The following is a 72089-nucleotide window of genomic DNA, read 5'->3' as shown; positions in this document are numbered from 1 at the left end:
ACCATAAAGGACTACCAAAGACTCAGTCTTAAGGTGAGCCAATGGGAATCACCACTTCTGATACAAGCTCCCAAACATAGGCCAACTCATATTATCAGTCAGGGCTTTACTTTCCATATTTATCAAATGAGAGCAAAGGGCCAATGATCTCTCAAGTTCCTTCAAGCTTTAAAACTCAGTAACTATATATAGTGCTCTAATGAAAAAACTGTCACCTGTGCAAATTATTTGGTGACTCACAGATGCAGGTTAGGAGTCCTACACCTGGTGTAAAACTGCCTCCTTGGGGCACCTGGGTGACTCAGTCTGTTAAGCGTCTGACTCTTAATCTCGCCGCAAGTCATGATCTCATGGTTCATGAGTTCGAGCCCCGTGTCGAGCTCTGTGCTGACAGTGTGGAGCCTGCTCGGGATTCCCTTTCCCTCTCTCTCTACCCCTGCCTGACTTGTGCTTACACTCTTACTCTCTCAAAATAAATAAACTTAAAAAAACAAAAAACCTCCTCCTTCAGGTTTCCTCCAACATCTGGTCTCCTTTCTTCTTCCTGGATGATATCAGAGCCCAGAAAGGAGAAGCGGGGAGGGAGTATGATTGCACCTTGGGAGTTCAGCCACCTTCCTCTAAAGATCAGGCCATTCCTAACTCCTAGGCACCTTGTATATCCCTCGGTGGGTCCCGTAGGGCTGTGGGAATTTCTTTCACATCATGTGACTGCCACAAGGAGGCAGGACTGGTGGTCTCTCAGTGCTTTCTCTTTCTAAGGATATTTCACCACCATTTCCACTGCCCCGGGGTTACTTCAGGTTGTGGGCTAAGATGCTTGAGGTTTTCCTGAGCTACTGTGTCCTGGAAGGCAAGAAATAAGTCCTTGTGCTTTGGATTCTCTCAAATTTATCTGTTCATTCCAAGTACTTCCTACTTCCTGTGGGCTCTTGGATCTTAAGGTTTGCCTGGGGGTGGGGGGTGGAAGAGGGAGCTCCCACACTGACAGATGACCTCTTGCCCTTCACCTCACTGCTACTTCATGTTTAACCCCAATGGGTTTCCACCTTACCCTGCCTCCGTACACTGTTTAGCAAACTTTTTCCTCTCAGGCCCTTAAAAAATTCTGAAAAACTTCCATATTTTTATGTTGACATCTGAACATTTTTATCTCCATTTAATAGTTACAAAAGATGTTGTCTCTGATGTATTTTCTGTTGCATGTATGCTCTAAATATATTTTTGTTAAAACCTTAGGTTTTGCTCATTCAACGTATGGAAAATAACCACAGAGAACCTAACCGGCTAAGTCAGTTTTTGTTATCTATCCAGTCAGCCAAATCCGCCATGCTTTCTGTCAGGACAAGTCTAGATTTTATTTCTCAGTTTAAGTCAGTGTTTCAGTGTAAGTCCTCATGACAACCACATCACTTCTGAATTCTAATATGTAAAAACAAAGATAAATAGATGAGGCACTTAGCCGCCATGCATGACGATGCAGCCTGAATGAAATGAGGCCCCCGCGGCCCTCAGTATTTTCCTGGGAGCTCACCCGGTACTGCTCCCAGAGATCCCTTCCTTGGTGGCGTGCATTCTCCAAATGTCCAGTCATTTGGTGACCCAGAGGTTGTGGTACCCTTGGGATTCTGGATAATGAGAGGTATCATTTTCTTTTGTAAAGAAGGAGAATACTTGGAAAAAGCAGGTTAATCTCCAAATTCTAAAAGAGGGTTAATTTTAGGAAATAATGCACATGGAAGTGGACCGTTTGGAAAACAGTTCCCTTAAAATTCCCAGTGACCGTACATCCCTTAGCAAATCTTCGTGCACTCCCAGAGATACACACATACCAGTGTGAAGACCGAAGCCGTGTGAAGTTCTGTGCTAGACCCCTGAGCTTTGCTCTTTAAACACTGAAAAAGAAAACTTTTTGAATCAGGCAAAACCCTTTTTTCTCTTAACAAAGCCTGGAATTATCTTGCTGTGAACTTAAGAAATTTAGTTTGACACTCTAAGCTGAGTAATGACTTTGTTCTACTTAAGTATTCAGCCTTTCCCTGAAGTAGTCAAACCCATTGATTCAATGAGTGAGGGGGTCATAGGACAGCACCACTTATGGGGAATGAAAATTACTTTGGTTTAATATTTCAAGGGCATCATCTTTCCTTTATCTTTCATTTGGAACAGAGCTTAAATGGACTGAGTTGTTCCAGAGCAGAGCCAAAGGCACGGAGGCAGACGCAGATTTGGAGCTGCTTTGAGGCAGACGCCAAGTTGTGAAGCAGTGGGAGGGGCTGCCCCACGTAACCCCCACGCCACTGGGGCCTCTGCCTGTGGAACCCAAGCAAGATGGACTTGCCCTCCTCCCTCGGCTTGTACCAGAGTCCAGACCTGTGAGCAAGAGTTTGGCGAGTTCTTGTCTTATGGTTAATGCTGACTCTGGGTACCTGCCGTCAGTTGTGCTGTGTCTGTTTCGCAGCGTCTCACTCGAGGTTTAAAGTCACCCACAACTTTAATTTTCACTAAAAAATTAGAGTGGGTGGAAGTAAAGCAGAAAAGACAGGATCTGTTAACATCATGAGGGAAAAACCCCGAACAAGCCAAGTAACATTCTCATGGCACACTAGGTAGAAAGACCTCCCGCCAGCCCCTCTCAGAGATGGCTGCAATGGTCCCAGCCACTCTCCAACTTGTGATATGCCCTCTCTCCTCATCTTTCTCTGCAAAGCTCTCCTCCATCCCCATCAGGAGAACACAAATTATTCTTGTCTCATACAGAGCGCTTGAGCATGGGGATACCCCATGGTTTTGGGGGCTTACCACACCCTAGTGCCCCACAGTATTCTGCATTTCTCCCAACTCTCTTCTCATCCCAGATGTAATTCTGCTGTCATCAGAATTATCTTGTTATACTTGGAAAGTAGTGAGTTTCCCATTCATTAAGTCTGGGTGAGGGTCTGACAGAATCATGCAGAAGGGATTCCAGCCCTGGCAGTAAAAAGTTGGGGAAGTTGAATTAGGGAAGACTTTACTGTTCCTTCTACATCAAAACTCTTGGATTCTACCCTTGAACTTGAGATATTTTTAAATGAAAATAATATTACTATTGGTTCTAATGATGGAAGTAATAAGTGCACACTGTTTTAAAGAAACCAGATAATACAAACATAGAAATTGAAAGAATTTACCCATATTTCCTTTACCCAGAGAAAAGCACTGCCATTTACATGTTGGCATACATCATTTCAAATTCCAGATTTATACAGTATTATTTATTTACTTACTTTATAAAGATGGATTGAAACCTGCCACTTTATAACCTGTTTTTCCCCAGTGAATATAGCTCCACATCAACAGTTATAAACCCATATCATTAAAAAGAATTTTTTTTCTTTAATGTTTATTTTTGAGAGAGAGAGACAGAGCGTGAGCAGGGGATAGGGGGGTCAGAGAGAGAGGGAGACACAGAATCCGAAGCAGGCATCGGGCTCTGACGTGGGGCTCGAACTCACAAACTGTGAATTCATGACCTGAGTCGAAGTTGGCCGCTTAACCAACTGACCCACCCAGGTGCCCCTAAGCCCACATCATTTAAAAAAAATTTTTTTTTTAACGTTTATTTATTTTTGAGACAGAGAGAGACAGAGCATGAACGGGGGAGGGTCAGAGAGAGAGGGAGACACAGAATCTGAAACAGGCTCCAGGCTCTGAGCTGTCAGCACAGAGCCCGACGCAGGGCTCGAACTCATGGACCACAAGATCATGACCTGAGCCGAAGTCAGAAGCCCAACCGACTGAGCCACCCAGGCACTCCAGCCCACATCATTTTTAATAGCTACCTGGATTTCTGCAGCATACTTAACCAACACCCTATTGTTGGACATTTAGGTTGTTTCCAGTTTTTAGATCATGTAGCAATAAGGGCTCTAGTACATAGCTTTTATGAAGACAGTTTCTAAAGTTTTCCTTGCCTGAAAAGTTTTGAAATTAACCACTCTACCACACATTTTATGCTTACGGGAGTCTAATTTTCTTCACTTTCTTAAATTCTTTAAGATGCTGTTGTAAAGCCATTTTAGAAAATGAAAATGTTATCAAAACAATACTATGTTGTTGCATCATTAGGTAAAGGCAGCTCTTTAAAAATTTTAAAAAAGGCTTTATTTGCATATGCTCCAATGTAATATACCATGTTAGAAAATATTTCCTGTAATTATTATTGGTAAACCTCATAAGGATAATTTTTATCAATTTGCAACTCATTCTATCACTCCAGGAAAAGTTGGAATAATCTCAGTCTCCTACAGGGAAATCCAATTTACATGAAGTTATATGTCCATAAAGAAACAGCTGGACTATGATCCAAATGACTGTAATGAAGCTGATGATATTTAACAGTAAAGTTTTCTGTAATTAAATTGAAGTGAGATCCAAAAATTCTATCTAGAAAAAATTCTCAGATGCCCTCAAATCTAATGGCAGGATTTCCTCTGCAAAGAGAATTTTTTCTGTTAATGTTTCGGGGTTGATTAATCGAGTTTGTGTATGACCTGGTGACTATATTAGTTAGATGTACCTTTCTGGTTCCAAGTACCAGAAATCAGTTCAGGCTAACTTAAGCTAAAATGAGAAATATGTTATGGGAATGCCGAGGTGTCGTGTCAATGGAGTCTTGGGGAGGTTCTGACACAAAGACCTGGAAAGCTGGGTGGCTGCTTTGGCTGGGAGTCAGCACTACCAACCGGCTCCTTGTCTTTGCCTGTGCACCGGCCTCTCCTGAGTCTGTTGCCCCACAACTCAACCTCACTTATCCTTTACATGTCCAGCTCTCTCAAGAAGGAAAGTCAGCTGATTTTTGCTCTCTGCCTCCCAATTCCAAATCTATAGAAAAAGGATCTATAGAGCGGGGATCAGATGACTCCCCGTTCCTCAACTAGCTGTGGCCCGGAGGCCAGAGCACATCCCACAAGATGGCTGCGGGGGAGGCAGTGGCTGGAGTGGTCACTGTGAGTTGGGAAAAATGCTCTGAAGAGGTCCCTCTGAGCATGAAGCTTGAGAGAGAGGTGAGCCCCAGAGATAGTCAAACACCATTAGATTGTAGGAGTTGATTATAAACATGGGAATAGATGAAATGGTTTAGTTAATTTTTAATTGTGTGGAGTAAGGAGGGAAGGACAAGCACAGAATCCTGAAGAATATGACTTGAAAGCTGAACAAAGGAAAGGGAACCATTTCTCCCAAACTAAACCTGACTTGTCAGTGAAGAGAACTCCAGGAATGTGTCAAGAGCTGCCAAAGGCATTTGCTTTTCATTTCTGGAATTTAACAAGTTCACTGCTTGTTTCCCTCAAGGGATTTTCTAGATCCTTTGTCTGCTTCCCTTTCCACCTGGTGTGGGTTTTATAAATTTTCCACCTTGATCAGTAATGACTCAGTTGTGCTTTTTGTTCTGGTATTTCTCCACACAGGGATGAATCCAGGTTTGAATGGGACCTTGAAGTTCACACAATAGTGGAGGCCATTTTAAGAAAAGAAAATACAAAATTATAAATATAAAATAATACACAGAAGTATTTATTTAGGGGCACCTGGCTGGCTTAGGTGGAGAGTACTACTCTTGATCTTGGGGATGTGGGTTTGAGCCCCACATTGGGTGTAGAGATTACTTAAAAATAAAATCTTAAAAAAATACATTTATCTGGTATGAAAAGAGAAATGACAATAATTACACATTTTTTAATGTTGACAAATGCCACAGTATCACAAAATCTAGAAATTCACATAGTTTTAAAAAATGAACTCCATTAAGGGGCGCCTGTGTGGCTCAGTCAGTTAAGCAACTGACTTTGGCTCAGAACATGATCTCACAGTTTGAGGGTTCAAGCCCCACATCAGGGTCTGTGCTGGCAGCTCAGAGCCCAGAGCCTGCTTTGCATTCTGTGTCTCCCTCTTTCTCTCTCTTTGCTCCTCCCCCACATATGCTGTCTCTGTCTTTCAAAAATAAATAAGATGTTTTAAAAAAAAATTAACTCCACAAAGTACCTCTAAAATACTTTTCCCCTAAATTTGTGACTTCATAGTTTTAATCAACGATTCATATGGTAACGATTTTGCAATATCACTTCTTGTAAAGTAAATAGAAAGGTAATTTTCTCTTTCCTCTAGCATAGTTGTATAAACTTTTAAAAATTGATAGTTTAGAACGGTTTCTTTGAGCCTCACAACCTTTACTGATGATATGTCATGCAAATATTTAAGATTATTGTCAAATCTGGGAAAACCGTCAGGCTTCTTTTCCTCTTTGAGCTGTAAAATTTGGAAGAGTTTTCCATAGACTGGCTTCTGGCTCCATACATTTCAAACCTGCTTCTCCACTAAACACATGCATCCAGCGCTGAGCTCTGTGGGGGCATTTATATTTCAGTACAGCTCTGGCTCTGGACTTTGTGTGAGGACACCTCGCACAGGAGTTGTCAAGAGCTCAGTGTGGAGGCTGGTCTTGAACAGGCTACTCACCGGGGTGGGAGAGAGACAGGTGAGTGCATGTCTTAAGGTTGGAGAATCTGAAGAGGAGATGACAGGAAGTTGAGGGAGTTTGTGGTAATGGCTTCAGATTTTACTTAGTAAAAGTATTTATGTTGAGAGAGAGAGTGTGCGCATGCACATGAGTGGGGGAGGGGCAGAGAGAGAGGAACAGTGAAATCACGACCTGAGCCAAGATCAAGAGTCAGATGCTTAAGGGAGTCACCTGGGCCTCCAAGTTCAGATTTCACCATGAGACAAAGGTGGCTGCGAGAGAAAGACGTTACGGATAGGGTTGCCAGATTCCAGCAAATCAAAATATAGGACATATTAAATATGGCAAGGGACATACTTACACTAAAAATTATTCATTGCCTATCTGCAATTCAAATTGAACTGGGCATTATGTATTTTATCTCACAATCCTAGGTGGGCCTTTCAAGAGAAAAGTGAGGCTCTGGAATCGTCACTGAGAGACTGAGAGAGCTAACCAAAGATTAGTACAATGAGGGCCCGATTAGAATTAGACACCAGAAACCTCATGATGGTGGTGGTGGGGTATTTCTCTAACGGAGCCCAGAGGCTCAGGTGCATTGGCATTCACGCAGCCTAGGATTACAGAAACAAGGTTTAAAATACATGATAAAAGATGGAATTCAGCTAGGTTTCTCATCTTTTTATGCTTACTATTTGTGCTTTCAATAAAACCAAGGCAGCAGAAATTTTAAAAAGAAAGATGTACTGATTATGGATTGGAATCCAAATCACAGAATATGTTAACATAAGAATATTTTATTCTCCACTTCCCAAACATGCCATAATATATTCACCCAAAGCAATAAATCCCAAGCTGCACGAGCAAATTATAAACAAATGATAGAAGCTGAAGTTTCCTCTCAAAAGAGGCTAAGGAACAGATAATTTAGAAAGAACAGATTTTATTGGAACGTCAATAGTTTTCATGACACAGATACTTAAACTACTCGTTTTCAGCATTCCCATATAAAGAAAATTATAAAAGGTTTTTCGGGTTTTTTTAAAGAAAAGATAATTTGACAGATGGAGTCTTTTTATGGGATCAGTAGAAGTGATAAAATTGAATAAATTACCAAGATTTTATCTCCATTTCTGTAATTCTCCCTAAAGATTTAGAGGTGGCAGATTGAATCAACTGGGAAATAAATTTGCATGTTTATAACATGTCTAAAACAGGAATTAAAGACAAAAACTTCTCACTTGTTTTCAAGAGTGGTTTGTCTTGAGGAAACTTGCTCTTATGAGATTACATGTTTCCTAACCCAGTATCAACGTTCATCAAATGAAAATGTGTTACCAAAGATATGCAAACAGAGGTTTGGTGAACAGTGTACTGTCTATTATTACCATTCATGTTAAAGAACAAATAAAAATAATTATAAACCAAAAACATAGTTTAGTTTAATGAACTAAATTCTAGGTAATTTTAATATTTATTTATTTATTTATTTATTTATTTATTTATTTATTTTTTGAGAAAGAGAGAGAGAGAGTAGGGGAAAGGGGCAGAGGGGGAGAGAGAGAGAGAGAGAGAGAAAGAGAGAGAGAAACCCAAGTAGGTTCCATGCTCAGCTCAGAGCCTGACGCAGGGCTGGATCCCATGATCTGAGCAGAAATCAAGAGTCAAGACGCTCAACTGACCGAGCCACCCAGGAACCCCTCTAAGTAATTTTATATGTGAGATGATTTGCTTATGGACAGGCCGGACTAGATTTTGAGTAAAATGGAGCCATAGTATTTTGGTGCACAAGATAGCTAACTTTTATGATCCCTGAGTTATGTGATCACATTACAGAACCAGCAGTTCTGCCTGCCCCGTAAGGAGAAAGTGCTGGGGGTGGGGGATGCTACACATGCACAGTGTGTCTTACTCCAAGAAAAGCACCGAGGGACCAGGTGCATCTCGTCCCCCCACAGAATTCTCCAGTGTTAACACCTCCAGCAGCAATGGCTTAGATCAGAAAATGAATGGGACCAGGTGCTGGGATGTACAGTTTGCGTTGAACCAGGGGAGGTGGTCTCTGGAGAATCTGTCACTCCCTTGCCCCTTACTTGATAGGTGAGAATCCTGACACTTAGCAGAAGTGGCTGCTCCAAGCCTCACACACTCACCGAATGAATGGCAGAACCAGGGCCCCCATGGCCAACGGGGAGTGAGGCAGAGGCTGAAATGTGAAGTCTTAGGGAGCAGAAACGTCTCTGAGGGCCTAGTCCCAAGTCCTGCTTCAGCCGACACTCTCATTTTCCGCTGGTTTTTGGCATTTTCTAATTCAGGATTTGCATAAGGAATATTCTCTGTGTTCTGTAACTTTTTTTCTTTTTTGCTTGAATTTGTTCCATAATAACAGCTTTCTGGATGTATCAATGGGTACTTTATTTATGTACCCATTGATAAGAAAAATATGCGGTAGGTAAGAAATCATGTGGAATGGATTCATCAGTTTTTTTTTTTTAAAGCAGAAAATCAACTCCTGCTTCCTGGTATATTTTTGGCCGCTTACCCCTCTTCCCCATTTGCAAATGTTTGCCTTTGTTCTTGTATTCAATTAATTTTGTCATGTAAACAGTAAGCAAATCATAACATTTAGGGTTCTTTGCTTTTGTATTTAATTGTACTGCAATGTGTTTGAAGCAGAACCCCTCTCATCTCCAGCTCAATCTATGGTGGGTTAAAAAAAAAAAACATGTTAGGATTTATTTTCCTACTGGGTGTTTTCCCTCTTTGTGTAGGATTCCAATTCCAAATTAGTGTGGTTGCTATGTGTGGAAGGGAGACGTGTCAAGAGAATGTGGCCCCAGGGAAATAAGAAATTGGAAAGAGGTTGGTGCTTCCAAACTTTGGTGCATCTTCCTTTGAGGAAACACTAAGATATTATTTGGATAAAAGATGGCCCTAGAACAAACATGACGTTGACTTGGCTGGGGAGAGAAGCCGAGAAAGCTTGTAACTACAGTTCTCTTTTCCCTCTACTGCCAAGAGCAGAGCATATCTGCTGGCCCATCTCACCTGGCTCCAGACACATCCCACACTCACTGGAGACCTCCCCCTCTGTGCTCGCCCTGCCCGGCGAGTGTTTGTGACAGCAGGGGAACTTCACTTCTTCTCTGATTGAGTGTGTGAGGCCTTGGAGGTAGACTGGGCGTAAACCTCAGCACTGTTGCTTACCAGCTGTGTCACCTGGGGGAAATCGCTTGGGTCTTCTTCGCCTCAGTTTCCACAATTGTAAAACTAGGATATTAATTAGTAACTTGGAGAATTGCTCTGAAATTAAAGATGTAAAGCACTTAGCAGTGTCTGTCGTAGCAAAGGCACCGACTCTGTGCAGCCTGCTCTCTGTCCTTCCTCCCCGACCCCCCTGCTGCACTGCTGCAGTTCTGGCCAGGTTCTGAGAGCAGCCTCTCAGTTTCCAGTCCTACCCCAGCCTTTCTCCAAATCTAGGATCACATGATATTGCCTGCCTAAAGTTTTACACGCATCCCTTTGCTAGAAATCCTATGGATAGGCTTTGTTTTCTTGCCCCTCTATACCTTCTCCACTGCATTCTGACCTAGTGATCCCATCTGTAATTGTGCCTCATCTATAGGGAAGACTCTCAAATCCTTCTCCTACTCTGACCCTTCAGACCAGTGTTTGCCCTCACCGTTCCTAGATCTGACCTGCTCAGAGGATACCATATTATTTGCAATTAGCCACTTTGCAGACACGGCCTGTGAATGCATATTAACATCATCTGTTTTTTGAGCATATAGTATATCCATGTCCCTGCACCAGAATACAACACAGGAGGGAAAAGATGTGGTTCCTGCCCTCAGGGACTCCTGGGTCAAAGAGGGTTCCGGTGCCAGGTACGTGCATGGCATCTCTATAAACGGGTGTCACTGGAAATAGAAAGTTATTTCCATGTAAACACCACATCATGTCCTTTAATGCTGTCAGTGGAGCCAAGAATGAACCATTGGCAGTACTATCAAGTGGGAGAGGATAAAGGAAAGGAAGGAAAGAAGGAAGGTTGGAAGGAAGAAAGACTTAAGAACAGAAAAAGAGGGAGAAACCACAAAGGAAGAGAAAGTGGGTGTATATACGATATACCACAGAAAACGTCTGAATCTTGGTATTCTTGGTAAAGGTAGAAATGTCACCGAGTTGAACTCCCGTCGAATGCTTCAGTTGCCCCTAGCATCTCCTCCCAGCTGTGTTATACTTCTGCCTGAAAAATTCCAAGGCCAGCAACTCACTGATGAATACCCCTGGAGCCCAGTCCATGCCGGACAGTGATAACTCTTAGAATGTTCGTCTAATTATACGTAGAATCTAAAATTGCTTCCTATGGTTTTTTACCCCATTGATTTTGGTTCCCCTCTGGGGCCTTAAAGCTAACCCACACTTCTTTCTGTGGCCTTCGAAACCTTTGTGATTTGGGTCCTGTCTAGCTCTTGCACTTCTTGTATATCATGTTTGCTGTGGCTCTTTTCAGTTCCTCTAACACACTAAGCACATTCCTTCCTGAGAGCCTCCTGACAAGGGCTCCTGTCTCCTGCTCTTTGCATGAAACACCTGCACAAATAGATGCATGTGAGGTCTTTTAGGTGTCAGCTCCAGTGCCACCTTTTGAGTGGAGCCTGCCCACACTGCCGTAGCTAAAATAGCACAATCTTAGAAGGCTAAATTTGGTGATACTAAAAAAAAAAAAAAAATCTGATGGCAAAGCTCCTATATGCCCTATGTGAATCAAAAGACCAATAAAAAACTGGGAAAAATATTTGCATATTACATGTTACAGTGATAATTTCCCTAAAATAGAGAGCATTTCTACAATTCAGTAAGAAAAAGACCAGTTGGGGGTGGCTCCGTCGGCTGAGCATCCGACCTCAGCTCAGGTCACGATCCCACAGTTCGTGGGTTCGAGCCCCGTGTCAGGCTCTGTGCTGACAGCTCGGAGCCTGGAGCCTGCTTCAGATTCTGTATCTCCCTCTCTCTGCCCTTCCCCCACTTGTGCTCTGTCTCTCCCCCCCCCCCCCAAAATGAATAAGCATTAAAAAAATTGGATAAAAGAAAAAGGCCAATTAGGTTATTGGTCTACTGTAAAAGAAAAGAAAACAGCCCAAAGATAGGAACAGTTCAAATAAAAAACAACCCACATATGCTGCTCAAACACATGCAAAATTACTCAAAAAAAAAAAAAAAAAAAAGAGAGAGAGCAAGAGATAGTTTCATCTATCACATTGGCAAAGATAAATAAATAATAGTATTACACCAGCAAGGCTATGAGAAACAGGTACCCTCATATGCTGCTGGTAACATTGTAAACTGGAACAGCTTTTATAAAGGTAATTTCATAATATTTATCAAAATTACAAATACACAAATGCTTCTTTCACCCAGTGATTTTTGCTTCTAGAAATTTGCCCTACAGATATGTTCTCAAATGTGGGAATTGATGTATGTACAAATGTACTCATGGCAACGCTTTATATAATAATAAGAGGCTGGAAACAATATATGGATCTATCAATAGGGGGTTGATAAATAAATTATAGTGCATCCTTACAATAAAATAGTATGCAGTTATTAAAAAGAATGAGGCAGATCTGTTTGTGGCACTGGAGGGCTTTGGGTGTATTTTATATTAACTTACAGGCATTTTATATCTGCTTTTTTTTTTTTTTTTTTTTTTTTTTTTTTAAGGATAGCCTCTAAAATTGTATCAGCTTCAGGCCCCACAAAATCTGGATGTGCTCCTGGTCCCAACACAGTTGGTTGACAAACACCCTCCTGTGAGTAACAGAGGTTCATTCTACAGTGATGAGGAAGAGGAGGATATGGGCGTGGGAGTGGGGGCCATGGTGGACACGGTTGGATCAAAATGGCGAGGTTGAAAAAGTTTGACCGGTGATTCTGATACGCTTCCTCCTTTGCAAATGCACCACTGCTGTGTGTTCAACCCACAGGTCCCCAGTCTTGCCCGGCCACCCGTGCTTCTCCTATAAGGCTCTGAAACCACACTCACTCTCAGATGAAGACTAACCTTGCAGATAAAGCCTAGGTAGCTCTATTTCATGGCACCTCCCTGCCTTGGTCAGCCTAGTTCTCTAGGCCCTTGAGGTGCCCCGAGAAGCCAGACCAGAGTTGTTTCCTCTCTCTGGCTTTTTCCATTTCTAATTTGAATGAAACACCACTACTGTTCACCGCGTGTTTATCAAAAGGGTGGCAAGAACTGAAGTTCCCAGATCATTCTCTAAGCCACTCAATCTTCTTGGAAGCAAGCAGCCTCTAAACAGTTCTTTTTAAAGTCACCTGGGTATTTCCTTTCTTTTTTTTTTTTAATTTTTTTTTTTTTAAGGTTTATTTTTTGAGAGAGACAGAGCATGAGCTGGGAAGGGGGCAGAGAGAGAGGGGGAGTCACGGATTCTGAAGCAGGCTCCAGGCTCTGAGCTGTCAGCACGGAGCCCGATGCGGGGATCGAACCTACGAACCATGAGATCATGGCCTGACCCCAAGTCAGCCGCCTAACTGACTGAGCTACCCAGGGGCCCTTGGGTATTCCCTTTCTGTCTCTTTTTGCCAGTTATCAGATAAAGCACACTGCTGCTGGGGAGGTTTGGAGAATTTTGAGGAGGGTGGGGAGTAAATGGGGCTGGCAGGAAAGATTACAGTGTCGTAAATCAAGAAGTGAAGTTACTTGGATTTTTTTTTTTTAATCAATTTTTTTAAAAAGTAAGTGAGGCATAGAACTTTGAAAAATGGAGGGACACTCAGAAGTAGCTCTACCATATTTGGTCAGACATGATTCCATTTACTTTCCTAAATTTTTCCCCCTCCCTCCCTTCCTTTCTTTCAATGAATAAAATTGGCTAAAAATACTCTATAAAGATTTCCTTTTTTGGTTATTAATATTATTTTGGGGGTACGTCCCAGGCTCTGTGTTCATCTGCTTTGCCTTCAGACGTAGAAGACAAAGGCATCTTCAGGCAGTACCCAGCTGAAGATCTCAACGCAAATCCACAAAATAATTTGAGGAAAGCAATTTAGTTTTTAAAAATTGAATTGAACCTTGACTACAGTTGTGTTGAGAATGAACACGTGAGGTAGGGCAGTAACCAGCCACTCTGGGACAGTCCAGGAAGTTTTGTCAAACACAGCCCACTCTCCTTCCCTTGCCAGTAGGAGCCAACTCAGAAGAAGGCAGACACCAGAGAGGACCCAGGCGGCCGCCAGAGGTGCAGCAGAGTCGGGGCTCTCAAAGAGGCCACACCGCTGTGGATCACACTAAAGAGAGGCAGGCCTGCTTTGGATAAAGTCTCAGCTCTTGAGCAGTGAAGCCCAGGCAGGCAGGCAGGCACATCGACAGAACCCCAGAAGACTCCATGCCCTGTGATAAGGACCAGAGAGGGGGTCACAGCACCAGAACCCTGCCATTAAGCTCCCAGGGTTCCCACCAGCTTGCCACCAGGAGAAGCTGGAGAGTGACACCAACATTTACAGTGTGTTTCTTATGGCTCAGCTGGCAGAGGTCCTGGGGGACTTCCAAGGCATCTGGGAGCTAAATGGGATACCAGAGTTCCAGAGGTTCCTGTGAAGGCCCGAAACAGGCAGAAGAACATCAAAGGCTTCTCAAGTAAGATGATTGATTAATCAAATAGGATGTCTCAAAAGGTGCCTTTTCCTACTGATAAGAGCTAGACACTGGCGAGGACACCTCAAGCCCTTTGAAGAGAAAAATAAGCCCATGTTGTTGTGGGAAGCTATGGAAGGATTGGCTTTTCGGCACACTTGATACCTACTGTTCCCACGCAACTCCGAGCTTCCCAGACTCACCACAACCGCTGTCAAAGCCTCTACCTGGTCTCTGCTATATCCAGCCTCCCCCCCCACATTCTCTGCACAGCTGCCATAGTCCTCTTTTAAAGAGGGAAAGTGAGGAGCGCCCGGGGGGCTCGGTCGGTTGAGCGTCCCACTCTTGTTTTCAGCTCAGGTCATAATCTCACGGGTTTTGGGTTCGAGCCCCACATTGGGCTCTGCGCTGCCAGCTTGGAGCCTGCTTGGGGTCCTCTCCCTTTCTCTCTGCCCCGCCCCTGCTAGTGCATGCTCTCTCTCTCAAAATAAATAAACATTTGACACAAATAATAAAAAGGGAGGATGCAATCGTGCTCCCTCCGCAACTGAAAAGTCTCTACCAGCTCTCGATCTTATTTCGTAAATTAAAAAAAAAAAATCTGTGGGTCGGCAAACGTTTTCTGTAGTGGGCGACTCAGTATTTTGGGTGTCGTCTGACCTGATATCTACTGTGCAGTGATGGGCTGTGCTAGGGTGAAAAAAAAACAGATTGCCTAAGGGAAAAAAGCTGTCATGCAAATGTGGAGGTAGATGCTTCCACCAAGAACGGGTAGGCCGCGTTTCAGTAAAACCGTATTTGGCCCACAGGCTGTATGCACCAAGTTCTGAGAGTCTCTGTGTTCACTCTCTTTTCTTTCTGGGATACTTTTTCCTAAGATTTTTGCATAGATGGCTCTAAGTGGTAGCTAACTCACTAAACAGATTAAAAGTATGCTCGGAGACTCAGCAAAAAAAAAAAAAAAAAAAAAAAAAAAAAAAAATCCCTAAAAATGAGAAAATATTTTGGAATGAATTTGATTTTAGATATTTCCCCAAAAGTATTCAAGTAGTTGTATTGAGGGTGGGGGTAGAGAGATCGGGGCTTTGTTGACACTCTTTCCACTTATTTTAAGACTTGGTTGGCTTTTTAAAGTTTTCATGACCTGGAGAGTGGGAAGGAGAGAGACATCCTAATTTTGACGTGTTCAAGTCTTGGTGTGGCCCTGCTCATGGGGTGTTCTTAGGGAAGGTTTCTTCGACCAGTGACTTGAAGGTGCCCCTCTGCCACCCATCACATTCTGCTGTTACATTTTCCCATTGCACTTAATCACTACCTGAAATTGTTGTGTTTTGTTTTTTTTGTTTGTTTGTTTTTTGAGTGAGCACAAGTGGGGGAGGGGCAGAGAGAGAGAGGGAGACACAGAATCCAAAGCAGGCTCCAGGCTCTGAGTTGTCAGCACAGAGCCTGACGCGGGGCTTGAACCCACAAACTGTGAGATCATGACCTGAGCCGAAGTTGGACGCTGAACCAACTGAGCCAGCCAGGAGCTCCTAGACTATTTTTTTTTCTTTTTTTTGAAATTGTGCTTTTTATGTGCTTCCTCGTTGGTTGTCTCCCTTTTGTCGGTAGGCCTCCGAAGCCCAGGAATCCCATCTGTCTTGTACCTCTGTATCCTGCACCTAGTATAGTGTGTGGCAGAGGGAAAACATGCAAGAAAATATTTGTTGACTGACTGACAGACTCAATGAATGAATGCCTACCTCAAGGATATAAGAATGCAAGAGTAAAAGTGTTTCAAGAATGAGATCGGATCCTAAGTGAAATTCTCTGCTTGACCTTCGTAGAGCCTTAAAAGTGACTCAGAACCCAGGTTGGATAACTGGATCAGCTTTAGCTAATGGACTTAAATCAATTTAGGCAAAAGCAAATCTGTCAGCTGAAGAACTTGTACGAAATCAGTTTTGGTAGAACATTTTGCCACTACATCATGGGAAGATTTTTCAGCTCTTTATTTATCTTTTGTCAATTTGGTCTCTTTTCCCAAAATGTTTACTTTTTTCTTTCCACTTCTTAGATTTTAATTAACTTTTGGCTTATTCTCTACAGAAACATAATGTAAACATCCAACAATGAAAAAATTATCGAGAAAATCAGATTTCCTTGAGTTCTACACATGAATTTAGAAACACAGTTAAATATGAAGCACATTCATTCAGTGTATAGCAAGCATCTGATTTGTGTCAGGCACTGTGCTGGGCATCAGAAAATACCACAGTGAACGTGTCCCTGCCTTCAGACTTCTGGGAGAAAAGAATGTAAAACAGACCAAAACCAAAAGCAAAACAAACAAACAAGTCAAGTGTTGATAGTTACTATGAAGGAAATAAACAAGGAGCTGAGATGGGCAGAACTTACTTTTGTTAGGGTGATAATAAAGGTCTTTGTGAAGAAATAAAATGTAGGAAATGATCAGAAGAAGCTAGCTTTACGTAGGGTAGGGAAAAATGTAGTCCAAGGTGAAGATACCATATATGCACTAACGCTGAGGTAGGAGAGCTTAGCTTGTTTCAAGAACTGAAAGAAAAGTGGTGTGGCTGGTTCACAGTGAGTGAAGAAGACAAGGCATGATGACAGCCTGGGGCTTTGTAGGCCATGTTAATGAGTTTGGACTTTAAAAGCAGGGGTTTCCCAAAGGAGAATGATGCCACCTTATTTATGTCTAAGGCAAGTCGAAAAGAAGGGAGGAGACCTGAGAGAAGGCTTCGTAATGCACGTGGGAAACAGAGGTGGGCCAGACGGGCCATGGCAATAGAGATAGGGAGGAGAGGACAGAGTTACAGTTTGGCAGTAGAGGAGTTATTGGTGAATTTGATGCCGGAACTGAGAGTACTAAGCATATCAGTGAGTCTCTAATTGGGAAAACAAATCATTCTAGGTATTTCAAACAGAGGGAATTCAACTTAAGGAATCAGTCACAAGTGTTGGAAAGATTTAGAGGAACACAAAGGGAAGGTGTGGTAACCTGGAGGTAAGTAAGCATCTGCAGGAAGTCAGGACCATTCCTAATGCTGGAGGGAAAAGAGGGAGGCGGTGATGGCACCTGACACTGTGGGAAGCCGCTGGTGCCGTTGGACCGGCCACTGCCCCAACCGCTGATGCTGTTGCTGGAGCTGCCAAAGGCTATCGGAGCCCCTAGCCGCTGGTCACTGCCACAGCCACTGCCAGAAGCTTTTAACAAAGGGGAGGGTGTCTCCCCATCATTTCATCCAGTTTCCCACCAATGCTTCCCACTGGCAGCATCTAACTTTGCCAGCTGGCAAGAGAGTCTGGGAAGTGCAATTCACAGGATTCTAGTCACCTCCGACAGAGCACCGCACAGAATGGCGGGAACGGTACTTGGCACCAACCGGCCAACGACCAACACATGGAAGAATGAAAGATTTGTTTCATGTAGAAAAAATAATCCCATATCCTTTACAAATATGGATTTATTTTTACAAAAACAATATGTGCCCATTGGAAAAACATTAGCAATTAAGAGAAACAATAGAACATAAAAAAAAAACCTTTCATATTCCCACTTACTCAGAAATAATTACTAATAACATCTTGGTCTCAATCTCTCTCTTTTTCTCTCTCAAAAAGGGACTCTTACCCTACCTTCAGTTTTGTAACCTATTGTACTAACTATATGCCATAAACATTTGCTGGACATTTCCTTTGTTCCAACTAGCTCCCAGTGTTGAATATTTATGTTTTACTAACATTTTCCTATTATAAATACATAAAAAAAGGAATTATTGCCTGAAAGCAAATTTGCAATTTAAGAAAACAGTTCACAAAGAATACAGTTGTAACCTCCAACTTGACTATTATGAGATTATTTGCTGAGGTAGATAGAGAAAACTAATTATTTTGAACAGAAGGTAGAATGCCAGGTCTTTCTCTCCCTGCTGGGGAGAAGAAACTAGGACTCAGGGCAGAACTGGAAACGCGTGGTCTGGGGAGGGAGAGGTGCTTAGCCCCACACTCTACCAAAACTGTGTTTGCCTCATCTGTCTGGTCTCCGTGAGTCAGATTTCTGACAAGGAAGCTGGTGCCCTGGGGTGCACAAAAGGGGTGCCACAGAGCTGACGTGTCCTTCAAGAGTAGAGGCTCTTTATTACGGGTGCAGGATGACCATTTCTCTGGGGTTACCTGTTAGAACGTTTCTGAGGACGAGTAGCTGAAAACCGTGACTTGAACTGGTTTTTAAAACAAGAGACTGCGTTATCTCACATTCTCACATAACTAGAAGTCCAGAGGTAGGACAGACTCCCGGAACGGTAAGATAAGCCGCTCAGTGACGTCACCAAGGTCCCAAGTTCTTTCAACACTCTGTTCCACCTTCCTCCGTGTTGGCTCCATCCTGAGGCTGGCTCTCTTCGTGGTGACTAGATGACGGCCAGAGGCCACCGAGGCTGCACGTTTAGCATAGAGAAAAACAGAGAGACATCTCCCTCCAATATAAATTCTTTTCAGTGCAAATGCTGCTACACGTTAACATCACCAGGAGCGCTTTATTAATTATTTATTTGTTGCTGTTATTTCATTATGATTAATTAATTGATCTTTATTAATTTATTACTCATTTCTGATGGTGATGGTGATTATGATGTAGTATGTATTTACTTGCTATTTTAATTTTTAAGCTGCTGGATGCCTGGGCCTTATTGCTGGAAATATTAGTTTCCCAGCTGGAGGTAGTTTTTAGGAGCTGCCGAGCGAGTCCAATGTACAACCAGGGCGGAGAACCACTGGATAAGGCTGGTTTAGGTCACCTGCCCACCCCCTGGACTGACCGTTACCAGGGTAATGTCATGAACTGATTGGCTTAGAAAAGTGGATCTCAAAGTGTGACCTAGACCAGCAGAAACAGCCCCTGGGAACCTGTCAGAGATGTAAATTATTGGGCCCCACCCAGACCTGATTGGTCCTGGGAGTGGGGCTCAGTAACCTCTGCTTTAGCCAGCTTGGCAGGTGATTCTGATGGATGCTAAGGTTTGTGGCACATAGCCCTAAGCCCTAAGTCGCCTCGTAATGTAGGCGACTAATTTATGTCAGGCTCCTTCTGTGGAGCTAGGGAGGAGGTAAATATGTGAACAAAATCAAGGTCTGCGAGAACAGTGAGCCCCAAGTCACTGGAGCCTGTAGCACCCCTTCCTTTCATAGTCAGCCTGGAAGAGCGGGGAGAGGGGGAGGATTAGTGACCTGAACCCCAGAGACCCCTGGTTTTACAGAGATGGTCTCCCAATGGTGCCAGCAAGCCTCAGCCACCACAGTGGACTGGGAATAGGACGGGAAGAAGGCATGTTCTGTAAGAGCTCAAGTTTCTGTAGGAGCTCAAGGGCTGGAAAGACTGTTTTGGTCTACACTTTCCTGAAAACACTGTGACCTTATTTCAACCACGGTGCAGTTTCAACAGGATCCTGGAAAAGAAAAAGGTCATTAGGTAAAAACACAGGAAATCTGAACACAATAAAGACTTTTGTTAAAAATAATATATCAATATTGGTTCATAAATGGTGACAATGTGCCCATATCTGTACTAAATTAGATATTAGTAGTGGAAGCTGGACATAGGGCACATGAGGACTCTGTATAAATCTTCACGACTTTCCTGTAAATCTACTATTGTCAAATAAAACATTTTTAAAAAATACGATACACGAAGATGTGAAATTCTAATGAATGGGAACACTTTTGGAAAAGATTTCATAAAATGAAGCATAAAACATTCTTTAAAGTACTCCATGTTAATAGAAACTTGACCCTGCTGTATTTTTATGATCAGTATCATGCTTTTAGCCACAGCAAATGCTTTTAAAACATTTTCAGCTTAAACAAGAGTTGAACTGGAAAATATTAATGAAGATTCCTGATATTTCTCACTTCCCAGAATCTGCCCACGGCCTGAATTATCAAAGAACAAGTGAGAGAGGCTTAAGCTTGTCCATATGTTAGAACAATTAAGAGCCCATATAGAAAGTCACTTTCATTGCCATCCCTCTAGACCTGGAAAGGAGTAGGTTGGCTTGACTCACAGGGAATGGGACATAATCATATGCATCTTTCTCTAAACCCGATTCATAGCAGTGAGCTGGAACATAAGTTCCCTTCAGGCACTCTCCTCTTGTTTCCCAGCTCCATTTAAATTAAATGCAATTCCTGTGTCCCGAGGGGTGAGCCCGGCAACCCGATGGACTGAGGTGAGGCTTCTCACCAAGGACTACTCAACTGCCAGCAACAGACTGTCACTGGATTTATGTGGGATTTCTGGAAACACTGGGTCATAATTGGAATGGAGCAAGGAGCAACTCCTAATTTGTAGTTTGGAAGATTACTCGTAATGTAGGCGACTAATTTATGCTAAGTTTTGCTTATCTCCTTTCTGCACCAACTATCGGTAAGGGAACCAATAATTAAAACTGTCATTGCAGGTGAGAGTGTTATAATTAAGAGTTCTAACAAAAGAGAGTACTTAAGGGCAAAAACATTACTATGCCAAGCAAGTGGCTCAAGATGAGTGTTTCCCCTGATCTTACTCCATTGGAATCTCTCTGATTTTGTCCAGTGTTGTTATAATCTCTTACTGCGTGACTGGGACAAGTTCCTTAGCCTCTCTGTGTCTCATTTTCGTCATCCTCATGATGCAGAAATATACGAGTAGCTGTTGCTCGGCGATGTCATCAGAATTAATAGAAGTAATGTTAACACTTGAACACAGTGCCTGGAATGTGGTAAATGTTGCAAAACTGTTTGATAAATCAACAAATAGCACAGCCCTTGCGCACATTAAAGTCATTCACATGTAATGATCAACCTCTTGATATGGCATGACAAAAACACAAAAGAGAATATTTGTAGCAGCTAGGGGAGAGGGAACCTCAGGCATAGAGGGACGCTGAAGGGGCAAGAGAAATGTTGCCAGTCTCTGTCAGAAATTTAAAAAGGGTGTGACGGGACTCTCCCGTATTATTGGTGGGAATGTAAAATGGTGCCCCTGCTGTAGAAACCAGTTTGGTGGTTCCTCAAAAAGTCATAGGATTGCCACATGACCCAGCAATTCCAGTCCTATGTGTATATACCCAAAAGAATTGAAAGCAGGCACCCAAATACTTACATATATATGCTTCTAACAGCATTACTCAAAATAACCCCACAGTGGAGACAACCCAAATGTCCATGAACTTATGAACGGGTAAACACATGGGGTATATCCATACGTTGGAATATTATTCAGCCATAGAAAGGCATAAAGTACTGATAACACAGCATAACACGGATGAACCTGGAAAACATGCCAAGGGAAAGAAGTGAGTCACAAAAGATCACATCTTCTATGATTCCACTTATGGGGAATATCCAGATTGAAAACAGATTGGTGGTCGTCAGGGGCTGGGGGTGGGTGGGAACTGGGGAGTAACTGCTTAGCGAGTACAGGGTTTTCATTTGGAGTGGTGAAAATGTTTTGGCGCTAGAGAGAGGTGGCGGTTTGCACAACATATGACTGTACTAAATGCCACTGCATTGTTCACTTTAAAAGAGTAATATGTTTGGTCAATTTTACCTCATTAGAAAAAAGCCCCCAAATATAGCCCAGGATGAGAGTGAGTGCTCTCTTTATTCTAGAGAAGACAGAGGTGCTCCAGGCTTCCCCTGCCACCCACTAGAGACTCCTTCGGGGCTGATTGACGTCCAGCCCCTTCGGGCCTTGCTTCTCTCATCTGGGATCCCTTTGAGTTCAAAATCTAAGGCAAAGAAATCCAACATCCTCCTTTCTCCCTGACTCTGGCACTTGCTTGAAAATGGATGCATCTGTACTGCGGATGTGCCCCGGAAGACGATAGGATTGTAGTTAAATGACAGGGAAATTCATTTGTTTTGGTTAGTAATATGAAAATATTTTAATATTATTATAATGCCACAAATTAATGGATAAATAACTAAAACAAATATGCTTTAACAATTGGTTTGGAGTTTGCCACGCTGACGCTCGGACTCTGAGCCCGCATGCGGCTCCAGCCTGTCTGCGCCCCTCTGTGTAATCACACACTGTGCTTTTTGCCAGTCACAGTATCTCGGGTTCTTTTGCCAAGCGCAGTGCTGGCAGCCCCAAGTTGATCAGGAGGCGCTTGATTGATTAATAGGTGCCCTTGCCGAGCAGGGAGGGTGGCAAGGGATAATATCCTTTTAGACTGCCCACATTTTGCAACCGAATCATCTGGAACAGTTTAAGACTATCAGTCACTATAACCTGTTTATAGACGATTGCTCTAGTTACAACTAGACTCTAAAATTATTGAAACATTATTTGACTGATAAGCCAAATTTACCCAGGCCTGCGATTTCAAGTCCTGAGTCAACATGTTCATTCCGGGAGATGGGTATGCGATTTTCGGTATTTTGCTGACTGCCGCTTCCTCCATCTGCTACTACAGATTTCTAGTCCTCTATAAATTCCCTCCTAATTATTCCTATGAGCGTCAGGTGTATCTACAAAGAACCCTTAGCTAGGGGCTCCTGGGTGGCTCAATCGGTTAAGCGTCCGACTTCGGCTCAGGCCATGATCTCGCGGTCGTGAGTTCGAGCCCTGCGTTGGGCTCTGTGCAGACCGCCTGGAGCCTGTTTCAGATTCTGTGTCTCCCTGTCTCTCTCTGACCCTCCCCTGTTCATGCTCTGTCTCTCCCTGTCTCAAAAATAATTAAACGTCAAAGAACCCTTAGCTAGAAAAATTTCAGCCAACTACCAAGGATTATCTGTCATTTTTCCTTTTTCTTTCTTTCTTTTTTTTGTTCAGGGATATCTACCCCTAAGGTCAACAACACACCAAACCTGCAAACACTACAAGCCACTGCCTAATAGGGCCCATATTCAAGTCATCTCCGGCCACACTTCTCCTGGTTTCCCCACTATCTGTAATGCCCCCGGAGGAGATCACTGAATGGGCCAAAGCAGTTTCTGGCTAAGTGGGGGTTTAAGCAGAAGTGGGAGAAGGGATTTCCTCCCTTTTGGTATCGCATCTCCATTTCACTCCTTGCCACAAATGAACAGTCCTTCAGCTTTGACTTTAGGTTTCCTGCTCCCAGGATTTGAACATTTACGATGGCTGGATGGGGAGACAGAGCCAAGAGACAGATACTCTGCAGAATGCCCGTCTCCTTCACTGGCCTCAGAGGTTTTTGTTCTGGACCTGGCAGATCTGCCTGACACTCTTACGGTGACTTTATTTTATTTTATTTTTTATTTTTTTAAATTTACATCCAAATTAGTTAGCATATAGTACAACAATGATTTCAGGAGTAGATTCCTTAGTGCCCCTTACCCATTTATCCCATCCCCACCCACAACCCCTCCAGTAACCTTCTGTTCTCCATATTTATGAGTCTCTTCTGTTTTGTCCCCCTCCCTGTTTTTATATTATTTTTGTTTCCATTCCCTTATGTTTATCTGTTTTGTCTCTTAAAGTCCTCATATGAGTGAAGTCATATGAAATTTGTCTTATGCTGACTAATTTCATTTAGCATAATACCCTCCAGTTCCATCCACATAGTTGGAAATGTCAAGATTTCATTTTTTTTTGATTGCCGAGTAATACTCCATTGTATATAAATATATATATAACACATCTTCTTTATCCATTCATCCATCGATGGACACTTGGGCTCTTTCCATACTTTGGCTATTGTGGATAGTGCTGCTATAAACATGGGGGTGCATGTGTCCCTTCGAAACAGCACGCCTGTATCCCTTGGATAAATGCCTAGTAGTGCAATTGCTGGGTTGTAGGGTAATTCTATTTTTAGTTTTTTGAGGAACCTCCATACTGTTTTCCAGAGTGCCTGCACCAGCTTGCATTCCCTTTACAGTGACTTTTCTTTGGGTAGGTTCCCCCAGGTCCTCAAGCCAATAGACCCCCCCTGCAGCCTTTCAGACAAGTCCAGACGTGCCCTGGACCCTCGTGGAGGTTGCCATGGCTAAGGGTTGCACACCAGATTCCCAGTCACTGTTATTAGGCACCTATTAGGTGCTAGGGGCAGGGGGTCCCAGGATGATGGGCTCCTGTCATTATGGAGCTGCTGTGGAAATTTGCACAACAGCTCCTTGAGGCTGGCCAAGTCAAGCCTTTACCCCAGTTGGTGCAGCTCCTGTTGAAAGGTCATGCTGACAGTGCCAACAGTCACTATCCTGGCAGGGAACCTCCTCTCAGTAAAACAGAAGTTTTACCACGGTTTCTTATGGACCGCTCCTCCTGAACATTCCTCAGGTTCTTAGGCCACCAGGCACTCTGTCTGCTTCTTTCCACCATGTAGCAGCGGTGTCTTTTCCTATCCTACTCTTTGTTCTTGGCCTGGATTTCCCTCTGTTGCTCCCTTGCATATCTTACCTCTAGCATGCAGAGAGGAGAGGGGTGTACAAAAAAGATGCAGAGGATTGTGTACAAAATACACAATACCTGTAAAGCCTGTACATTCTTTTGTTCAACTTAAATGAAGAACCTGAATGCAATCCAATGTAAAATTTAAAATATGGAAATGACTTTGCATGCAATTTATGGATCTCTTTCCCCTGATTCTGATCTCTGGTGTTTGGCAGGAAACAGAATGAAAAATCCATAAAGCAGTCAGCTTACCTTTGGGTAACTAAAAAGTCTTCCAGGTGGTGTCCGTCCCTCCTGTGTAGGTGTAGATTCTTGTAGAAAAAGCGAGATTGGAAACCTAAAATTTAGTCTATTTTTGAGGGGATTTACCTATAGGGCTGTTACATGAGCATGTGATTGATTCTGAAGGCAGGCTTTCAGAGCATCCTATTTCAGTAAGAAGCTTTAAAGAGAAGTTGATGGAAACATCCAGCAAAGCAAAACACAGCATTTCCAGGGTTCAATCAGATAATACCCAGCATTTTTTCATTGTGCACATCCACTCCTCCCCGCCCCCCTCCCCGTTGAAAGAGCACAGGGCTTTGCACATAGTAGGGGTTAGGGAAATGTTTGTTAATTTTAGTTAAAACTGGATTTCTCCCAGTCTCTCAGTGGCTGGAGCCTCCTGACGTCGGTCAAACAGCAGAGGAAAGGGGAATAAGGAAAGGCACCAGTAAAGCTGTAAGGAGGTCACTGTTTAATATACATATTTGTTCGTGGGTTGGTTGTTCTGTTCAAGGGGTGACTAGCCCAGAACGTGGCAGTAAACTGTGCTAATTTCATTTACATTTTAAGAGTTGGGATCTAAGTTTGTTATGGGATTTTATGCAAAACATATGCAAATCGATAGCATTCTAAAAATTCCCTGTGTTCTCCAGCCCCTCCCTGGGTCACAAACAAGTGAGGCTGGCGCCGGGCAGTGGTAGACGGGGAGTGGGTGACTGGCCCGGGGAAGGGCTGTCCCAGAGGCGGTCCCGGGGCGGGGCCTGGGCGGGGCCGGTGACGCGCCTAGTCGGCCGGCTTGGGGGCTGGACCTCAGCCTCTCCCCGCCTGGGGCCGCGGCCGCACCGGGGGTGGCTCCGCATCTCCAAAAGGGGCCCTCCGACTCTTCGCTGGGCCAGTCCGGCGTTGGGTCGTGGAACCCCGCGCAACTCCCGCCGGTTTCTGAAGGGATCTCTCCTCCAGAGTTTCGAGCAACTTTCCCCTCTGCCTGGCGCGGCGGTGGCTCGGGGACCGTGGCCGCCGCAGGTAGCTGAACCCCGAGCCACGCTCCCCGAGCCTCGGCTGCGCGCGCGCGTAGGTCGCTCCGGGTCTCAGTGCACGCTGGGGATCCCCGAGCTCGGCTCTGCGGGCGAGATGCCCCTGGGACACATCATGAGGCTGGATCTGGAGAAGATCGCCCTGGAGTACATCGTGCCCTGTCTGCACGAGGTCGGCTTCTGTTACCTGGACAACTTCCTGGGCGAAGTGGTGGGCGACTGCGTCCTGGAGCGCGTCAAGCAGCTGCACTGCAACGGGGCCCTGCGGGACGGCCAGTTGGCGGGGCCCCGCGCCGGCGTCTCCAAGCGGCACCTGCGGGGAGACCAAATCACGTGGATCGGGGGCAATGAGGAGGGCTGCGAGGCCATCAGCTTCCTCCTGTCTCTCATTGACAGGCTTGTCCTGTACTGCGGGAGCCGGCTGGGCAAATACTACGTCAAGGAAAGGTCCAAGGTAGGACGCGCGCGGGCTCCCCGCCACCGCTGTAGCCCGCGGGGACCCGGGACATTCGGAGCCCGTTGTCTGTTGCCTTCGCGAGGCTGCAAGTGAACTTTAGTTTTTAACCAAGAAGCGAGAAGTCGGTCTGGTTCCCCCTCCCCCACACCTCCTCGGAGCGAAAAATCTATGCTGAGGACTCAGGAGTATAATTCCGATGACCTGCTGTTCACTGAAATAATGGGTCTGGTGGGTCGTACAAACCGGATAAGCTGTGGGATTTTGGTCTGATTTTAATACATGGGGGTTCTCAAAGGTCCAGATGGGGGTCAGGATATTAGGAGCATTGTGTGTGATCTGAGACAGGTGTGAGTTATTGATATTCTCTGTCCACTCAAAAGTCACCTAATACTGTACTTCACCCCGTTCAGAGGGTATTCCTGCCAAAGCTCTCTTAAAGAATTCTGGAGCCGGTTGTGATTTTGCAATGTAGCCTTTCGTTTGTGGAGTTTGGCAGGTGTGATAAAAGTCTGACCTGGGAAAGAGGAAAGCTCCTCTTCACTTTTGAGTGTTGCCCTTGGCTAATTGCACCCAGGACACTATTGGATCATCTCCTTGGCTGGGAAAAGTCTCTTGGTCCTGAGCCCTACACCACCACCTTCCCTTTCCCAACTATCAATCGATGGAGAAATCCACTCAGAACTAATTAAGAGATGGGGAGAGGTAGTCAAGTACCTCTGGAAAGAAACCATGTTTTTGTTCACACCACCCAAAGTGACTCCCTGGGTGGTAATTTATCTTGGAAACATTTGCAGGTAGATTGGCAGAAATAGGGAACGTGTAGCACCACGATATTGGTCCATGTACATAACTTTGGGGTAGTCCCATCTGCTCAGTCTTTTCTACAAATGATAATGCGGCCATTTTCCGGTGGCAGTTCTGAGTGACTTGCACTTGAATTTGCGGACTGGTCAAGGGGCACTCAGAACTGTGGAAAACTTCACTGTAACACAGAGAGGCAAGGCATGCTAGCACGGGAAGGAAGGTGCACCATTCTTTAACAATATATGCAGTATAATCTCAGTTTAAGGTTAACCTTTTGATGACACATACCCTTATTGTCACATTTGTCTCATAGGTGTCGGGGACACTGCTAATATAGGGCAAGTGGTGAAGACTGGAAATGTGTAGAAACGAAGGGGTTGGAGTGGGGGAAACAGAGTAGGGGAGAAGCAGATTGCTGTATGCCTGTCAAGCCAGGAGGACATGAATAGAATGTGTGAACCCACAGTTGTTAATCGGACGCAAATAAAGTAAATGTTAGGAGAAAATGCTGCTTTCTAAATTTTATTTTGATTTGGGGAAAATCCAGAGTTACCTGGACTGTAAAGAAGATTGACGTTCAAGTGTTTCTTTACTCTTCGTCTGTCGTTTGGGTGTGTGTTAGAAAGCTGTTTGTCTTGGTTAGCTTTGTTTTTGCAGTGACTGACCTTGCTTACCGGGCTGGGAATGGGGAGGGGGGAAGGGCTAGCCTCAGTGTCACCGAAGTGCTTGTTGCTTTAATCTGGAAGAGCAGATGGCTTCTTATCAGTTTTAAAGTTTCATTTAAACTCAGGTGCTAAGAGTTTTACCTCCAGCATTCTAGGAGCATACTGTGTTCTGAGGGAGGTCAGAATTAATTGGTAGAAAGACATCACTAACATATTTCAGAGTTAAGTATTTGTATTTGGCTTTGATTTGAAGGACAGTGGTTGGGTTTTAGGCTAGATTTCAGGCAAACTGAATGAAAAACACTGTGTACATCTGGATAAGGAAAAAGAAAGATCTCTAGATAAGATTCTTTAGTTATAGATTATCTTCTGGGTGGAACAAGTAACTCCTCAGTTAACCCTTTCAGAAGGTGACTGTGAATTGAAAGGAGAAATTCATCTTTTGTCCATACCTAGATTTCCAGCTTTTCTTTGGTTGTCGTGGCACAAAACTCTTCATTCCTGTCCTTTAGAAAAATCACCTCTAGACTGGGATACTCCCTGGTCAACTGGAGCCCAATGTAAACCAGGCTTGAGCAAATTTTATTAAGAGTCAAAAAATAAAAAAGTTTGATTTGCCTGTATAAGGAATTCTCCTTAGCTTTGTGGCCTTGGGTCTCTTGTTTGATGTCCATTATTAAGGCATGGTAGAAAAACAGTCCATTAATACATGATTTTTATTAGTTTCAAGTTAGTTTAACTTTCTTCTCTTCCCTCAACCGAGTGCCTTACTCTGTGCCATTTCCCAGATTAGCGATACAGACCCAGTTTCCTGCTGCATCCTCCAAGCAGGTTTTCAGTAGAAACTAAATTTTTAAAAGGCACAGTTTATACAGTTATTTTCAACATTTATTTGCAACTTTTTATTAAGGAAAATTTCAAACATGTATATAGTGTGGAGAGGTTAGTATAATGAATTATGCTCCTAGGACCCATTTTCAACAATTGCCAATTTATACATTTATTTTACACCAATTTCTTTTAGATATTTCTTGGGGCTCGTCTGTTAACCCATTCATCCTAATTAAATATTTTTTTTCCCCTGGACTTTTAAAGGTCATTGAATAATGCAAGAGTGCCCTTTATCTCAAGCAAAAGCAAAGGCATTGGGAGTAAAATAGAGGTATATATATTGGACCTAAAATTGGAATTGTGGAAGAGTATGGAAAGAAATACTAAAAGGTTCCCCCTCCCTGCCAAAAAAGTTGTCACCAGTCAGAGTTTATCTCCCTCCAGTTTGTTGGAGAAAAATCCAAGGGTGCTGGAGACCCTCTGGGGAAGCGGGTTTCCTAAAATGTGCAGCAGCATGGCGCCCCCTAACTTCAAGCATGGTCATTGCTTTCAGGCTATCGAGATTTCTTATCTATTACTCCCTTTTGGAGAATTTAGACCATATCCAAGATAAATATTGGTCATAATTTGCTCCTTTTGCTTTGGCTGCCTAGATCTTGAAAATGGCTGTTTTCCAGAGAACGTGTAATTTATGGAACCAAATGTTCTCCTGCTTGAAGCATCTCACTGCAGACTCACTAGTTAGTAACTTTAAGAATAAGAACTACTTTTTATTGAGCAGTTTGCCCTGTCTGGCACTGTGCTCAGCACTTTATAAACACTGTGTATCTGACTTAGTCTTCGGAACCACAATCTTCAGCACACTGAGTGATTAAATCATTTCCCCAAGGTCGCAAAGGGAGCCAGAAGAAACCATTTATTATAGGTGTTAGGGGTTTAGGCTTGAGCTCAGTAACTTTGTGGCCTTAGGTAAGTTGCTTAGTTTTCGCCAACTGTGAAATGGGGGATAATAATACCTTCAAGCTTTTCGGGGGGAAGGAGCATTAAACAAGATAATGTACATAAAATTCTTAGAATTCCATGCCCCCATAAATGTTACGAAGCTGTAACCGGAAGATTTAGATAGAATTCTTTCCTTTTCTTTCTTTCTTTTTCTTTTTTTTTTTTTTAAGATTGAGAATTCTTACCTGGATCTTCCAGAGTTTGTGTTCTTGACTATAATGCTTCTGCTTTTTGTCCTTTCATTTATCTGGCCCGCAGGGGGTGGGGATACAGAGGTAAATAGGCATAGACACTGCCTCATGGAGCTTCTATGCCCATGGGCTTGTGAATGGTAGGATTCCCTAGTTCACACCTGATTAATTTGCAAGCTGAAAACAGCAAAAAGACAAAACCCAAAGACTGAAGAAGAAAGCATGGAGTCCTGTGCTCATGTATTTGTTAACAAGGTTGGTTGTTAGGATCCCTGACTAGAGTAGTTCTGGAGGATGGGGTCATGGGAGGAAGTTGTACCGTGAACAGATAGATCAGTCCCGAGCCGGTCCAGACAAATGGTAATTCAGCAATAAGTTACGAATAAAAGAAAACATGTTGCAAGGTGGTGGGTTTGTTCGTCTGCTGCTGAGCAGTAGCAGTTGTGGCCCACCCTTCTCGTGATATCAGGAATGTCTTTTCCTCAAGGGGGCTTATTATCATGGTTGAAAGCTGCTTTAAATAAAAAGGGGATAAAATACTTAACAAATCAGGATATGTCTCAGGACCCTAGCGTAGGAAACACCATCAGGGTTCACAGAAGACCAGAATCACGAACTTGGAACCAGAAAGTCCTAAGGCCAGCTGGTGTATTAGTTTTTTTTCTCTGGAGCTTTATGGCCTTTGTCTTTGCTCCGCTCTGGATTTCTTCCCCAATCTACTTACCATCTCGCTTTGGCAGCTTCTCCATGCATATGGCTCAAGATGGCGGCCCCACAGCCATCTTGGAGGCCACCTCAGCCTCAGTCTGAGATCAACAGAGGCTTGACTAACATTCTGGAATCCCTGTTTTCATTCTCTGGAGTAAAGTTTGATGGTTTCACCTTGGCCCTGGGGACCTAACAGCCTGGCTTGAGGGTGGTAGTGGGGCATGTAGAATCATGTGAAACAGTGGTTATCAGGGCCCATGAAAGGTCCCGTTCTCAGAATATGGTGTTTGAGGACCAGACGCGATGCGTGGTGTCTCTGTAAGTAAGATCTTAAAAGTCTGCCTGTGAATAAGGTACTTTAGCGGGGAGGAGGCATGGAGTTTGAAGCACTGGAATATCTTCTTGTAAGGATGTGAGGAATTTCTATAAAAGGTTTTGTATTTAAAAATAGCTTAGCTCCTGGAGGCAGGGTATTAATTCAAGGAAATAATTTATAAAATACAGCCTCAGTTGACAGTGAAGCAGGTTTCCCCATTGGGTGAATTTTTATCATGTTCCTGGTCCATTTTGTTGAATGACACTTAGGAGCAAAGAAAAGACAATAGGGGCGCATGTGTGTGCGTTTACCTTATAATTTCTTTTGCTCAATTTTGGGCCACTGGCTCCTCCACCACAACCTTACCTGCTTTGCGGTGAAGTGGCAAATCAGCGGGTATCAGTTTATTTATTCACAAATCATTAAATGCCTTGTGCTGAGGTAGACCTGTGCATGGATTGACACAGGGAGGTAGAAAGTGATTACAGAACTACCTGAAGAAGTATGCTGAAAATAGAAAGTGAGGTGAGATAGTTTTGTGGGTTTTTTTTAATGTTTTTATTTTTTGAGGGACAGAGACAGACAGAGCACTAGTTGGGGAGGGGCAGAGAGAGAGGGAGACACAGAATCCGAAGCAGGCTCCAGGCTCTGAGCTGTCAGCACAGAGCCCGACGTGGGGCTCGAACCCACAAACCATGAGATCATGACCTGAGCCGAAGCCAGATGCTCAACCGACTGAGCCACCCAGGTGCCCCGAGAGTGGGGCGAGATAGTTGTCACTAACTTTGCTTTCTCTTTTTCTGGTTAAATAGTCCACTCATCCAGTGATTTGTCATTTTTGTTTCTCTTCTTTGGGCTTTCAGCAACTTCTCTATTTACTTAAAATGAGAAGTGACCAAAATACACTTAAAGTAAGTGGCCCCAAATACACAGAACTTTAATAATACAGATTTTTGAGCTAACGAGGTATGAGAAATCACACCTGTGCGGTCTGTCAGTCGTTCCGCAGGTAAGGTGTTTTTATATTTGGAAAGATGAAGCCTTATACAAGCCCTGGAAGGAGGGATTGGGGCGTGTCTTGGGCCTGAGCAAAGGTGCCTTAGAGAGGGGCTCTCCTGGTTAGGCTTGCTCCATGAGTCAGGTAGACCAAGAGACAGGGTCGTTAGGTTAATTCACCTGCACCAGCACATGATATGGGGATTTTAAATATAATTACGACTTTAAGTTAATAAACATCCTTAAGTGGAATTATGTGCATCCACCCTTAGGTGGAATTATGTGCATTTGACTTTTGGGTGTCATGAATGATTTCCCTTTCTGACCTTGCTCAGCTCAAGCCAAATTTGTAAATTCCTCCCTGTATCCTGACTCTGGCTAGAAACATTTCAAATTTGTAAATAGCACGCAGTCTTGCATATTACAACTGCATTCTGAAAACACACCATGTATGGAAGATTTCTCCGCTGAAGCTTCAAAGTGGGGTGGAGTTAACCCATAATGAGCAGAGCACATCTGAGAAGCATCTCCAGGCACTTCCAGCATCATGCACTCCAGGATAAAACTTGGAGGACCTTGCCTGTGGGCCACGTTTGCTCAGTTTGGCAAGACCTCTGCTTCTGAATCACCTTTGTGGTCTTGGGTACAGTAAGTGACATATTGACCCAAGTCTACTGAGCACCAAGGAGCAGCTTACAGGTTAGCACTATAGAGGAGGTTATTAATTCTTTGTTAATTATTACAGCAACAGATTTGCTAATTCCTTTGTAGTATCACTTTGTAGTTGTTAACTAATATTGCTCTAAGAAATGGGTGTCATTTTTCTCTAGTGTTTGTCAAATGCTGCCGTTCTGACTGTAATGATAGCTCAGATGTCTTCTGCTGGGCAACTGCCAGGGGTGCCCAGCGGGTAGTGGAATCCAGAGGCACTGGAATTGTAAACGCGACAGACAGATCATTTTATGTTGCCAGACTAAGGAATTCGGTTTTGGCAGATTGCCAGGAGCCGTTGATTTGGCTCTGATTCAGAGCCATGTGTCTGTTTACCAAGCAAGATTAGTTAGCTTGGTTCATTATACATACAATTTATACCCCGTTTCCAGCGATTATTTCAATCTTAAACCAACATGGGACTTGCCTTAATTTTGTGTCTTCTTTTGATAATGATTTGTGGGTTACATTCCTATTCTTGGGTTTGGTGTGCTGGTAGTGATTGAGGGTTATATTTTTCACTCCCTCCGCAACTCAATCCCAGCCTTCCAGACATGTGGGTTTATAGTCGTATAATGCAGGCTTTCAGATCTTGTACTGGATTCCCTCATTCGGTACCTACTTACTGAGCGTCCCTCATGATCAGTGTCATGTGATTATATATACCTCCTTATTAGGCCAAGCCAGCTTTTTATTCTGTAGGGGAGATAATAGTGATCACTGTTTCTCAAGTTCTGGAATAAAAGTGCCTGTTTCCTAGTAGATATTATTTTTCCTTCCAAAATGGGGCCAAAATACTATTCCCATGTAAAAACAGTTCCAAGATACAAAGACTCAAAGAATAGGATAGTCGTCCCGACTAGTTCTTCACTGGGAAGAAAACAAAATGAAAAACTCAATTCCAGCTGTCAGTGACATCTCTTTTTGGTTCTACGAGGGGGGACGTGAAGTTGTTTTGAAGTATTCAGGGTACTACTCTTCTGAGCATTGTTTGGGAGTAGTAAGGACACGGCTGTTTGAAACAGACTGAGCATCTCTTGGAGCGTGCTCTGTGTTCTCGGGACGCAACACATCGAACATAGATTCTGCCTGGGCCCCTCCCTCGACGTTCCCTCCTATTTCTACCTCATCGTTCTAGTTAAACCTGAGGGACTATTACTCAGAGTTTCATGCCCCACACAGAATTGACAGTGAGTCTTTTGTGTGTCTGTGTGTTTGGGATGGCTTCGTTCCGCCTCATACTGTTTTGCAGGTTAATTTGAATGATGGGAGTGGGTAAACAAAACATTTTATTTATTTTATTTTTTTCTAAGATTTTGTTTTTACATCTTTACACCTATTTTGGGGGCTCACACTCAACCCCGAGACCAAGAGTCACATGCTCTGTGGACAGAGCCAGCCAGCCAGGCACCCCTAAATAGAATCTTTTTAAAACACAAAATATTGGCGATGCTGCCTCTGTGGCGCAGTCGGTTAAGCATCCGACTTCGGCTTAGGTCACGATCTCACGGTCCGTGAGTTCGAGCCCCGCATCGGGCTCTGTGCTGACAGCTCAGAGCCTGGAGCCTGCTTCGGATTCTGTGTCTCCCTCTCTCTCTGCCCCTCCCCTGCCCCTGCTCACACGTGTGTGTGTGTGTGTGTGTGTGTGTGTGTGTGTGTGTCTTAAAAATAAATAAACATTAAAAAAAATTTTTTTTTAAATTTAAAACAAAATATTCAACACAGGCAGGAACATGCAGTAAGTATTATTGGTCAAAATTTGGCCTATTTTGTACTGTTTTGGCTTTTTGTCTTTGTTTTGTTTTAGGTTCGCTGTGGAACCTCAAGGTTTGTCTTTTTTTTTTCTCTTAACAAAATTTTTTTTGCTTTCATAGTAGAAATCCCTGAGGAGGGAATTATTTTCAAGAGACTTATTTTAACCATAGATCACCTGCCTTTGTTTCTCATTCTCCCTGTGATCCATTTTAATGTGATTTTGCCAGAATGTAAGTAGTGTAAAACTCAACATTAATCATGTAGTCTCCATGCATTAAAAAAAAACAACAACCATGCTCTCACCCCATTGTCCACTGTACGTGCTGTGAACTTCTTACCCTGTCATTTAAGGCCCTCCATGTGACCCCATCTGACCCCATCTGCTTAATCTCCTGCTGACCCACTACCTTCAGTCCCAGTCCCTGAAATACTAGAAGCTGATTTGCCAGGCCCACTGAGCCTCCCTATTGTCTTGTGCTCTTCAGAATGCATCTTAGGTGCCTTTTCCATGAAGTCTTCCCTTCTGCAGCCTAGAACTCTGTGGGTAGCTCAGGCCAAGCCTCCCCACTACATGCACGCATACATGAATGTATTTATTTACCTACTTACTTGCTTACCCTGCCGTCCATTTACTTATAAATTCCTCAACGGCAGACACTGGTAAACTTGATATATATATATATATATATATATATATATATATATATATATATAGTCTCTTACAGTTCATAGGTGTTTGACTTAATTTCATCTTCAAAAGGAACTTTGATTTCAAAGGCTTTCAGGGTGTCAAAAAAGCTATGAATATTTTGTTAGGTGAAAAAAAAAGATTTTGCAGTGTGGCCCCTAATTTCATGTCAAAGTGTTTAAATATTTTATTACGTTAATGTGCTGCAAAGGAGCATCTCAAAGAAAGGACTTTGGCTTTATAAGGTTGTTTTTTTTTTCTCAGTTCTGAAATTTTTTTCTTGGCCCCAGGGGGTAAGGTCTCCAGGTCATACCCAGATGCTGGCAGCTCATACCGTATGGGTCTGGCTCAGAGAAGCAAGAATACCCAGGACCGTGATGTTTGAGCCCTGGCTTCTGATCCTGGCTCTGGCAAGTGGTGTCTCGGGACCTCAGTTTCCACTTCTTCATGAACGAGATGGATTTTTTATTTTTATATTTTAATTTAATTTAATTGGGAGCTACCACTAGACCCTAGGATGGGTACTTTACATTTTATTTCAGTGACCTCAGCCGAAATCAAGAGTCAGACGCTCAACTGCCTGAGCCACCCAGGCGCCCCTAATTTTTTTTCTTAATTGGTCATTTATCTTCTGACTTTGAAACAAGTCTGAAAACCTTGGCTGGTTTTGTGATCTTGGGCCAATCAGTTTTCCGAACCTTACTTTCCTCCTCTAGAACATGGATACAATATTTAACTACCTCCAAGATGATAGGGAGTTAAATGAAAATTGAGACTAAATTTCCATCTGAGAGGGCAAATGGGTGCTCTCAGTGCCTCTTATTTGATTCCCAAAGAGACTCCTACCAGCAGTCACACTCCAGCGCTGACATGACAGTAATCCTGAACAATGCTACAGAGTTACAATTGGAATGTTTCCTGCCAGCTTTAGGAATCACACTGCAAAGCCTGTGCCAGAAACTGCCTGAGGAATTCTCTCACTTCCTGCTCTATGCACCGCCCCTTCCACCAACGACCACCCTCCCCAGATTCACTAGTGACAGTCGCCTCCTTACGCTTTACCTTTTATCATCCGGGGCGAGGTGTTGCACAAAATCTCTTGGTTTTGCCACAGAACAGCCATGGTTCTCGAAGTGTGCTTGTTGGACCGGCCGCATCAGGATTACCTGGAAATCTGCTACATAAATATGAGTTTTGGGGCCTTCCCCCCGAACCTAGTGAGTCAGAAACTCACGAGTCTTCCAGGTGCTTCTCACACGTGCTAAAGTTGGAGAAGCACTGAGAAAATAAGAGGAGGCCAAATAGGGGTGGTGCTATATCTTCTTATACTTTCTTAGTAAGAAAATCAAAGTTCAGTCATTTGATCAGATGTGAGCTAATTCATTGCTAGAACGAAAACATACAAGCATGTGTAGTTTATTCGGGAAATTTTTGAGAAAAAGCCACCACATGTTATTAACATGTTCACACATTGTTTTTGTATTATTTGTATCAGTTACCTTAAATTTTCTAGAGCCAGAATTGGAGCAAAATTGGGAACCGATTCCCGCCTGTTCACGGTGAACGGAGGCGGAAGGAAGAGTCTTTGGGAATGAACTGCAGGGTGTTGCTTTCCCTCCTGTGTCCAACAGTCTTGCGAGAAGTGGGAGCTGAAGGCACCAGGAGGAAGGGGGAAGAATACTAGTGATCTGGGATGAGCACAGACTGGAAGCACAGACTGCCTTGATTTCGTGCTCACTCTTCTGTGCTCCCCGTGGACACCACACAGAAGTCTGAGGTGGTCCCTGGCCCTTGTCCCGTGGGAGACCTGGGAAGGCTGCGGTGAGGAGCCCTTTGGGGGTGGGGAAGGGGGTGGGGGAGGGGAACATGGACAACTGAATCCAGCTTGATGGGAATCAAAGGTGCCACCGGGAGGAGGTTGGGGACTAGCAGCTCTTTGCCTCTTCTGATTGCTTGCCTTGGAGGCCTTCAATTTCCCCGTTCAAAGTTCGAGCCTGCGTTTGGTAAGTCACGGGAGTCATCCGAGGCTCACCCTTGCTGCTTTATCGTGGAGTGGAAGCAGGCGCTCTGGAAATAAGAGCACCTGTTTTCAGTTAACAAATGTTTCCTGATATTTTAGAAGCAGTGTTTAGTGGTGGAAAGGTCACGCTTAGTTCTATAATGTTCCATGAGTTACTTTTGGTTTCTGATTCGGTTTCTATGTTTGTAAAATGGGGCTTGTATATATATCAGGAGAACATGGGGAGAATTAAATTAATGACCCCTGTCCCCCGAATTCAGAGCCAGGCACTCCTTTATTTCTAGTCCCCTTGCCGCTCCTAAAATGGTTTATACTTTATTCTCAGAGGAGCCTTTTACTTTCTACTCCTCTAAGTTCCTCCTTCTAGATCTTATCCCCCCTCTAAGCCTCAGGTCTGTGTCCAGTGTATTCTAATTAACATGATTTTAAGAAGTTCTGTATTCAGTGAGTTCCAGTTCACATGGAAGCAGTGGGTTTGTCTCCTAAACAGGCTTTGGCCATGAGGAAGGAAAATTCATCTCATCCCTGGGATTCCTCTGAGTTTACCAGGTGCTGCTCCTTTTACAAATTCATTTTTGTATTTACGTTAAAATTTTTATAAAGATATTTTTAATTTGTTTATTTGCATTTTTGAGAAAGAGAGCTCATGCAAGCGAGGGTGGGAGAGAGAGAGAGAGAGAGAGAGAGAGAGAGAGAGAGTCTCTTAAGTAGGCTCCATGCTTAGCACAGAGCCTGATGTGGGGCTCAGCACAGAGCCTGTCTGTCACGGCCCTGGGATCATGACCTGAGCTAAAATCGAGTTGATGTTCAACCAACTGAGCCACCCAGGAACCCCTAACATTTTTCCTTAAAAAAAATTTTTTTTTAATCTTTACTTATTTTTTTTTTTTAATTTTTTTTTTTTCAACGTTTATTTATTTTTGGGACAGAGAGAGACAGAGCATGAATGGGGGAGGGGCAGAGAGAGAGGGAGACACAGAATCGGAAACAGGCTCCAGGCTCTGAGCCATCAGCCCAGAGCCTGATGCGGGGCTCGAACTCACGGACCGTGAGATCGTGACCTGGCTGAAGTCGGACGCTTAACCAACTGCGCCACCCAGGCGCCCCTTTACTTATTTTTGAGAGAGAGAGAGAGCGTGAGCGCGGGGGAAGGCGGCGCAGAGTGAGAGGGAGACACAGAATCTGAAGCAGGCTCCGGGGTCCGAGCTGTCAGCACAGAGCCCGAGACGGGGCTTGAACTCACGAACCATGAGATCATGACTTGAGCCCAGGTTGGACGTTTAACTGACTGAGCCACCCAGGCTCCCCCTAAAATTTTTGCTTAATTGGTCATTTATCTTCTGACTTTGGAACAAGTCTGAAAACCTTGACTGGTGCTGACCTGAGCTGACAAGGAAAGGTCCTGAGAGGCTCATTTCCTCCCGTAGAACCTGGGCCTGGAAAGAGCAGCCTGGGATGACTTGGGCTAGTTGTTGAGCAGTTGCATCCTAAGTAGATGTGGGCCCTGCCAGGGCTGCTAAGTGTTTAGAATGGGAGTGAATTTGTCCTCCAGTGGGAGTAACTGAAGCAGAGACCATGTGGACCGCTGGTACTTTGAGGCAAGGTACAGAGTCAGTTTCCTCGGCTCTGTGCTTTTTGTTAACCGCTGCCCACCCTCCACCACCTTGGAGCCTTGGTTCCCAGACTCCGTGCCAAGCATGCTGCTTTTTCATAGTTGGTGATTTTCTTCTTTTTTTGCATTTTACAATTTTCTATGATTGTGGAAAGAGTTATAGGCAGGGGTGAGAAGGCCTTCAAATGCCTCAGGTAGAACTGAAGATCTCTGTTCCCTCAAAAATGGATGAACTGGTTAATGTTGGACATTAAGTAAGCTGTGCAGATACAGCATGACTTGGTGATGATGGCCTCATGCTCTGCGGCCAGACTAACTGGGTTCAAAAAGGAAAGTTACCTAACCTCCTCGTGCCTCAGTTTCCTCATCTGTAAAACGGAGATAATGATGGTTCCTGCCTTATGGGTTATTATGAATATTGAACGAGAGATTATTCGTGGAGCTCATACAACAGTGCCAGGCACGTTGTAAGCACTATACAAATGTTTGTTCGGTAAACAGATGTGTCTACTGAATTTCGTGCGTTCTAATTCTAACTGATTTGCCATGTGTCATTTCTTTCATTGAGCAGATATATCTTCCTAGGTGCTGAAATGCACACACAAATATAAGATCTGGTTTCCTAGAAAGTTCTTTGACTTTATTTTTTCCAGCATATTTGCAGTGTTCCTAGTCAATACTCTGAAAATCCAGTGGGAATTGCAGGTGAAGTGTTTTCCCGGTTTTTCTTGGCTTAACAATATTGTTCCAAGGCATTTTTCATGATGTGTTTTGACTGGTAACTTTTTTTTTTTGTATATTACCCATTTATAAAATCTTGTCTTACCAGTTACATTTGAGTTATCATAGATTCCCTGAAATATGTTAGGATTCATTACAGATAAGACTTTAAGGACAGCCGCATTTAATTTTCTGACAATCCTGCAACCACAGATGTTTTCAGAGACTTTAGAGAGCTGCAGGTAAAGTTTTGTTTTTCTGATAAGGCTATTTCTCACATCAAAAGAAGTTAAATATTGTGAGTCCCTACCCCCAGATCGCCTCAGGGATCACGCATGAATTTGTTTTTCTACACAACAAAGATAACTTGTAGGTTCACCTGATAACTTTCAGGGTTAATGACTTCTACTGAGAACTTGTGAGCAGCGTGACTCAGGACAGACAGCTGCTGCTTACCTTCCCCGTAATCAGGAAACTAAATGGGATGGTATGTGTAAAGCACCACCCCAAAGTGCCACCTGGCTCCATAGGTCCTCGGGGAAATGGCAGCTGTTACAATATGGGGAAAGGTATAGGAAAGGATATGGTTAAACGCCCGTCTTAATGTCCTTCACCCTGAGTCTGGCTGACTTTTGCCAATTTCATAAGTGCAAGGAAGCCCTTATTCAAAACATTTCTCTGGTGACTGGAGTAGTGCTGGGGGAGGGCTGTCCTGTGCCGGTTCCCTCCGCAGTCTGCCCTGCGGTGTGCTCGGGTGTGGGCTGGCTGCCACCCTCACGCAGCGCACGTAGCCCTGTCACTCAGCCGTCACCCTGCTGGCCCAGAGCCAGGCCTCCGGGGGGGGGAAGGGCCGCCTTTCCAAACCCAAACAGCCTGTATTGATATGTCGATGTTCCCCGGCCTGTTTACTGTGCTTAATTGCAGAGCTCTGGCTGAATCCTCTCCAAGGAGAGGAATTAACCACAATTCAGAAAGGAATGACAATAGTTTCTTAAATTCTTGGCCTTGCAGAGTTTCAATAGCTTCTCTGGGGAAGATGATTCACTCAAGTTCATGCACGAAGTGCAGGATTCCCTGTAATAGAATCTTGATCTAGTGCAGTTAGACTTTACAAGGCTGTGAACCCCCTGTGATTTTATATAGACTTGTGTGTGTGTATACGTGTGCATATTTCTGGGGTCGGGGTGGGAGCCTAACTCTTTAATGTAAGAATCTCAAGGGGTTTTGCCATCCGGTAAAACTGTCATCGCTGAGCCAGGAGAACTAAATCGAAGGTTCTAAAGTCTGGGTAGTTGTTGATGGTTTGAATGATCCCCACACTAGAACCGAATTCCTCGTAGAGCAGAACAAGGACACTGATGGAAAGGTCTGCCTGGGTTTTCAAGTGAAGATGGTAAATTTCAGCCTTTACAGGCATGATGCTCTCACCTGACCTGAAGGGCTGGGTGGATCCACATCACCAGAGCAACCAAGAGTTGGCTATACCTTCTTACTTTTCATTTTCAGAATTACTGAAGCTGTCACATTCCAAAAAAATTAATGCACGAGGGGCGTGATGATTATTGCTCTAAACTGAAGGGGGGGTTTTGTGTAGCAGTGTTCTGGGTACATAGGTTCAGGTAGAGGCATTTTTAGTGTGGGTTTAGAACAAATGAGGAAGGCAGAAGTGGTTCTCCGTGTACAAGTCGAATAACGGAAAACATTTTAATGAATAACTTGAAGTTTGTTGAAAGGTTTACTTGCCTTACAGATGTATTTGTCTGGACTGTCTGGTGTTTTGCTTCTTCTGATTTGTCTGCTCGGACAACTTTGGGAAGGGGAACATGGTAGCTTGGCCACAGCTCACGTTATTGCCCACCAAAAACATATTTCCTATTTTCCCCTCGTTTTGTTACATCGCTCTTTAACTAGAGGCACTAGGAGGAAGGAGGTAGCTAGGTTTGCTCTTAACCAATGAGATAGATAACAGGCAAGATACCGAGATAACTAGTGACAGTTTGCACAGAGTTTCCTACTTTTTTCTCTAAAGTATCTCCATTATCTACAACTAATTTCTTTAGGTCAATCTGGATGAAATTGGAATGAATGAATGAATGAATGAATGAATAAAGATTCTAAAGCACTTTTTATGTTTATGAGCTACTCATCATCACCTGGAGAGCTTTTGTTCAGTTTCAGATACAGGATGGGACTGGCCAATAGTGTGAACTTTGCAGAGTGTCATTTGTTGGAAACTCTTGGAGAAAGCTTTGCACGGTTGCCTTTATCTTGTCAAGATGTTTTATGAATAGTGCACAGTGGGAAATTAAGTGACAAGAGTGGGTCCTACAAGGTACCCTTAAAGATTACTTACCCCGGAACCAGGAAGACTGAGAAAGTCTAAAGCAATAATCCCAGTTTGCTTTCTTCCTCCGGATTTAAGTGACTTGCCCTTGAAAAGGATTTTTGTGGTTCTCTCCTCTAGTCCTTGTCAGAGCCAAATGGAAAATGACATTTTGGCTTAATTTATCCTTAGTTTTTCTTTATTTCCTTCTTTCTTTCTTTCTTTTGGAACAAAACTTGCAAAGATCATGCCTCTTCCAGTTTTTCTCTCTAGCCTTCCTTATGGTATACCTAGAGCAGTTTGAAGACTTCTTTAAAAAATTTTTGCTTTTCTTTTTAAAGTTTATTTCTGAGAGAGAGGGGGGGTACATGAGTCTGCTTGAGCTGGGGGACAGGCAGAGAGAGAAGGAGAGAGAATCCCAAGCAGGCTCCACACTGTCAGCGCAGAACCTGATGCCGGACTCAGTCTCAGGACCGTGAGATCATGACCTGAACTGAAATCAAGAGTCAGACGCTTAACCCACGGAGCCACCCAGGTGGCCTTGCTTTAAGGGAGGAGTTCAGTTTAAATAGGAGTCCAGTTTTAGGGCTAGTGCCTTTGTTGCAGTGGTTAACAATCCCCTCACCACCCCCCAAATTACCAGATGGGTCCCCTTTCTCAGAGGATGTGTTAGTCAATACAGGACATAAAATGTACAGACACGGGGCTCCTCTGCTCTGTGTCCTCATCACATGTGTATGTTAAAATATGTGCTGACCACAAACCACCCAGAAAAATAACCCTGGGAGTAGGTATAGCCTTCAACTCCTCTACCCATAGCTGACTAGAAAAATGGGCAAGTTTATTGCCTCGGTTGTTGTCACCCAACTATAAACTGGGCCCATTTCTAGCCAGAAGGTTTGAGCTATTGTGTTCTCTACTGTGGTGAGCTGCTTGGCTGTTTTTCCAAGCTGAAGAAGGTGCATGGTCTCGTGTATTTCTTCTCAAGTCTTTACACATTGAGTTCTCCATGTTGTACCGTGAGATCATAACCTGAGCCAAGGTCAAAAGTTGGATGCTCAACCAGCTGAGCCACCCAGGTGCCCCGAGCAGCTTGACCTCTTAGGAGACCGCAGACAGTGACCTCATAGTACAGCCTGATGTAGTTTTTTGTGGCCCCAATTTTACAATTGGGATAAAAGCTATTCAGGAGAGTTTATGCGCAAATCTGGTTCAGTTGCTTGCATCCCTCTGAAAATCTGAAGATTTGGAAGAGGGAGCCTTCATTGCAAAGGACAGCAGATTCCCTGGCTGTAGGCAGCATAGCACACGCTCCGGAGTTCTGACACATATATGCCTGATTGGCTTCAATCATTTATGTTACTTGGAAGCGCCAGAAGCTATTTGAGTTAGCCAGTCCTGGATTTGAAGCTACAAAACGCTTAAGTAGAATTGGATCCCTGAAGAAGAGGTAGATACTCAGAAGCCCCAGTTGAGGGGAAGACAACTGTGCACGCCATCAACTTTAAAAATAGCTAAAGGGGACCCTGGGTGACTCAGTCGTTTAAGCATCTGACTTCTGCTCAGGTCATGATCTCATGGTTCGTGGATTCGAGCCCTGCATCAGGCTCTGTGCTGACAGCTCAGAGCCTGGAACCTGCTTCAGATTCTGTGTCTCCGCCTCTCTCTGCCCCTCTCCTGCTCATGCTTTCTCTCTCTCTCTCTCTCTCTCTCTCTCTCTCTCTCTCTCTCAAAAATAAATAAACATTAAAAGAACTAAAAATAGCTAAAGAAGCAGTGTTTAGTGTATGCCAGGCCTTGTGCTAGCATTTTACATGGATTAACTCCTTTAATCCTCATAAGCCAATTTGACAGATGAGAAAACTGAGGCATGAAGAGGTTAAGCACAGGTTATCCTGTACTTAGGTGGCATTTTATTCAAAGTATGCTGTGCTTAAGACCATTCATAATTCAAAACAAATCCTTACAAAGACTGACTGGTATTTCTGCCTGCTAGTTAGGGGGGGTCTAGCAGTGGACCAAAATACCAATATAAAGGTCACTCAGCCAGGTAGCTTCAAATTTATGCTATTCTTGCCAATTTTTTTAAAAAACGGATTCACATCTACTGCAAATTTTTTTTTTTAATTTTTTTTTTTCAACGTTTATTTATTTTTGGGACAGAGAGAGACAGAGCATGAACGGGCGAGGGGCAGAGAGAGAGGGAGACACAGAATCGGAAACTGGCTCCAGGCTCCGAGCCATCAGCCCAGAGCCTGACGCGGGGCTCGAACTCCCGGACCACGAGATCGTGACCCGGCCGAAGTCGGACGCTTAACCGACTGCGCCACCCAGGCGCCCCTATTGCAAATTTTATAAATAAAATGAGCTGATTAATATTTTAATTTGTGAAGTTAAAATTACATAAAAGGCCCCTTTATTACTTAAGATCAAGTCAGACTGGCGAATCGGACTTCAAAGTCATGAGTAATGTGAAATATGTTTCCATGAAAATCTAGGCTGTTGGTTGTTATTAGAAAAGTGATGAGTCTTACTGGAGGCTAGATGGGGCAGACCCACCCCCTTCCCACCTGTGGGTCTAAAATGATCATCATTGCTGAATGGACAGTGGATGTTGATGATGACACTTTTTGAAAATGGTTTATACGTACAATCAAGCTGTGGCTGATTTCAGTCAAGAGTGTTCTGTGTAGGCATCAGAATGGAAATCTTTGACTTTCAGTTTTCAACCTTGCCTTTTGGATTGATGAGATATGGCTTTTTATGAAGCCAGCTCAATGATAACTCCCAAGAGAACCACTGTTCTCTTTTCTGCCCGTGGCATTCAGGGAACAGATTTTGTTAGTTGGATTTGGCTATTAAAGTTCTGTGTATCTGTGTGCATCTTCAAAGAATGCATACACAGTTCCTGCCTGAACATGGCCGCCTAGATGGCCTAGAGCACTTATCTCTGGTCTAGAGCCAGCTTGGGTGGGGTTCACCCCTCTGCTCATTTCCTTTTGCTACAGAGCTCTGGAAAGGCCTCCTGGAGTGGTTGGGGGCTGGGGGGGGGGGCACAGTGGGGTCAGAAGAAGGAATGGTAAGTGCATAAGGGGACATGTGGGTTTATTTACACATCCAAGAATACAACTCTAGGGCTATATTGTACATGCTATTGTGGACCACACTAATATGTTATTATACTTCTATAAATTTCAAATATTAATCCAGTCAGGAAGTGTTGGCAAATAAAAGGTCCACAATAAATGAGTCATCCTCCTGATCAGTGTCCGTGTTACTGCTTGGCATGTTGGTCACACAATAATTCAAGTACTCTGGCCCTGTTCTTCACTGTTCGGAAGCATTCTCCTCCTTTATACATTATAAATCCCTTCCCAGGCTTGATGAGGTTTAGATAGCAATGCAGTTGAACCGGTCAGTTTCCGGGGTTTGTTTCTGCCCCGTGCACAAATTGGCACAGAAATGCACGACTAGTTGTTGAAGTGAGCCTTGCTTCTCAGCATATCCTTAGCCTCCTGGTTCTAGACTGTATCAGAGACCAGCAAATAGTTGGGAGTGTGCCCAAGCCAAGACCTATCTCCAATGGCTCTTGTCCAGAAAACACTGATAAAATTGGCCTATGTAGTTTCGACAGGCCCACTGAGGCCCACAATAATTTCCTTCCATTGTTTCAAACTTGATGCTGTGGCTTCAGAAACCAGGAGAGAGGGTGAAGATTCACCCTGGCCAGAAAAATGTCCTCCATTCCCCTTCCTTAAGCAATCAGATACTTTTCTGGCACTTAGGGGTTTTGTGCCTAATGGAGTTTAGGGATTATGCCTGGTGTCCCAAGTCCCTGGGATGTGCTAGCTCTTTTTCAGTGTATATGTTTTATAGATGCAGCAATTCGTAAAGGATGTACTTCTGTGCGTTTGTGTCTATTTTTTTCCAGTATTTAATACAAACTGAATTCTGAGGCAGATGAGTGCTTCATGATGCCCTGAAGAACCCTGTGGCTCCTTCTGGGGTTGCTGCTTAGATAGAGTCTTAGACCTTCAGAGGCCCTCCAACCCAAGCCCCTCTTTATAGAAAAGACACTGAGCCTGGGATCACACAATTAGTTGCTGACTGAACCAGATGGCAGGCATCCAGACCACTGACCTTTTCCTTAGAGTAGAGCTGTTTAAGAATATAAGATTATATAGCATTGATGGAGCGCTTCTTCCTTTCAAGACTTCACAGTGGGGAGAGGCTGAGATGGTGGGGAATCTAGCCTATAATTGTTTGTGGCTTAAGTGACTTTCATTATTGGCTCAGTGGTGGCTCTTATAATCCTAATAGCTGCTTCCAGGGATGAGTAATTCCCTAGTCATTATAGGGGACTTCATTTATCTCTTCTTCCCAGCCAGGCCCATCATTTCTGCCTGCTGCCAGTTAGCTTTCTCCAAGCCATCCTTTGCCTGATGGTACCACATTTGTTAAATCTTGATTGCAGGAGCCTCAGAATTCCACTTTCTGAACGAGGTTAGAGCTAACAGCCTAACTTCAGCTCCAAGATGACATTGCATTGACATTTTAGATGTTCAGAGGCAGGATGTGGGGATTGATAGCTGCACGCCGGGGACGGTGATTTAAGCGTTAAGATCATTGTAAAGCCAAGTTACTCTTCAGCCTTATCGTTGTTCTAGTATGTAGTGTGTGTGAAGCCTTTGAAGCTACACGCTTCATTCATGTTTTCGTGCTACAGCTGGGAGTGACTTGGCCCCACAGCACTGAAGCTGATCCTTCGAGCCACTAGTGCATTAGTTTGGGCCTCTCTACGTGACTGATCATTTTACCAGTGAAACAACCCTGCCCTTGATGAGGAAAAATACCAACTGGATCACTACATGTATGTTTGGAGATAGGTTTTTAAAATGACAAAAATCTCAAGACGCCTGGGTGGCTGTCAGTTAAGCATCCAACTCTTGATTTAGGCTCAGGTCATGATTTCACGGTTCGTGGTACCGAGTCCTACATTAGGCTCTGTGCTGTGAGCATGGAGCCTGCTTAGATTCTCTCTCTCTCTCTCTCTCTCTGAAAATAAATAAACTTAAAAAAAATGACAGAAATCTCTATTGATCTAGGTAGAATGTAAACTTACTCTTCAGAGGAGAGAGCCACTTGCTAATTCACTTATCAAATTTTATTATTTTTTAATTTTTAAATTTTTTTAAAATTTTTTTTAACTTTTTTTTTTAATTTATTTTTGAGACAGAGAGAGAGCATGAACGGAGGAGGGGCAGAGAGAGAGAGGGAGACACAGAATCAGAAACAGGCTCCAGGCTCTGAGCCATCAGGAGACTCGAACTCACGGACCGTGAGATCGTGACCTGAGCTGAAGTCGGACGCTTAACCGACTGAGCCACCCAGGCACCCCTTTAATTTTTAAATTTTTAAAATATTCACTTTTGAGAGAGAGAGAGAGAGAGAGAGAGAGAGAGAGAGAGAGAGAACGAGTGGGGGAGGGGCAGAGAAAGAGAGGGAGACACAGAATCTGAAGCAGGCTCCAGGCTCTGAGCTCTGAGCACAGAGCCTGATGTAGGGCTCGAACCCACAAGCTGTGAGATCATGACCTGAACTGAAGTAGGATGCTTAACTGACTGAGCCGCCCATGCACTGTGCGCGCGCACACACACACACACACACACACACCCCTTATCAAATTTTAAACAGACACCTTCCATGTGTCAGGTACTGTTCTGGGCACTAAGATGCATTGGCCAACAAAACAGGAAGAATGTCCCTTTCTTCATTTTATGTTGTCAGTTCCCATATCTTCCCTGCATATATCTCATCCCTATGAAAATGTTTTACTTATTTATCTGTTTCCATCCCTATGAAAGTATTTTAGAAATAAGGCAGTGTCCTGTGGAAAGAACTAGCTTTTGCACTTTGCCCATTTTTTTCTACTCCTTGCTATAATTTTCCCATGGGACAATTAGAGGTTTGGTACCCTAGTAATAGTAATTCTTTAATAGTAATTTTCAGTAGGATTTGTCTGTATGGCTTTCTACTTTATCCCTCTACCTGGCTGATACAGGTAGTGCTTGGACAAAGGAAGAAAACTTCAGGATGTCATCTGATGTGATAATTATCAGTAGGCGAGAAGACAGTAGGAGAGTATTGAGAAACACACTAAGACGTGTCTGTGGCTTTTTTGTGAATTGCACCTGATCACACTGCCTGTCCTAACAAATTGGGGCATAGCTTCCTTCTGATTGACCCTTCCTTTCCTGTTCTTTCTGTCCTAAGCATTTTATTGAGCAAGCCTGATCTTTTCACCCTTTGTGGTTGGTTCCTGTCTCTTTGTCAATGCAACCATCACCATTGTTCTAAGACAGCGGGTGATTTGGTGATTCAGGAGCACTTATTACACCAGGCATAATCCCTAAACTCCATTACCTAGCGATTCTGATTTTGTGGGTCTAGGGTGGGAGCCCAGAACCTGCTTTTGCCAAAAGAAAGATTGGAGAAAAGCAGGGCATCCTGATGATGTAGCTGGATTACGGTCTGAAACTTTCTAGAACTGTGGGAATATGGCTGAACCACTTTCCACTTGGGCTGAGCCTAAGGTATGACTTGGCTGTTAATCTTATATGATGAAGAATCTAAATGTACGTACTGTGCATGCAGTTAAGGAGCCAGCAGCCGCCTGTAAATGTCACATAGCACCCAAGGAGACTTCTGTTACTCAGCTGTTCCCCAATAGGAGTGGATTGTCTCAGCTTTCTTAACCAGCTTTCTTGGGATTTCTCCATAGGCAATGGTGGCTTGCTACCCAGGAAATGGAACGGGTTATGTTCGACACGTAGACAACCCCAACGGTGACGGTCGCTGCATCACCTGTATCTACTATCTGAACAAGAATTGGGACGCCAAGGTACTTTTGAACTAAAGGGAGTAGAGTGTGGGGTTAGAAACTATAGGAAGCTAATTCAGATGACTTAGAGAAGGGTTTGGAATTCATAATTCCCATGAATGAATCTTTTCTACATCACCATTTCCCTTTTTTCTCCTACTGTGGTATTCGTACTTAAGTTGACGAGATGAAAATAACAGATATCAAATTAATTTGATGGGAAAGGGCGTAGGGGAGGGTCATTACTAGGTTATGGGAAGGGTGGTTGATAAAGAGAAGGTAATTTAGTATTTTAAGAATGGGGATCAGTTCTTTTTTTTCGTCTACTCCAGAGCTGATAGGATTTTCAGTGCACACAGTAAGATATATACTTTTCCCTTCCAGCAGCAACATTGAGAGAATTCCACAAAAATAGAACTAACTGTAGGATATAAAACCAGCCCCAAGCGAGGTTTCCCACACAGTCCTCTTGGGGTGATATGTTTCGTTGGTGGCCACTTGCCATGGCTGTCCTTGGTTTGTGAATGCCAAAGGCTTTCTGGCTTTTTTTTTTTTTTTTTTTTTGAACATATAGATAGATAGAGATATGAAAGCTGGTTCCACACTTACAAACATTTGTCTGGAATTTGTATGCTTTCTGAAAGCTAAGGATGATTTAGGAGTCTGAGAAGTCAGAGAACTTTTCAAGCTCATTTGGCTTTTGAACCTTCTGCATCTCCGTTTCCTGTTCATTAGGGCAGATATTGGTTGTCCTAAAGCAAAGATATTTTATCTGGCTTCAGGAAAACAAAACCTGGGAAACCAGTGAATCAGAAGAGACAAGGCTCATCTCTTCTCCCTATTTGGTAACATGACTGGAATATGTCCCTTAGTTGTCTTTTAAAATCGTGAAAGGTAGTGTTACAGGCAAGGGAGTGATCACGTCAGTGATAATAAATCACAGAGTATGAAATCATTCAACAAATATTCGAGTGCCTGTTAATGCCAGGCATTGTGCTGTGCGGAGACATTGATGTGTGAGACCTGAATTCTACTTTGATATGGTTATCCTAACAGGAGATTTGGGTGTACGTATTTTTAAAAAGTAGTCCGAGGAAGAGAGCGATACATTTAATACAAGGTGCAGATGAGGCGGTCTGCGTTCAGAAAAAAGAGCATGGAAGTTCCAACTGATGAGATCACCTAGGAGTTGGAGGATTTCAAAAGAAAACTATAAATTCTTTTTTTTTTTAATTTTTTTAATGTTTATTTATTTTTGACAGAGAGAGACAGAGCGTGAGTGGGGGAGGGGCAGAGAGAGAGGGAGACACAGAATCCGAAGCAGGCTCCAGGCTCCGAGCTGTCAGCACAGAGCCCGACGCGGGGCTCGAACTCACAGACCGTGAGATCATGACCTGAGCCGAAGTCGGACCTCAACCGACTGAGCCACCCAGGCGCCCCGAAAACTATAAATTCTAACTGAATGAGATGTTCTGTGTGATGACTCTCCTAGGAAGTTCGTAATATTAAGTTGAACCGTATGAAATTGCCGGTGGGTTTTTGTAGGTCAAAACCTGTCAAATGTTGGCAATTTTGTGTGATTGGACCTAACCACACTCCCACTTTGTATCCGTGGATTTTGTGATGGGGGTAGGAAGGCTTCATTTGGTATGAGGTGGTGCAAGAGGTATGACCAGATAAGTCTGAAGTAAAATTTAGTACATGATGTAAGGTTGAAGAGAATCTGGGGAGTAATATACACCGGGAGTGGAGGTTGGAAGATGGCATTGTTTCTAGATGCGGCTGAAATACCATTGTTAGTTAATTATGTGTGAGGCTAGGAAATAATCCATCTCCTTTGTGGCCTTCAGCTACACGGTGGGGTCCTGCGGATATTTCCAGAAGGGAAATCATTCATAGCGGATGTGGAGCCCATTTTTGACAGACTCTTGTTCTTCTGGTCAGACCGCAGGAACCCACATGAAGTCCAGCCTTCCTATGCGACCAGGTAACAGCCAAGGCCATGATTCCTCCTTAGAAGCTTTTTGTACAACTCGGTTCCCACAGAATTCCCTAAACTTGTGTCCTGTGCATTTGAGGGACCAAGCACACCCCAAAGCTGACAGCATACCTCTTTGGAGGCAATAACAGTTAAAGGGGAAACTAGATTCCTTAGGTTCTTTACAAAACCTAATGCCAATTTGAACTGTTAACAAATTGTTTTCCATTAGGTGAGCGTTGTGGATTCCAGATTTCCCACAGTGCTTTTCTCTTCTTTCTTTGCCACTTCTACCTTAAACAAATTTAACATTGAACTGTCCCTGGAGAATGCTGGCTATCTCATATCAGAAATTCTCATGGTTAACTCGGGGTGAATTTACACGTTGCCAATCGCAAACAGAGAAGGAACCTTGAAGAAGAAAGAGGAATTTGTTCCTACTTCTTTTCCTTTTTACCCTTTCCTTTGCTGAGAATTGGTGTGGGCCCGCTATACCCATCCTGTCCCAATAATTGGATTTTTAAAAGCCCCATCTTTAGATCAAGCATTGAGATTTTCAGAGTAACTGAATAACTGAACTTGTATCATTTAGGGGGCGCCTGGGTGGCTCAGTCGGTTAAGCGGCTGACTTAGGCTCAGGTCTCACGGTTTGCAGGTTCGCACCCCACCTTGGGCTCTCTGCTGTCAGCACAGAGCCTGCTTCAGATCCTCTGTTCTCCTCTGTCTCTGCCCCTCCCTGGCTTGTGCTGTCTTTTCTCTTTCAAAACAAACGTGGAAAAAAAAAATTCAAAAATAAATAAATAAGTAAATAAACTTGTATTGTTTAGTATTAATCTAGAAACTCTTGACATAATCCTAACTTCGGATTCTGCCTCTTATTACCTTTGTCTCGTGGCCAGAGCTGTTAACCAGGTGCAGCTGGAGTGCTGTGGGGGTGCAGTTTGCACGGGGAGTCGCAGTTGGGGGCAGGGGGAGAGAACTTGGGTAGGGTAATGACTGAACCCTAACAAGCCTAATTAAATTAGAATCACATGTGTAAAGTATTTAAGATTTATAGCTGTGCCCCTCCAGAAATCACCGATCTGAGCCTCACACAGAGTTGCATATTAAATGTCAAATTGGAATGTGCCCTAGGTGAGCAGGTAACTAATTCTACCACCAGAGCCTGCTTGTGGCTTGTTTAATGGGGTATGATAATTGGACCCTGTCATTTCTGCCAGAATTCCCTCGTCATTCCCCAATCCCTAGATGACCAAAGTCACAGGAGAAACATTAGACATTGATGGGAAGCACCTGAAAAAATTTCGGATGCTATTCTAGAAATTCCAGTAGCTAATAGTAATTATAAAGTGAAACTTTTTGAAAACTCGTGAATGAAATGACTCCTGTTACAGTCTAACCCATAGATGGGATAAAGCAAATTAATGGGAACACAGTAGAAAGCTTGAGGGCATCATTATTCCCTTGTATCTTTGCCTTAGTATCCAAAACTAGAGAAAGCCAGCCAAGAGCTTTAAGTGTTCTGTCATTTAAATAAATTGCTCTTCAAAGGTTTACTCAACTGTCACCTCCTCTTTGCGCTGTCTCCAACATCTTGGGTCTCCCAGTCTTTAGCAGAATGACACCCTTCTAGTCCTTTTCTGTGTAGATCATCTTGACCCGATACATTATTTGTGAAGTGGCCTGCCTCCCCTGTGAAAGCCTGCGCTCCTTGAGAAAGGGACAGATGTATTCTCATGATCATTTGAATTCCCATTGCTCAGGATAATGCCTGGTGCATACTTGGAATTCCTCACGTGCTTTATTACATTTAAATAGAATTGAAACCAGAGAAGTTTATTTTAAATTAAAATTGGGATGGACTTCTAATAATAGGGACAACTTTAAACGCTGGCTTTATAAAGGACTCTGATGTGAGATTCATAGCATTTTAATTTTTTGGTAGTGTTTTTAAGCTTCTTTTCTTATTATATCTGCTTATCTTTCACAGATACGCTATGACTGTATGGTACTTTGATGCTGAAGAAAGGGCAGAAGCCAAAAAGAAATTCAGGAATTTAACCAGTACGTGTGCGAAAATTTTCTGTGACTTTTCATCAAGTCAGTCTTTGACTTTTATTTACGATTTTTTGTATATATTCTAATGTACAGTTGACCCTTGAACGACGGGGCGGGGGTGGGGGTGGGGGCGGGTGTTAGGGGTGCCGACCTCCCTGCAGTTGAAAATCTGCATATAACTTTTGACTCTCCAGAACTTAGCTACTAATTGCCTACTGTTGACAGGAAGCATTAAACATGAAGTCAACACATATTTTGTATGCTTTATGTATTTATGTGCTGTATTCTTACAACAAAGGAAAAGCTAGGGGAAAGAAAATGCCAATAAGAAAAATCCAAGGTGGGGCGCCCGGTGGGTGGCTCAGTCGGTTGAGCCTCTGACTTCAGTTCAGGTCATGAGCTCGCCCTTCGTGAGTTTGAGCCCCGTGTCGGGCTCTGTGCTGACAGCTCCGAGCCTAGAGGCTGCTTCTGATTCTGTGTCTCCCTCTCTCTCTGCCCCTCCCCTGCTTGTGCTCTGTCTCTCTCTCTCTCAAAACTAAATTAAAAAATTAAATTAAAAAAAAAAAGAAAAGAAAAATCCTAGGGAAGAGAAAATGCATTTACAGTACGGTGCTGTATTTGTTGAAACAAATCTGTGTATGGGTTCAACAAACCTTGAACCCATATTGTTCAAGGGTCAGCTGTACTCTGTTCTGTCTCAGCCTTGGCTTAGCTTCAGATGTAATGACATCTTGATGGGCTTAATCCTGAACCCCTGGCCTGGGCTCTGCTGGAAAAAATCAGAAAAAATGCAAAGGGCATTCATCTCCCATGAATGTCCACTGATTGTGTGACAGGTTATAATACATGGGAAATAGTTAACTTTTTTCGTTAATGTTCACCCATCAAACATAACATTCAATTTGGCCCCTGATTTTGGCACATTTCATAGGGGATCCCGTGGAGGCCAGTTAGAATGGTTGATTTATTCTATTGGTGTGAGACTGTGACTCTGTCTACAGACACTGGACTCATGTAATACAAACCGAATGTGACTTAGCACCATTCCTGTCCTGCCTCCAGCTGTAGGCCAGCATTTCGCAAAATCTGTTGTACATCCTGCTAGTCTGGCCAAGTTGGTTTTCGAAAGGTAAATTTCTGGCCCCTTAAATGTATTACATACTATATTCCTCTCTTGAAGAGTCACAGTGGTCATTGGCATATTAATCAAGACAAGCCAATCTAAGATTAAAATAAAGATATATGTAACATTGCCTAACCCATGACCCATTTGGACTGTAGTTCTATCAAAAACCCAAGAAAACACATTTTGCTAAGTGCTGTCATGGGGCACTGTGTTCAACTTTGTATTATAAGATGGGAAGTTTTCACTGGAAGCTATTTTGATCACACTTGGGACATTACACTCATCAGATTTGGCTCCTTCCCCTCTTTATTTTCTTTCCTGTCCCCAACGCAGGGAAAACTGAATCTGCCCTCACTGAAGACTGACTGTGCTCTGAAATCCACTGGCCTCATTCATTTTAGTAATGGTTCCCGAATTCTCTTTAAGAGTTGAGATCCAAAGAAGGCCTCTTCGGTGACTCAGTGACAAGAAATCCCCCTCCTGCTTGCATCATTCACAACCCTGTCTGACGTATGGTACTTTGTGTTTTCTTGCCGAGATGGCATCCACCTTCAGACACTCTCCTTGCAAGATGAACTCATTTGCTAACGCCAGAAATGCCTGCAGACGACCTAGCTGGCCAGCGGTTTAACTGATAGATTTGGTAATACTAGCTATCAAAACAAGATCATGGAAGCATGGGCAAGGGAGTGAATCTTACTTGCACTTTATGTACACTTCCTGATTTGAAAGGAGGAGGTTTGCCAAGAAAAAGCAACGGTGACAGATGCCACAGAGAGGCATCATCGAAGCCTTAACAGCAGGAAGCAGAAATTTGTGTCATCGGAACAATTTCCAGATGTTCTTAATCCAGGGCTTTTGGGGTTTCTGGAGAATTATCACAATCTAATGACATTATTACCTCTAGAAAGGGCTGCTGTCATAGTCATCAATTTGTAAGTATCCTGTGGGTGGACATTCTTTTTTTCCTGGTCCTGCAACCTGGACTTTTCTGCCTCTGCCCCATTTTTCTGACATTAGGACTTTCTGATCAAAGATGATACACCATTTATTTTTTATTTTCACTTCTTACTTGGAGGACCTAATTCCCCAGAGGCAAAAACCAGGCATCAATTGTTCGGGTTACTTTGTTGAAGTGGATTTTGAATTTAAATCAAAGGGGAAAAGAACCTACCTGGAAGGTAGTTCGGAGACCACAACCTCTAAAAACGGTATCAAAAGACATGCGTCTGCCGATACACAATATTCCTCAAGTATGCATCGTGAACAATTTGAGAATGGCAGTGGTGTTAGAAATGTAGGCCTTCCCATGTTTCAGTTTTCCTTTTTAATGAGCTCACCCTTCTTCTTTAACAGAATGAGAAAATAACAAAAAACGGGGCATTGTATTTTAAAATTGAAATGGAAATAAAACAAAAAAATCCTGAAAAGCTATTTGAGTTTGTCCACATTTTCTGTTCCTAGTAGCCTTTCTTCAACAGAAATGACTCTTCAGATCCACTGTGGTTGGCAGTATGTCCAGAATCATGGAATTTGCTAGAAATGTGGAAGATTCCACTACAGTAGAGCCACAGATTCCACCGTCTCAAGAACCCTGTATTGTGCACCTATGTTACGAAAGTTACTCTTCCTGGTTTTCAATTCCATTTTCATATTTTAAAATCCCTTTCGTTTCTTGCTTGCAAATCTCTTGAACATTAAAGAGCCAGAAATATCTTCTTTTGTCATTTACAGATATATACACTTTCCAAGAAAGAAGCTTATTTTTTTTTTTTCCGTTTCTGGTTTTGGAAAATTTCCAGATAAGGCTTGTCTTCATTCTCACAACTGCTCTATTTTTTTTTCATAGTACTTATCATCTTCTAACTTACTATGTAATTTACTTATTTATTATGTTTACTGTCTTATATCTTTTCTCTAGAGTGTAAGCACAATGAAGACAGGGATTTTTGTATGTTTTTAATCAATGGAATGTATTCCCAGAACCTAAAATAGTGCCTGGCACATTAAGGGCTCAGTAAATACTTGTTGAATAAACTTGGTCTCCTACTTTAGTGTCTTAATGGTTTGATTCATTTCCTCCACTTTTGGCAGAAAGGGCTCGCTAGAGTTTTTTTGTGCATGTCTTTCTCTCGTTGACCTACAAATCGAGGCTAAGAGTTTTAGAAAGCTTTGGTCATAGTGTCATTCTATATTTTTGTTTACCTGTTGGAATAGGTCGTTGAACACTCTGAATCTGAAAATTGAACAAAGAAGAATTCTGCCCTTTAATAGCCTGGGACTATGGGAGTAACATAAGAATAACTTCAGGGGCGCCTGGGTGGCTCAGTCGGTTAAGCGTCCGAGTTCGACTCAGGTCACGATCTCGCGGTCCGTGAGTTCGAGCCCCGCGTTGGGCTCTGGGCTGATGGCTCAGAGCCTGGAGCCTGTTTCAGATTCTGTGTCTCCCTCTCTCTCTGCCCCTCCCCCATTCATGCTCTGTCTCTCTCTGTCTCAAAATAAATAAACGTTAAAAAAAAAATTAAACAAAAAGAATAACTTCAGATAGGACAGGATGCATCCTTCAACACTTTTGGTGAAATACATCAGTAGGAGAAAAGAAAGAACGTCATCTACTAGGAATTTTATATTCTATAAAATTGTAACTTTTTTCCATGGTTGCTAATGTCATGAGGATGCTAGTGACAAGATTCTGAAGGAATATCCTGTCATTCCAATAGTATGTCTTGTATCTTTCATTTTAGTCAATATTTTGATTTGCCAGAAGATCTGACCCCTTAGGCCTTGCTTATTTCCTTCAGACAAAGGTCCTATAAACTAATAAACTATAAATGAAATCAATTTTTAATGCACTGATTTTTTTCATGGTTGAATTTGAGCCCTGGAAGATTTAACCTGGAAAATAAAACTTTAAGAGGGTCTGCTTTTTGCTCCTGTCTTTGACAGCCCACTTAGGGGAAGACTTAACCCTGCTGAAGAAACATTATTTGGCAAATAATTTGATCAATTTCCTTTATATTCCTGGCAATGAAATGTTAAGAGCCTACCTCAGTGTTACGTCACCTATATAGTACAGAGCCCTTGGCAGGAGATTAAATTTTGAACCAAAGATCCGACTTCGTGGAAATAAAAAGTCTTACCTAAGTGCATTAAATAGATCTTTAGTAGAGTAGTTAATACCAATTAAATGCTAGGCTGTCCGAATCATGAATTATCCACTCAGACATGATTTTGTTTTTCTTCTTTAAATAACTCCGGTTTTTTAGAGGTTGGGTCATCCTACTTTCTTTCTGTCATTCAGTCCTGAAATTTCCTGTGTTTTAGAAAGCCATGATGGGAAATGCCATGCTGGGTCAGCAGTTTGTATGAAATAGGAGTTTGGACATGTCAGGTGCTTTTCTATTTGATTAACTATGAGGACTGGCCCAAAGGATGTTCTTGGTCAAGTTATTTTAAATAAAAATCATCCCAGATCGACTTAGCTTCAGTCTTAAATCCTTTGAATGACATGAAGAGAATACTACTGGTTAACAAAGTGGTTAGAGACTTGCCAAAACAGAGTAAATAGTTCTTCTCAAAATGAAGCTGGGTATCATGGAGCTCTGTTGGATCCTATGTGCTGCCTTATATTAAAGAACCAATCAACTTTCAGACCCACTCCACTCCTCTCCGAATGTGATTTTTTACTTTATTGCTGATCCTTCATGTTGATAGGTTAGGTCCTTTGAGAGGCTGCATTTACCATGGCCTCTCTCCTTTACATTTATTTACAAGGCCACGGTCAGCGGTTAACGAGTCTTGACACAGAACAATCGGTAAAATGACTACATACTCAGAGAATACCTATATGCCAGGCCTGTGCTACACACTCTCACGTGTTTCTTCTTTGCAGCCAATGGGATACAGCTCTTCTCTACACGTGAGAAAATGTCCTCAGAACAGTTAGGTGGCTTGTCCAAGGTCACAGGGCAATGGAGTAGCACAACGTGGTTGGGTTTGACTTGGGACTTCCAGCTCCTCAGTATTTGTTGTCTTTGGTGTCTCCTTCCCGCAGAGGAGATGGTAAAACAAGAGAGGAATGAGTGGAGTAGGGAGAAGGGGAGCTTTCAATGCTAGCTGCTTGCATATTTACGTAAGTATTTGGTTATCCACAGGGGTCTAGTGCCCAGCCTCCCAAAGGAATGTCAGTTACTCAGTGTAAACCACATGAACAGAAATCGCCAACTTCATAGTTGAATTCTCCCTTGACTTTGTAATGGGTTCTTTCCTGCCTGCCTCTCAGGATCGTGGAGGAACTTTGGGTATATGTCCAATGTTGGCCCCTCGGGCTCACGCTGGGCGTGGGCAGGATGGGCGTGCCATCACCCACATAGCAGAGTTATGCAGGGTGGGCCACTGGGAGGGAAAACAGAATGGAGTTCCTGGGTTGCCATGTGGAGGCTTCCCAGCGGGCCACAGTGCATCATCGTGACATTTGGGCAGCGTGTAAACTGCTACCCTCCTGTCCCTGTTTTGATGCACTCTGGGGGAGGAAAGCCGAGTTTTCTTTTTCACACACCTAGCTTCCCACTCTGGGGTTGAGGTAGAGCTGAGATGTCAGTGTAATTCTGTTCCTGACAATTCTCCATCTGAGAAATAGAAACTAAGGGAAGAGACTGAGCAAGGCTCTGTCATCTTAGGAATGCTTTCATCACCTCTGAGTGACATGGAGTGGAAATTTATAAACATTTTTAATTCTCAAAGGCCCTTGGACAGTCTCTGCCGAATCTTTTTAAGGTGGCCTCTAAAAGGATGTCATTTTAATTTCCTTAACCCAGCTCTTTTGCTTACTTAAATGCTGTGCGCGCTGAAAAAGCACCAGATTTCTTTCTTGAATCCTGTTTGTTTGACCTTTGATAAACTTAGCCCTTAGAAAAGTCAGCTTTTTTGGAAGTGGTTGCTGCTCGTGCTCCTGAGTGCTGAGATTTTTTTCAGAAAATGTATGAAGATGATTTTGTGGGTCTTTTTTTTAAAACTGGAGCCACATCTCAGAACGGCTGTTGTGTTTTATTGCCACAGTTTTGCCTTGCAGATTTAAGAGCAGTTGCGGAATGAAATTCATCATTTTAGGAGCAGATCAACACTGGGTCATTAAACATTAATTTAACAAGTAGACATTGTTTTGTGCCTGTTCTTTGAGGGAGAACAGCATATCCCTCATGACAGATGCCTGGCGGATGTACAGGAGGAAGGTGACTTGGGATTGAGAAGCGGAAGAAGCATTTTATCTATCATTAGTGAACTTCCAGGGAAATGGAAGTTGAAAGAGAACAGGGTCTGGGTGTGGTAGGCCTGTTGGGAAGGCAGCTTTGGGGATAGCCCAAATTCTTGCCAGATCTCAGATGAGCTGTAGGTGGGTGGGGGTAGGGAGGCGGGCAGCTGTTCCCAGCGGGGCGAGGGCTTAAGTACTTGCCCACAGTCTGGATTTTGAAAAATTCACTGGGGACAAGGTTACCTGCCGTAAAAAATGCCGGGAAGTAGGAATTCCCCAAGAACCTCTTCCACAGACCTTTATTTTTTTCTGAAAGTATAATAAATGCACCTGGGAGGCGACAAAGAATAACCCATTTGAAAAAGGTACAGAGGGGAAAAAAAATAGATCCCTGCAGGAGAAACAGTGCATTGGCTGGTTTCTCATGCGGCCCTTGAGGGCTATCGCCTCGCCTGTCCTAGAAAGGCCCTCCCCCAGCAGGGTTGGCTCCTTTGCTTGGTCATTTCCTCCTATTTTTATGCTTATTCATCCTGTGGCCTGCGTTCTCCTTGACGTGCCTATTTCCCACCTTCCCCCCCTCCCCGCCCCCCCCAGCCCTCCTGCCAAGAGAGATAACATTCTGCGGACTTAATTCTCATCTGATAAGTTTTATTTTTAACCAACCCCTACATCCTTTCTTCTTCGCTTCTTATTTTCAGGAGCCCCCACGCTTCTTGGCCTTCCCTGGTGTTCTCAGAAGGTGTGAGCCGAACGTCTGGTTACAATATACGGCACCAGGGGTTTTCCATCCTGGAGCAGCCGCTCAGGGTGCTGGGGACCTGGCTCAGCCTGCAAGGGGAGGGAAACTGTCTCCTCTGCACATGTTCCTGTTTTTAACTGGGCCATCCACTCTTACCTTCTGCTTCCTCTCTGGGCTGTCTGTACGTTTCCCTTTGTCAGTACATTTATGTTATCTTGATGAAGGAAACATGCTTTAAACAAACAAACAAAAAAAGACAGCTGTGACTTGCCGTGATTAGCGTGGACCGTCTTCCGTCCGCAGTGGCCTTGCAGCCACTTATGGGTCCCACAGTGTAACGGAGCCATGACTTGACACGATGGTCCTTGGATTGAGATGAATGAAAGCAGGCAGGGTCCACCCGGTTGAAAGGAAAGGTTTTCGTCCTGGTTTATTGGTCACGCGGCCTCTGATGGAGGCTTTCCCAAGCAAGTATGCTAGGAGTAAACCGATCTCAGCTATGGAAGCATATACACAGACTATTTTTCTTTTTAGCTTTTGGCCCACCACTCCCCACCCCTCCCCAAATAGGACTAAATATGGTTATGGCTGAAAGTCTTCCACATAACAACACGAGGGTGAAGAGGAAGTTTTTAACCTGGAGAGGGGAATGGACTTTGCAGTTACTGTGGCTGCATTCCCCAGAGAGGGTTGTGCATGGGAATGCCGCTCAAGACTTGAACTTCATGGCCTCCAACTGTATTTTGTTCTCAATGGACCAGTTGTCTCTCAAGTGTCGCGTAGCTCTGTCATGCATCGTGTATAGAGTCACTGCATTTCCTGTAACGCCATGGAAGCACTGGAAATGAAAGCCAGAATAAAAAAGATCTGTGATACGACTTTATAATTTCACAGGATGGAAGACGATTACCAAAGGATTTAAGAATACTGCTAATAAAATGTAAGCACTTTATCATGGCGTGCCAAGCGGGGTCCTGGGAGGAAATAGATGACCCACACAAGTTAGGATAATTGGAGAAGAGTTGAATGGAGGCACTTTTTACCAAGGTGGAGAGGGTGTTAGGGAAACCAGAAGAGTTTCCCTTGCTATAACAGCAAGTGGGATCACCCCAGGCATGAAGGGGTGTGGGGAGGCGGGGAAAGAAAGTGGTGACCAGAACCAGAGGCAGGGTAGAGAGGCTCCCTGACAGGGGCTGGGATCTTCACTGGAGGAACCCAGCTGGCTCGTGAGACTCTGCAAGAAGGGAGCCAGGGGAATAAGCCCTGCAATACTGCTTTTTCCTCTTCACACCTGCTGGAGCACACCCTTGGCTAAGCACATCTGGAAGTCAGCAGTCAACAAAGCCTACAGACGGAGGCACGGGTCAGGCTCCTGCGGCCCAGGCAGGGAGGGACATAGGGGTGGAGAGTGTGGAGGGGCAAAAAGAAGTAAACACAAATGGCCTCCAGAGTTCTGCACGATCCAGCCCCTGCCTACCCCTCTCTCTTACGGCCTGTGTCTTACTACTCTTTGTTTTCTGTGTTTCTGCAACACTAACGTTCTCCTGTTCTTCAAATAAATCAGGTCTGTTCCCGCCTCAGGGCCTTTGCACTTGTGTCCTCTGCTTAGAACATTCTGGCCCTACAGCTTTGCCTGGATACTGATGATCTCAGCTGCTTAAAGAGGATTTCTCACCCTCCTGTCTCACCCTCAAGTCATATTCTATCTCACTAGCCATTTCTATTTTTACATTTAAGAGAATAATGGAACAGGTTTTTTTTTTTTAATGTCAATATTTGCATTGTGACACTGTTTAAACTCAAAATGAAAAATTTAGATATTAGCTTAAAAATATGCACGGGGTACCCATGTTTTACAAATTCCATCTGAGTCTGTGTAAAAGTGGGCAGGACTGGTAGTGCCCACGGGCTCAACGGGAGTTGTGTGAAGGAGTGAGTGGTCCTCTGCCTGTATACAGAGGCAGCATGCCTGTGCTTTTTACCATGGCCGCCAATGCTGTGTGTCTTTCTCCACAGGGACCTATAAAATCTCCCCCAAGAGCTTCAGAGAGATTTTCTCCCAGCTCTGATGGCCACACCCTGACTCATTCTAACTCGTGTGGATACAGACCAACCAAGGATTGGTTCCACCTAAGGATTTGGAACGTGTGCCAGACCAGGGTGACTTTCCCTTTCAGAAGGACCCACCCCACCCCTTTCAGGCACCATGGGAATCGCAGGGAGGCCGGAGGCACCAAGTCTGGGTGGGAAACATGTGACGATAACTTATGGTAAGCTCTTGCAGCGTCATCTCAGCGAGGGAGGGGTGTGAAGGCATTTCTGATGGCTTTCTTCCAACTGCCACGACCATCCTGACTGAAGCTAGAGGCCGGGACACATGCGCTGGTATCTGACAGGGCAGACCATTCTGATGAGTGGGGCCTCTGCCGTACAACTGTTGGGTGTTTTCAGGATCACCCCTACTTTTGGGGACAGATACATCAGTTCGGGTTTGGAGGCCAGGATTTTGCTCTATATTCTGCTGTTAACTGGTGGACAATTGTTCACCCTCTAGGTAGCAGTCTCATTGGTGTTGAAATTCAAGAGCAAGTGTCATGGACATCCAAGAACAGGCTAAGAGGAGTGGAAGTCTCATTGGACTAGCTGTGGAAGCCTAGAAAGTAGCCAGGGACTAAGGAAACTCTCAAGGCAGCCACACCCCTCACCATCTCTCTCTTGCTCCCCCTTCTCTTGGCTGGAGAGTCTCTTCTGGACCATGATACCCTGGCTATGTGGCATTCCAGCTGCTTTCGGTTTTCCAATTCCGAAGAAAAAAAACGCGAGTTGCAAAGTTCATCTTTTGGGGCCAGACCAGAAGTCTAGACTGACCACCCTTTGGTCAGGCATTTGCCAGTGCTGTGGATGGAGGGCATGGGGTAGAATCACATAGTTCCCTATAAGGCTGTTTCTTCAGAAAGGGGATGTGGGCAGTGCAGGCCCTTCCAAATCACACAGGGTCACACTCACTCTTTTCATCTTTTTAAAAAGCAGAAGCAAAGTGATTGCTGTTACTTGTCCCTTAAGAGGTGAAAGCTAGATTTTACTAAAAATCTACTTAAATGATGGTACACTGCCTGTTTGTCTCTTCACACGAGCACTGATTTGTGAATCAGATTCACTGCCTGACATCTGAGGTCTGAGAGCATGAGACACAGGAAATAGGTTTCGGTTAGTGGAGAGCAGAGCAGAGGGAGGCCAGGCTCCAGGAACTTGGAGGAAGGAGGGTAGGGGGGTGGAGGGTGGTGCCCTGCTGGCCCAGAGCTGAAGATACTTTTCCTCCTTTCACACCATTTCCCAAGGTGGGCTCTACCTCATCCCTCACCTGACTCAGTGGTAAAATGGGATACGTGGATGAATAATGCCTGACCCTGACTGAGCACTTAGAGCTACACAAATTAGATCATGTTTCTAAAACCCACAGTGGAGCCTGGTCTTGGGGGTGACCTATATGCACGAAAGTTATATTATTATGAAGTTTCATCTGCAAGGAGAACAGCTACATCATGATCATTTCTTTCCCTATTAGGTTATGGCCAGCTGCTTCTTTAAGAAAAAAAAAAAAGAGGACTCTATTAGACTCTGTATTAATGTAGGTTTTAGTTAATATTTTCCCCAAATCTGAGCCACGTGTTCCCATTAGGGTGCCATGAAGGGAGAGCTCATCATAAAACACATATCTTGAGGCTGGGGCAGCCACGCCCACCATCTCCAAGGAGAGGCATTAGTGGTGGTTAATCACCTGTAAGGGCGCCTTCGTACCTTTGCAGCTGCTGCTCCTTTTCCTAACAGCCACGCTCATGCTTGGAGGCGTTCTTAAAGGTCAGCTGTTCCTCCCTCAGCAGCTTAAAATTTCCACCACTCATGGTCAGTTGTGTTTCCCCCCTCCCCCCACCGCCCCGCCGCAAAACTACTATGGCCGCCCTTGAGCCAGACTACCTGTCCACCGCCCGCAGGGTAAAAAGTGTGGTAGGACAACTGCCGAAGGTCTGGACCCATGAGCTAGTGCTGCTGTAATGTTTTCGAGCTTGGAAAAAGTGCAGCAGCTCTGACATAAGGGAAGAAAACTCTAGCCACAAAGGTAGGACCCTTGGTTTCAACATTCTTGGGTGAACGATGCTGGGTTTTGGGTGATGCACAGCACAGACAGGCAGGGAGAGCTGGAAGCAGGTAAGCACAGCTCAAGGCGTTGTGTGTCTGTGAGATGGAGGCGATTCTCTTAGAGGCTGAGACAGCACTGGAGGTTTGGGCCCGATGTTGTGTTTATCATTAATACTTCACAGCTGCCTGGCAGATAGTCGGGAGGCCACACGGTAGGTTGGAAACAATGTGGACTTTGGAGTCAGGCATGATTTTGAATTCCAGATTAGCTGTTTGTAACCGTGCAACCTCTGTGAGGTATCTAACCTCTATGTGCTTCAGCTTTTTCCTCTGGAACCTTGTCTCCATTCCCTCTAATGATTATAGCATAACTCACTTACGAAGTGTTTCCTGTCCCTGTGAATCTGGGCTTGGCTAGCTTAGAGGTTTTAGTGCCCAAAGGACAAATGCTTTCTCCAGGAGGCACGGTGATATGTCTATTGAGTGTGGATATTGACAGAGCCACCTGGACACTCAGAGCTGCAGGAGTCACTACCAGGCAAATGGACAAAAATGAAAAACAACACGACCCACGTGTAAGACCGGAGTGACTGATGAAACTATCAAGGGAACGTTTCCTTGCCCAAGGAGGATGTAGAGAGATATGGATGGCAGATGTCTAGGGCTTCCCTTGGGTTCCGTCCTGTCTTGGGACTACTGTGTCCATAATCAAGGTTAGCAAAGTGCTCAAGTGACACTCCCTAGGCAGTGTTACCCAGGGCTAACCCCATTGGGAATAAGGGTTTAGGGTACTGAGCCAGGTAAAGAGCCCCAGACAGCTAATGGGCTGGGTGAAGGAAAAGGGGGTGCAATAGCGAGTGAATACTTTAGTTACCAGTTTACTGCCCCTCAGCTCCAAATGGGCCCTTCACTGCCTTGATAGCGGAGCCACACTGTAAACCTTTCTCCTTTGCCGTCCGGCGCAATGCCAGCCTTTGCCAGTAGAGGGTGTTGGAGGGACATGGCAGGAAGCAGGGGCACCTTCCTGTTTGACGTGAACTCCCGTTTGGTTGTCTGTGGAATATATAGGACACAGAGTGGCGCTTACCCTCCAGCAAGTTGTGTTGCCAGTGCCCAGCCTGGCTGATTTGCTTGTGGGCACCCAGCAGGAGGCCTCACAGTGGACCCGCCTCAGCTCACCCACTTTGGACCAGGTCTGGCCCTAGGCATCTGGAGTGCTTCTCCACTATCTAGTAGGCTGGAGACTTGTCCTCTAGGAGATCTGAATCCCACTACGGGGAAGCGGCTGCCCTTCCAAGTTTGTTCCTTCGTTGGCTGCTCTCCCTCTGCCCTGTTCTCTATTAGTATATATTCTTGTAGGTAACTCCTTGTATTAATCTTCCCTGATCAAATTCCTATGTAGTTTCTGTCTCTTGCCTGGACCCTGAGTGATAGAATTGGCACTGGAAGTGGTCCCAGAAGATAAATACCACATGCAAACACACACACACACACACACACACCAATGGCATTTGGGGATTTGTCTAGGCTTAAGTGCAGTGCTCTGCTCCTTGCTAATGGAAAATGGGATGCTGGTAATATCTGGCATGCCATGGAATCCCAATTAATCAAGCTATCACTTGTGGTTAATTGTGATGCAATGTCACTGGATGCAAATGCCTTGAGATCTCAAGCAAGTGCTGGACTTGACTGTTAGAGCAGTAATGAGGACTAAAGAACAGAACTGTGGAGGTGGATTGCCCTGAATATACTAGAATATTTACAGAGAGGAAAGGCCAAGTTCAGGCTCGTTAGCTCTCAGCTCAAATCACCATGTGACTATAGGAAGTCAGAGACCTTCTATTATAGCCCTGCAAGAATGATTACTTCTTGTAGTCACGGGGCTGATACTGCTAAAAATCAGGTACAAAATTTAATTGTGTGGACTGTAGAGTTGTGAGTGCTAACTTCACAGTGTGGCAAGTTTCTTTCATTAAAGTTTAGGGCATTAATAGGAAAGAATGGGATCCCAAAACTTGGAATAGAAATGTCTGGTTAGACTGAGAAAACTAAGGATCTTGAAGCCCAAGTCACCCCAAGCTTCCCTCGTCAGTGGAAGTATCTTGTCTGCCAAAATCTGAAGAGAGGTGCCTTCCTTTGCTTGAAACCTACGTGCTCACCTCAACCAGGGCAGATGTCTTGAAATGGGATGTCCTTCTCCTCAAGACCCACCACAGCCATCCTTGTTACCATTCGCTGTATCACTAGGGTCAATTCTTAGCATGCTCTAGGGATGGAGATATACTGAGACCTGAGAAAAAGTAACCTAGACACTAAACAAATAGTAAGATTTTGCTAATCAGGAGAAACTTGGAGAAGTTGCATAGGAATGGATTCTAAGGGTGTTAGACCTACCGTGGTTATAAATTTTCCTTTTTTATATTTTTATGAGGCTTTTTTGCATTCTGTATTTTGAAATTCTGGGGATACTGCACATCTGTGTGTGACTATTATGATCTTTGTGGATTATAATGTTTTAAAAATAAAAATACACCTCTTTGTCTTCTGTTAGTGATGTCTGCCTCAAACTGTATTGTCTGACATTATTATTGTGCTCCTCTTGGTATTTTTCTGGTATGTATTTTTTTCATCTCCTTATTTTCAACTTTGTGGTGCCATTTTATTTTAGGGGTATCTCTTGTAAATAGCTCCTAGCTTTGTTTCTCCTCCTACAAGCCATCTGTTGGAGTCACAGACATGTTTGGATTGACATACCATATTTTACCATGCTTCTTATTTTCTTGATTTGTTCCTTTTCCTGTCTTTGATTAACTTCTTATTTGTTTGCTTTTGTTCCTGTTCCTGGTTTTTTTTTGTTTTTGTTTTTTTTTTTTTTACTGAGGTCATTTAGGAAAAATACACTGTATTTTTCTAGTAGTTAATCTTACATTTTTGATATGCATCTAAATATTTTTCTATCTTCCAGACTTAATCAGAATCTATAGCTTCCTATTGTACAAAATAACCATGTCTCCATGCTTTTAGTTCCTTCTCAATTTCATCCACTTCTCCTATTAAGATAATCTCGGGGGCACCTGGGCGGCTCAGTTGGTTAAGCTTTCTACTTTGGCCCAGGTCATAATCTCACCAATCATGACTTTGAGCCCCTTGTTAGGTTCTGTGCTGATAGCTCAGAGCCTGAGGCTTGCTTCAGATTCTGTCTCCCTCACTCTCTGCCCCTCCCCCCCTCAAATATATATATATATATGTGTGTGTGTATATATATATATATATATATATATATATGTATGTGTGTGTGTGTATATATGTATATATATACACATACATATATATACATATATACATATATGTGTGTATATATATACATATATACACACACATATATATGTATATATATACATACACACATATATACATATATATATAAAATTATATATATATATATAAAGACAATAGTTCTAAGGTTATTTTTTTTCTGTAAAGAAGAAGTTTTAGAACTTTTTTATTTTGTTTTTTAATTGCTTTGATTACCCTTGCTTTCTATATTCGAGGTCTTCTTTCTGGATTTATTTTTTTCTTTAGTGAGAGAATATCTCCTAGTATTACAGAAGGTGTTTATGGATGCTAAACTTTAGATTCTTGCGTATGTGGGTATTTCCACTCATTTGAGTTCTGCTTTGGCTGCTTGGTCCATCAACAACTGAGATTTAGGTTAAGACCTCTCGTTAAAAATGTAGATTTTTCTATTTCTCCTTGTACTGTGTTGCTGTGGCTTTGTATATTGAGGCCATTTTATTAGACATACAGTTTTGGAATTTTTAAATATATTTGTGAATTGAACTTTTTGAAAAATCATTGAGATTAATTTTTCTGGTAATGCTTTTTGCTTACAATTTATCTTGTCTGGTGTTTATAGAGCCACCAGAACTACCTTTTTAAAAAATCTTCATTTCCAGGGGTGCCTGTGTGCTTGGTCGGTTGAGCGTCTGACTTCAGCTCAAGTCATGGTCTCGCAGTCCGTGAGTTCGAGCCCCACGTAGGGCTCCGGGCTGACAGCTCAGAGCCTGAAGCCTGCTTTGGATTCTGTGTCTCCCTCTCTCTCTGCCCCCTCCACCACTCACGCTCTGTATCTTTCTCTCAAAAAAAAATAAACATTAAAAATAATCTTCATGTTGAATATGGCTCTCTTATATACTGCATATAGTTGGATATTTTCCTTGTTTACATCTAATATAATCATATGTGCTTTAAATGTATATTTCAGTTAACTTTTCCCCAACGTTTGATTTTGGAAAATTTCAAATCTACAGAAAATTTGCAAGGAAAACTACCAATTAGATTCACCAATCATTGGTACTCTGCTAAATTCTGTGTATGAATTTGTGTGTATGCAAATGAATTTGTGTGTATGAATTTGTGTGTATGCAAATTCATAAATACATACACTTAAGTATTTTTTAAACTTGATGAGAGCTGAGCCTTTATTTCTGAAGAACCATGGACCTTCTCCTACCACAATATAATGATCCACTTTGGAATTTTAACACTGATACAACATTATCATCTAATAGTTCATATTTAGATATCCTCAATTGTCCCAATGAGGTCTTTTAAAAATTTTCCTCCACTCAGGATCCAACGAAGGGTCTTGAACTCCATTTAGTTTTCACTAATATAGAAGAGAGACCCAGACTTTTTTTGTTTTGTTTTGTTTTGTTTTTCCATCTCAGTGTCTGTGTGTCTGTCTGTTGTTGATCTCTTTTTTCAAGAATCCAGCATGGTGGTTTTGCAGGATATTGCTCTATTTGTATTTGTCTGACTCCTTCCCTCTTTAGGTCTGGGTAAATAGTTCTGGCAGGAATACTACACAGATGATGCTGTGTTCTCATCAGTGAGTGTGTTAGGGGCGAATAGTATAGTTTATCCCGTTATAATATGTTTGATCCCTTGGTTAAGGTAGGTGTCTGTCGGGTTTCTCTACATTGTGGTCCCCAGCAATCTCTTACCCCACATTTCATCTTCCGTTGGTGATTTTTACTGTTGCAAAACAATGGTTTTCAATTTCTATCTTTCCTTCTCCACCTGGTTGTTGGCATTCTAAAGAAAAGCTTTCCCTTTCTCTCTTCTCTTGCCCCATCCCTTTTAAAATAAAGTTTTAGGAGGTGCCTGGGTGGCCCAGTTGGTAAAGCACCCGATTCTTGATTTTAGCTGAGGTCATGAGCTGGAGCCCCATGTGGGGATCCACCCTGGGTGAGTTTGCTTGAGATTCTCTCCCTCTTCCCCTGCCCCACCCCCATGTGCACATGCATCCTGTCTCTCTGTCCTCCCCCCCCCCCCCCAAAAAAAAGGGTTCAGGATCAGGGTGGATTTGTGGATGAGTTGTTGATTCAGTATTGTGATCAATTCCTGTCATTACTCATTTTGAAGTTAAATTACCCATGGTCTGGCCATCTTGAGCTCTTTCAAGCTCCCAGTATCAGGGGGGCCCATTCTGTGACATTACCCACCAGGTGTGAGAGCACTTCTTTACTCTCTGGTCAAGATCTTCAGAGCTTCTCTTTTAACTTACCCTGTCTTAGCCCTGAAATCCTTCTTTTCTCCAAGATGTCATAATGTTCAACCGAGGTCTGGATGCTAGAGGCACTTTGGGTACAGAGATGAGGTTGCTTCCCGCTCCTTCTGTGGAAAGCTAAGAAATCTCAAGTTATACTAATGCAGTTTCTTTTTTTTTTTAACGTTTTATTTATTTGAGAGAGAGAGAGAGAGAGAGAGAGAGAATGAAGTTGGGAGGGGCACAGAGAGAGGGAGAGAAGGAATCCCAAACAGGCTCCATGCTGTCAACATGGAGCCCGATGGGGGATCCATCTCACAAACCTCGAGATCCTGACCTGAGCCGAAATCAAGAGTTGGACGTTTAACTTACTAAGCCAGGTGACCCTATACTAATGAGGTTTCTAATTCTATCCTAATACTACAGGATTTTTTTTTCTTCTGTCCACCTTTGATACTTGTACCTGTCTTCTCCCACAATGAGAACCTGGGTTCCCATCAATATATTTGTTCAGTCCTGTGATTCATTCAGAATATTTCATAATGGCTTCATCAACAACAAACTAAGTCACTTAAAAAATTTCTTTGCAGCTTTCTTTTAGTCCTTAGACTAAACTGTGTTCCATTGAGGGTGTATTGTCAGAGTACTGTGCTCAGAAATTGTTTGGATTATTATTTTTCCTTCTGTGTAATTAGGTGTATAATTATGAATATGGCCAATGTGATAGATGGTTGGGTTCTTTTGTTTCTATTTGCATTCAACTTTCATGTTTTCCCCATTCATGTTTAAATTTATTTTTTGAATGCATAAAATATTAACATGGTTCAAAAGTCAAAACTATATGAAAAGGTACACTTACAAGTCTCGTTCCTTTCTCTATCACTTCTACTTCATAGATACCAACCCCCTGTACCCCCATAGGACACTGATTTTATTTCTCATTTATGCTTTATTTTTCAGAAATAAGCATGCTCATTTCTATTCTTTCTTTCTTCCACAAAAGGTGATAGGTAATTTTTTTGCCTCTTGCTTTTTTTTCATGTATAAGGTGATTATATGTGTGTGTGTGTGTGTGTGTGTGTATACACGTATATGTATGTATTATATATATATATATATATATAATACATATATATATATATATAATTTTTTTAATGTTTATTTTTGAGGGACAGAGAGAGACATGGCACAAGTTGGGGAGGGGCAGAGAGAGAGGGAGACACAGAATCCAAAGCAGGCTCCAGGCTCTGAGCTATCAGCACAGAGCCTGACGTGGGGCTTGAATTCACAAGCTGTGAGATCATGACCTAAGCCAAAGTTGGATGCTCAGCCAACTGAGCCACTCAGGCACCCCGATTTTCAGGATATATATTTTTAAGCTTATAGAGATTTTCCTCATTCTTCTGTATGTTTCAATTAAATAAAGTGTGATCACTTTTTCATCTGGCTTAAATCTAACTTTACTTTGTGCTTTGTTCTCCTGGGTTGTGGAACTGTTTCCTGCGTCTGTTAATTTTTTTTAAATTCCATTTTTCCTCTACTAGTTTAGGCATTATACACTTTTTCTATTCCTTTTACATCTTATCCTAAAAATCACAACCTATCAAGTTGTGGTATCAACATAACAAATCTAAAGTTAATGGTAACTGTACCCTCCTTTCAGAAAAGTAATGACCTTTCTATAGTTAGAACCCACGAGACCTAGTTTATGTGTTCAAGGTTTTTTTACATGACTTCACAAATCCTTTTCACTTCTCTGATCATCAATTTTGGATCGTATTTGCTGCTACCCAATGGGCATTTGTTAGATTTTCCTTTGGGTGATAAGCTTTTTGTTTTCTGAAAATGTCTTTATTTCACCTTGGTTCTAGAAATATTTTCACTCTGAATTTTAGGTTGATCATGATCTTCAACATACTAAAAGATTATTCTGTTTCCTGTCGTGTTGCTGTCAGTCCAACATTCTTTTTAAGAAAATCTATTGTTTTTTCTCAGATTTGATATCAGAGTATCCTCCTTGTCTCTGGTATTTAGAAGTTTATGCTGTGTCTAGGTATGGACTGATTTTTATTTATCACAATTAGAATTCACTGAGCTTCTTGAGTCTGGATTGGTGAAGGAAAATTCTCAGCCATATCTCTTTGAATGTGGTCTCTGTGCTACCCTTTTCTTTGGGGACCCTGAATACCCTTGACTTTAACATCTGTACTTTTTACTTCTTCCTGGTTTTCCTGTTTGTCTCCCTGGGTTACAATCTGGATAACTTGTTTTGATTTTTAACCCTATTCGTGATCTTCTGTTGACTCATCCACTGAATTCTTCACTTTGGTGATCACATTTTTTAAATCCAGAAGTTCTACTTGATTCTCTTTCTCATTTGCAAGATCACTGGATAAAAATTTCCTGTTCCCTGCAGATGCATAGCTTACATGTTTCGTTAAACATAATCAGAATTCTTATAGTCAGGCAAAATCTTGTGTGGGTTTGTGTCCCAGGGTGTGTGTGTGTGTGTGTGTGTGTGTGTGTGTGTGTGTATGCGTGCAAGTGCACACATGCATGCATACATGACTGATTCTGCTTTTCTCCCTGAAGATAACTTGTTTTTAGCATACATCCTCATCATCAATTCCAGACTATTGTACTTGGAACTATCTCTAGGAACCGGTGGAGAACTAGACCAAAGCTACAGTCTTCCAGAGACCATTTGAGTTGGCTTC

General features: G+C 43.3%; 1 protein-coding gene and 1 long non-coding RNA gene across 2 annotated transcripts in view; both read left to right on the top strand.

Moving 5' to 3' along the window:
* The window catches only part of LOC122468984, a 50371-nt gene extending 50009 nt beyond the window's left edge, over window positions 1-362 (top strand). Inside the window, exon 4 of the long non-coding RNA XR_006293361.1 lies at window positions 1-362. This exon is cut by the window's left edge and continues 150 nt beyond it. This is a non-coding gene — a long non-coding RNA (uncharacterized LOC122468984).
* Window positions 363-25609: 25247 nt separating this feature from the next.
* EGLN3 (egl-9 family hypoxia inducible factor 3) lies at window positions 25610-55743 on the top strand. Its single transcript, XM_043555966.1, has 5 exons — window positions 25610-26307; window positions 48434-48553; window positions 50383-50519; window positions 52501-52574; window positions 54028-55743. Exons 1-5 carry the CDS (start codon window positions 25951-25953, stop codon window positions 54057-54059), a joined length of 720 nt encoding a protein of 239 aa, XP_043411901.1. The 5' UTR covers window positions 25610-25950; the 3' UTR covers window positions 54060-55743.
* Window positions 55744-72089: the final 16346 nt, after the last annotated feature.

The sequence above is a fragment of the Prionailurus bengalensis genome, chromosome B3, assembly GCF_016509475.1.
Source record: "Prionailurus bengalensis isolate Pbe53 chromosome B3, Fcat_Pben_1.1_paternal_pri, whole genome shotgun sequence".
In the NCBI taxonomy this organism is placed as follows: Eukaryota; Metazoa; Chordata; class Mammalia; order Carnivora; family Felidae; genus Prionailurus; species Prionailurus bengalensis.
This window is presented reverse-complemented; position numbering and strand designations above follow the sequence as displayed.

Coding starts and splice junctions, on each gene's coding strand:
- EGLN3 (XM_043555966.1), top strand. CDS start 25,951: ATGCCCCTGGGACACATCATGAGGCTGGATCTGGAGAAGATCGCCCTG. Junction 48,554..50,382: donor ACAAGAATTGGGACGCCAAG/GTACTTTTGAAC, acceptor TGTGGCCTTCAG/CTACACGGTGGGGTCCTGCG. Junction 52,575..54,027: donor GAAATTCAGGAATTTAACCA/GTACGTGTGCGA, acceptor TCCCCAACGCAG/GGAAAACTGAATCTGCCCTC.